Source organism: Balaenoptera borealis (genome assembly GCF_965194805.1).
Source record: "Balaenoptera borealis genome assembly, chromosome: 4".
NCBI lineage: Eukaryota > Metazoa > Chordata > Mammalia > Artiodactyla > Balaenopteridae > Balaenoptera > Balaenoptera borealis.
In genome coordinates this window covers 65,998,733-66,070,821 of record NC_138861.1, presented here as the reverse complement: position 1 = coordinate 66,070,821, position 72,089 = coordinate 65,998,733, and the positions used below count along the sequence as shown (strand labels likewise).

The window sequence follows — 72,089 nt, the reverse complement described above, 5'->3', positions numbered from 1 at the left end:
TAATCTTCACCACAGGTCAAACAATAAGGAGAAATACTTAAAAAGGAATACCTCTGGATTAGAGAGTGTATGGGTTGGTGGTAGCAGAAAACATTTACTTTTAATTACCACTCATAGAAAATACTATAAGGAAACATTCAATAGCTATTAAACTATGTAGAATAAGGATATATAATAACATAGAACAGCATCGAAAATACATATATTTGTAGAATACGTGTAACAAAATAATCAGCATGACACATATTTAAATTACATATATGTACACATATATGCATACATACAAATGAATAAGCATACACATAAGATTTCCAGAAGGAAATATATCAAATATCTCCTTAATTTAGTTTTTTTACCCATTTATCCTAAAATAGTGCACTATTTGCATATGAATTAAAAATTGTGTGTGTGCATATATATAATACAGAAGTTTATATAACCTTAGCCAATCATTTGAAAATAAAATGTTAATCTGTATGGTTAAAATTCAGATTAAAGGATTCTAGGCTACTGTCATTAAAGGAATCCTCCTCTTTTCTGTTTAAAAGAATATTACATATTATATTTCATGCAGAATGTTACATTTCTGCATAAAAGGGATATTACAACTTCATGAAATATTTTTGAAGCAACAATGGTAGTGAGGGGCTTCCCTGGTGATGCAGTGGTTGGGAATGTGCCTGCTAATGCAGGGGACACGGGTTCGAGCCCTGGTCTGGGAAGATCCCACATGCCGCGGAGCAACTCGGCCCGTGAGCCACAACTACTGAGCCTGCGCGTCTGGAGCCTGTGCTCCGCAACAAGAGAGGCCCGTGCACGGCGATGAAGAGTGGCCCCCACTTGCCGCAACTGGAGAAAGCCCTCGCACAGAAACGAAGACCCAACACAGCCATAAATAAATAAATAAAAATTAATTAATTAATTAATTAAAAAAAAAGAAGCTTTAAAAAAAATGGTAGAGTGACTAAATTTATTGTTCAAAAAATCTTATAAATTGAAATGATTTTAGTCTCTTTTTGTTATTGCATCATTAACTCCACCATATCCAAATGGTAATAAATTCAAATATAAGAAAATGATTAATTACCTGTGTAAGCTCTATATGAAATAATGATTGAACTAGATAGACTAGTGAGGAATACAAAATGACCTAGTGAGAAGCCATCTGTATTTCTGTCCAACTTTTTAAAAGCATTTCTCCTGCTGTCATCATCACAGTGCTTAATAACAATGTAACAGAAGCTTTATCACCAGGAAATCATGGATGTATTTAATGCCCTCTTGATATGCTTCTATTACCTCTTGAAACATTTCAGGGATAATTGTCTTTATTAGGTGTATTTCCATATCTTCTTGGAATCCCACAACATAGGTTTTTACAAATCTCTGAAAAGACATAAGTATATCAGTCTAAAACCAAGTCATATATGCCAAAAAGTGAGAAATGGAAAATCCTGAAATGAATGTTGCTCTCAGTATCAAACCAATGATTCATCTGATTGTGTTTATGTAGTTTATTACTTGACTGATAGATGCTTTATATATAAATTGATGAACCACTTTGCTATGTATGGTCAATCCCTATTTCAAAAGATTATTCGTATATTAAAAGTTTAGTATAATGAACCCTATCAGGTAGCTATCTCTAGCTTTAATAATAATTAATGTTTTGCCAATTTGTCTCCCTTACCTAATTAATTGTGGGGTTTACATAATTACATAGTCATTTTTTTGGTGCTATCCATTACTACAAAATGTGTGTTAAAATATCCCATGAAACTGTAGAGATCTAATTCTGCCAAGTTTAGCTTTACATATTGTGGGCTACTTTATGAACAGCAGACAAGTGTAGAATTGCTCAAACTCCCTGGTGAAATTTTTTTCTGTTATTGTGTAAAGATAATTTTTTTAAAAATCTCAAATAATGAAAATACATTATAAATAGATAAGGAAACAGATAATACTAATATTTTGCTATTCATCAGCAGTCCAGCATCCTCCTGAGAGACTTTTATTTTATTTTATTTTAAATTTATTTATTTATTTATTTTTGGCCATGTTGGGTCTTCTTTGCTGCATGCAGGCTTTCTCTAGTTGTGGCGAGTGGGGGCTACTCTTCGTTGTGGTACATGGGCCTCTCATTGTGGTGGCTTCTTTTGTTGTGGAGCACGGGCTCTAGGTGTGCGGGCTTCAGTAGTTCCTGCACGCAGGCTCAATAGTTGTGGCTCGCAGGCTCTAGAGCACAGGCTCAGTAGTTGTGGTGCACGGGCTTAGTTGCTCCATGGTATGTGGGATCTTCTCGGACCAGGGCTCGAAACCGTGTCCCCTGCATTGACAGGCAGACTCTTAACAACTGCGCCACCAGGGAAGTACCTGTTATTTTAATTGAGTAACTTTTCCCATCTTTTACTTTAAAAGTTTCTGAGAACTTATATTTTATTTGTGTCATTGTAAACAGTTTGTATTTATTAATTCTAATTTATCTTGTCTGCAGATCTATGTCTTTAAATTAGTAAGATTAGTTCAAATTGCTATTTTGCAGCCAAATGCTCACCCTCTGATTTACATTGTTATTATGATTGCCAGTGTATTAAAATTTAATACAATTTTGTACTTTCCCTTTATTCAGTTCAATCTCTTTTTTCAATTTTCCTTTCTTTTCTTTCCTACCATTTTTGGGGGAGGTGGTGGGGAGGCAGGAGTAATCAAAGGTTTTAATTTTTATTCTTTCCTATCTACTGGTTATATATTTTATTTATATAAAAATAAAAATTTATATAAAATTTTATTTATATTTTTAATTATATGCATATTTAACAAATTTTTAAGATAAAACTTAAATATCCAAACACTTTAATATTAAAAATTAAAGAAATAAATGAATTAACAAGTGGGTGAAATAATGGATGTGGGACAGAATCAGCAAATGGGTGCTCAGTTTAGAAATGTTGTTTTTTGGGAAAACATGTGTATTCAGTCTTGTGTTCTCTTTAATCGGTGTAATATTTGAAATGTTTTGTCTTTCATCTCTTTGGTGATGATTTCCTCAGGAAAACGGAAGAACAAGAAACAAAACTTGTATTAGCTTCATTAGTAAACATGCCATTTAATTACCATTTGGGATAAAAATAAGTTTTTGGTTTTTTTTTTAATGTACCGTTGCCAAGTCAGATCTTCTCCTGTGTGATGAGAATAATAGGTGGTTATGTTAAAAAGTAAGAGGACCCCACATAAACCTAAGTTATGGCTCACTTTCAAATTTTGGAACATAATATCAAGCTATTTTAAGTATATATGTGTAAACACTGGAGCTCTTTACCTATTTATAATTTGGTTTTCAATAGTATATTTGGATTATATTATAAAGCTTAAAAGAAAAAGATGCTATTTATGAAAAAAGTTCCTTTATGAATGCGGTGGTTTTGAGTTAAACTATGAAGAGCTGACAGCTTCCATGGTCTTATATATGGCAGTCACAATAGCTGGATTTCTTAAGGTCCAAGAGGAAAGCATTATACGATTTTGTCATGTAACCAGTTGACATAAATGTACAGGCATTAAGGGATCCATCATTTTAGGTACACAGCAGAATGAGGGAACACATCTTCCATAATATAACACGTTTTCCTGATTAGCTGAAGGATGACCTTATTACATCATTATTTACCCCGTATAGGAACAATATTGCAGATTACTTTCAGGCAATTAGTTTTAATGTTTTTGACACATAAAGAGTTTTATGACTACTTCTGTGTGGCAAAAGTGATGTCACAGAAGGCAAAAGTGTATCTAAATATTGAAAGTCTTCCCATTAAGACATGTAGGGGGAAATAATATTTACAACCCCTATTTATTAATGATTTGTGTCCAGTACTAGCATTTTACATGCAGAACATAAAGCTGGTGTAAATAGGAGATAGAAGAAATTGGATTCTAAACCAAATTTCTCTTGATGTCAAAGGCAGTGCCTGCCACAGTGTAAAAGCAGTAGTGTGGGCAACTTTAGATTACATTTTACATTTTAAATACTGTTTTTCTGACCATTTGTAAGTTCATGTCATTGTTTTTATTTGCCTTTCCATTTTTTTTTAAGACTCATTGATTACCTGGTCCTAATTCTCAGACAGACTCTCATGTCTATGTTCATCCATACCAACTTAACTCACTCCTCCTGCTCTGTTACTCTTAAACCTACCCTGGTCATGTTCTTATTCCATGATACCTTTACTTCTCTTTGGCTACTTGACTAAAACTTTAGATCATTTTGCACGTGTGTTGCTCAATCCTAATCTACCACAACTGGAATTTCTAGCTATTATTCAAGATCATTATGCTTTCAAGGCTGATTTTCTCTTTCTCTACTTTCAAGGTTCAGATTCATGGCTTGAAATATAATATAAATGAATCTTGTGCTTACATTCAATACCCTATGTAAATCATGCCTAATTTACACTTTCATATGTATCATCTAGCTTTCCATATGATCACTTTGATCCATGGTTAATACAACATCTAGGTATTTGCTCTTTTTTGTTTAAGCTTTTTATTTTATCAAGTTGGGATTAAAGGATTCATACTGAGGGATGGTTGTGACATTTGCAAAGGATTTGAAGGTTTCCTATAAGCAAGAGTAGAATTTCAAGCATGCAAAAGACAAAGTTTACTCCTAAGGTATTAGAACCACTACTGAGGTTTTTTAATTAAGGAAAGTAATACACAATTATTTTGTGAAAAACTATCCTAAAAAAAATGTATTCACAATGGGTTGACCAAGAAGAAAGAACAGGCCAGGGGCATAAAGTTGGGATCTACTTCAATAAACTGAATGTGTAAAGTGGGAGTCCTGAGCTAAATTTGTAGCACTGGGAATTAGAAAGCAGAAATCATTGGGGGTGGTAATAAAAAGAGAATACTTTGGTTTATAATGTCTTATTTGCTATGGGAGTTGAAGAAGAGGTAATGATTAAGGAATAAAGTTTTCTGGTGACTGATTAAAATGTGTTTAATTTGGAATATTAGAAGGATAGGCATGAGTTGGGGAGTGGATGATGAGTTCCAGTTTAGATATGTTGTAATTGAAGGTACTAAAAAATGTTCATATGGAAATATGCCTTGAAGCCAGTTGAAAATGAAGTGAAAGTTTAGGTGAGACGTCAAGTTTAAAGATAGTAGTTTTGAAGCTCATCCTCCTGATTGTAATAGTAAATATTTTAAGATTGGTTGGATCTCTTAGGGAGAAAAATGTTTATCAGAAACAGAAACCTGGCAGATGCTCAAATCCAGAGAGCGGGAGGCAGGAAAGGACAGATGAAAGCAATGCCTACTACAAAGAGCTGCTCTGAGCTGTCTCTTACTTCCATATAGAGACTGTGGGCACATTAGTTAGAATCCTAAATAATATATACCCACATGGCTGGCACAGTATCCTAGGTGTTTAAGACATTTTAGCTGAAATAAAATGAAGTTGCCAATAGGGAGTTAGGAATAGAAAAAAGACAATGTGAATCTAGGGAAAGAGAATTTCCGAGTGGAAGCCTACGTGGCAAATTCTGGCAGGGAGGATTCTAAGAAAATTAACAGAGAAAATATTGAAAATGGCAATTAGACTATCATTAGTGACTTTTGAGACCAGAGGGTAAACATATTCAAATTTAGCAAAGTATTAAGAAAATAGTATTTCTAGAATTTACAGCCATAGCTCCAAAACGTTCTTTTCTCTTTCTATGGTCACTTTTAATATTTTGATATGACATATAAGTGCCATTGAACTTTTATCCTCATTTGAATAATAGAGAAACTGTGTCAGGGAATCAAGATACATATTTTACAAATGTTGGATTAAAGGCCAGAATTTTAAATTTGGCATACTGCTCTTTGGATATCAAACTAAATGTTCTTTAATTGCGGCCATGGCAAGTAGTTTTTCTTTATGATGTGATCAGCTCATGCATGTAGTTAAGTGGCATATAAACAACAATCAATTCAAATTAAATCATTCCATTTTTAGATGTAAAACCTACCAAGGCATTTCATATCACATAATTGTATCATTCACTGTAATTACATAATGCTCATATGGTGCTAAAAAATTGATAGGCTGACATTAAAGCAAAATGACTTAAACCTATCTTAATCTGAAATGCTATGATCACATTACTAATAATAAGATTAGTGTTACATTTTGGAATTGTATCCCCTAGGAAATTTATGAGTTTTCCCTTAAACAACTTTAACAACATTCAGAGGAAACCCCAGGAGAAAATGCATTAGCAAAATGTCTATTTATTTGTCACATGTTTTTAATATTTCCTGATTAAAATTTCTTTATTTCCAGTCTGTTAAGATTATAAATATATTTGGCCACAAATAATGGCAATGTTTTTTTATAATTAGCTTCATCTTTAGTGATTTATTTAGTAATCAAGTAAGCCAGATTCTGCAACTTTGATCACTTCTTAGGGAGTGAAATCCGGCATTACCAAAGGCTTGAAACTGACTGAAAAAAGACAAAATTCCTGCTATCCTGTTGCTGCATATATTACAGCTAAAGTCAGATGGGACTTCCTAATTTAGCTATAACCCGAAGATTTCAAGGCAACACTTAGGACAATTTTTGCTGGCCCGTGATATATTTAAAATGGGCTTTTAATGAAAATACCTCACTTTTCAATACTGAACATAATATATTTATTCAAATAAAAGTTGCCCACCAAGACACATGCCTGGAAACAAGGTGGCCAGCTTCTTTGAGAAAGTAAAAGCTATGCCAAGGCAGGTTTGTTCAGTGAGGAAAGTATGTGTGGGAGATTCCGCAGAGTGCAGTCCTCAGGCCCGTTGGGGAGCAATGTGTCAACTGGGAGTACACACAACAGAAAGGCAAGATTATCATCTAAGGAACATTCCAGACGCTTCCCACAACCCTTAACTGCTACTTCTACCAAAAGATTTTCATATGCTTTTGCCAGAGGAAACAAAAATGTATTTTATTTTAAGATTAAGTACATATTTTTAAAAAGTTAACTTACTTGATTTGATTTTCTTCAAAGTATGCCTCAAAACATTAATCGTATCTGGACTCGCTATATTTTTATCAGCAATAAATTTATCTGTGACCCTCAAGAATTTTCATTTTCTACAATTATCTGAGTTTAGTCGATGTCTCTAAATCTAACTTTAAAAATTTTCTTTCATTATGGAAAATTTCACACACATAAAAGTAGGAATACTAGTATAACGAATCCCGATGGATTCATTTTAATTTTGTATAGTCTAAAAACAAAGCCTCCTATATCTCCAACATCCCCCAATTTTTTTTAATGTAAATTTTAGATAGCACATTATTTCATCAACAAATGTTTAAGTATATATTGCTAAAATGACTATTTCCAAAACATAACCATAAGATTAATAACAATAATAAAATGCCCAGTTAGTTTTCATATTACCAAGATTGTCCTTTTTTTTTCTACCATTTATACAAATCGAGGACAAATTAAGGCCCATATGTTACAATTTATTTAAATTATTTAATTGTTTTCTAATCTGTAGCTTCTATTTCCATCTTCCCCCCTTGCCCCAGAAATAATTTTCCTCTAACTAACTGTCCTATGGGATTTCCTCAAACTCAGAGTTACTAATTTCATTGCATTGGCTTCATAATTTAACATCTTCCTTGGTTTTCTCTATTTTTCTATACATTTCTATACATTGGCAGTTAGAAACTCCATCAAATATGATTTTGTGGAAAGTTTATTTTGTAGGATTTATTGTGTATGTACATTACATCTAGTTTTTTGAGACTGCATTCTTTTATGTATTTGTGAGATGCATTTTAAAATATATGAACTAAAATCTTCACAATAAAGGTAAAATATGTACCATTAGCTCTCAAACAATTATATTTGGAAATATACTGACATTTTTGCCTTGTAATGCCCAAATTAAAAAAAAAATGATTCCCAAATACATGGGAAAAAAAGTAATTTCCACCTAGCTTCCCTCTAAGAACTGCTTTTATGGTTATTTCTCCTTTTCCACTCCTGAAATCCTTTTTGAAAACCTGCAAACCATATAAATCTAAGAGCTGTGGAAAGAAAGTAGAATGAGTTAAAAGCATGAGGAGGCATGGGTAATCTTATATTTTAACAATATAGCTAAATAAACTAAGCTAATAAATTATAAATTACAATGTAATTTATAAATAAAATATCTAAATAAAATATATATTTTTGTTCACAATATTTTATACAATTTCAAGAATCAAACAACACATAAAGCATGTGATTTTTTTTTTCTTATAAAAAGTCATGGTTCAAGAAATTTTGAGGAATATGACTTTATAACCTTTAGTTTGACTGAAATTTTGTACTGAATTGTACAACAAAATATTTCCTGTCTATTAAAACCTCCCTATGTATATCATAACAAATATATTACTAACTCACAACATAATTCATTCACTGATTAAGTGGAAGGTCAATCAGTCATTACATAGCTCTCATTGACTTACCAGCTATTCTGGAGTTATGTTTAGAACAATTTAGGACTCTGTTGGCACTCCTCCTAATATAGCTCAATAACTACACATACCAAAACAAATTTCTGTTTTCATTGCAATTATTGACCAAAACATATTTTTGGAAATTGTCACTCCATTTTGTAAGTGCATATTGTCCACTTACAAACCTTACACTAATGCCATTCATAATTGCTAAGATGTTTATAATTCTGAAATATTTGTTAATGTGTAGCAGTGACCACTCTGTAATGGGAAATCTTTGCACTTTACAAAAATAAAGTTCAATATAACCTCAGGTTGTGCTTCTTAAACTGGGGGATACAATGATTTTTCAAGAAGTGTCCAAAGCCAAAGGATAAAAATGATGCATCTCTCTGGAGTACTGATTTTACCCAGAGATTCAGTTAAAATATTTGAGCTTTTATCTTGTTAAAAATAATCACAAGAATGGGCAAGTGAAATAACATATAATATATCAGACAATCTTATGTTTTATGGGGGCGTAAAGTAATTTTTAAAAAATTTACAAGACTCAAGTGATTGAAAATTGTGTGTGTGTGTGGTGTTCTATTTGAAAATTCAAAATCTGATAATCTTAGTACAGAAATATATTTGAAGTGAGAGGAATAAACTGACAAATCTCAAGGAAAAGTTTTTCTGTTGTCACCAGTGTCCTTAACTGTTCATTCTTTGTCAAAACAATTATAGCATCAAACTATGCACGGTAATATGTTGAGTATCAGGTTTACACAACCCATTGAGTAAATATGTTTAAACTGTTTCTGAACCATATACTTAGATGAGTGTAAGTAACTCTTATTGGTCTCAGTTACTTTTAGAATAATAACGTCTCTGAAGACAAGTAAATATCACAATTTTTAATGTTAAATTAACTGATGAGGATACTTTCAACCAGGTGTTGCAATTTTATTTTTTTGAATGCAAGCTATTTTCTGGATAATATGTTTTCTATAACCAGATCACAAGAATAGCAGGAAGATTGTTAGTTTCTTTAAGATAAAAAATGATAAAATCTGTAGTTAAATTCATTCCATTAGCAGTTAAGTTTCTTCTTGGAAAATCGTTTTTTGGAACTATTTCCTTGAAAGACCAAACTGTGAATGAAGGCCCTTTGACCTCACCGCAAGAAGATACACTATTTGTGATTTCTATCAAAAGGAACATGAAAGTGTGCCCCATGCCAACACTTTGGCATCACTCTGTGCATCTCTTTGTAGAAATTCTTTTGCTATAGATCAAAAAGTAGTAAGAAAAATATTTGTCATTTGGTTACAATTACTTGCAGAGTCTGTAATATTTCTGAAATATTACAATACCAGTATTACGGGATTTCCCAATTATTGAACATGACAGACTATTCATCTTTTTAATTAAACCAAGCATCTAAAATTTGTAAACATGTCACAGTAGTATTACATCTAAACCTAAAACACATGAGAACGAGTAATTTGAAATCTGTTTGGTTATCTTATGTTATTTATGTTATATAATAGTATATATATTATATTATACTGTAGTATATATATTATATTATATTATATTATATTATATTATATTACCAGAGTTAATAGAATGAAAAATTTGCATTATTTTTAAGAGAAAAAGAAGAGCCCTTTCAGTATATTTCTTCAGAGTCCTAAAGGGTGTGGCTCCATCTCTTCTACCTTTAGTGGTCTCTCATGGAAATGTCTCTGAAACCATCTCTACCATGGTCCATATTTTTATCTAGGAAAAGTTTTTTTCTATAGGGAAAACACAGTTCTCTGACATTACATAAGTTTCTCTGAGATAATTAATTTTTGTTTCAAATTGTCTGAGCTAAGGGATGCCTAGATAGCCGGTAAAACATGATTTCTGGTGTGTTTGTGAGAGTGCTTCTGAAGGAGATTAGCTTTTGAAGTGATACACTGAGTAAAGAGATCCACCTTCACCAATGTGAACTGGTATCATCCAATCCCTTAAGAGTTTGAATGGAACAAAAAAGGGAAGGAGGGATGAATTATCTTTCTTTCTTCTCCAGCTGCAAAGTCCATCTTTTCCTGCCTTTGGACATTGGAGCTTCTGGTTCTCATTCCTTTGGACTTGGGCTGAATTAAACCACTGTTTTTTCTAGTTCTCCAGCTTGCGTGAACCAATTCCTATAACAAATTTTTATATTGGTTCTGTTTCTCTGGAAAACCCTGACTAATACAGTCTCCTTTCTCCAGAGTTTTCACCATTCATTAGGCTCTGGGAGGTTCATTCTTGGAAGTAAGGAATAGTAGGTAAATAGGAATAATATATAATTCTAGAGCTCATGCACTTTTTATTCTTTAGTAATGAAGAAAGTCAGGAATACTATTAGTTAGAGAGAATATTCATATTTTGGCTTGGAATAGTTTTTTTTCTCAAAACAATTGAATTATCTCTATGGTCACTTAAGGTATTAAACATAAATAGCCAATTATGTATTAATAGCAACTGTTAGGTTGGTAATCATTAAAAGAATTTCTGCAATTATAGGTAAACATGTTTGGAAATTAACAGAGACTTGATAGCATATTAGCTAAGCATAGGGGGTAAAAATACAACTAAGGGGTAACATTCATGCCACTAGCATATTTTAGGGTCCTCTCTCTCTCTCTCTTTCTTTCTCTCTCTCTCTCACTGTCTCTCTGTTTCTCTCGCTTTCTCAGCAGTAGCAGCCCAGGTTTAAGGATCTAAAACTATTTTATGATCTGGATGGTTTTGAGCTTTTGTCACAAGGATTTGATAGATATTACAGTAAATTTATTATGCTTTATTCTGTGGTAATGATAGTTTAGAATACAAATATTATCTCATTGTTTTTGCCATAGATTTCAAACCTATTTAATCAAATTATTTAATGTTACTGCTGAAAAATAATTTGAAACTTTATGTTTCTTACTTCTCTTAAACAGCACTTTGTGAAAAACTGCAAATATTGTTTAAAAGACTGACCACAGGATGCAAAATAAGATGAATTGGTTGTCAATAAAGTCATAGTTGAATCTAAATAACTAAAAGTTGGTTTAGTAGTCAACGATTTATTTTCTAGAGTAATAATAAAAAAGAAAAAAAAACAAAATAAAGCCTTGATTTTATTATACAGTTTTTAAAGTTTATAATTATAATAAGTTTAGAGGGGCATATTACTTTCACATTCAAAGACATTTAGCTAAACAAATATTGAAATTAAACTCTGAAAAATATGAATATAAAGAAAACTGCAGACATACAAGGATTTTGCATTTTGATTTTTCTTAGGTCCATTTTTGTTGAAAATATAACTGAACCTTGGTCTGAGAAGCAGGCAAAGAAGGAGTTACAAGAGGTATCAAAGGAAAATTACCCCACCTTCCAAATGTAGCTACTCACGAAGAAATACAGATAGCTTCTCTCCTTGTTTTATGTGGTGCCAGAACGTTGCAAAAAGTTCCCTTCTTAGATATAGCTTTTTCTAGTGAATTTCACAAGAAACTGCATTTTAGATAAATGGGTTTCCCACTGTTCTTCTGAAATTTGGAAGATCACAAAATAATGGTCACTTTTGGAAAAAAGTATTTTTATCTTGGTTTATAGACATTTCCTGATTGTTTCTGTTTTAAATCAGTGGAGCCCCACACATAAGATTTATAGGGTCTAAAGACAGTGGGTGCAGTGTCAAATTAATCTTTGTGATTTATTACAAATCCAAGAATGACCCCTGATCATGCAGGGTCTGAGAGCATGGCCATAATGGTTTATGTGCCACTACTTGATTCATTGACCTTTCACCCTTGGGGCTTTAAAGTCATTTTGTGGAAATCTTTGAGGACACCATTAACCCCAACAAACACTGCATTCCTTGCTTTTGGCTTTTATCTTAAGCTGCCCTTTTTCAAAATATCCACACAAATAATCATGTGTAATGAAAACAGCTGATTAATAAATAAGTTGTCTGGGCTTTAATCAAATAAAATATTTTATAAAGAATATATTAGATTTTAATTGTCCTTCAATGGATATAAAGTTATAATTATACAAGATGAGTAAGTTTCAGAGACCTACTGTACAACATAGTGCCTATAGTTAACAATATGGTATTGTGTACTTAAAAATTTGTCAAGAAGGCAAATTTCATATTGTGTTCTTGTGATGATGGTATCATGGGTGCATACTTATGTCCAAACTCACAAAAAATTGTATGCACTGACTATGTGCAGTATTTTTGTGTACCAATTATACCTCACTAAAGCTGGGGGGAGAAAAGAAACAATACTTACAGCTAACATGCAATCTTTATTACCTTTTCAGAAAAAAAAGTAGGAGGAGGAGGAAGAGAAGGAAAAGAAAAAGGAGGAGGAGGAGAAGAAAATATTTACCATTTAGAGTCAAAGAAACAACATTCATATGACCAAACAAATGACTGTAAGTCAATACCCAAACAACTGGAACTGTCAAACTAATTATTCAGTATCCGATGGTTCATAAAAATGTATTTTGTTTAATTTTTACATATGTCAACGGCCAAAGACCACCAAGAACATACCTATAGTTGAACAAGTTGGGTTTATTACTCATTGCAGTGGGAGAGAAGGCACATGGTGGGGAATTGTGAGGCATCTAAGTTAGAGGACATTCAAAATAACTTGTTATGGGATTTGGGGTTGTGTTACGAAGATTTGGGGGAGAATTTAAAGAACCAAGGCTTTGCTTTGTGTTGGATGTTGCCAGGAAGTGGAGCAAGTCTATTATTTGGCTCTCTTAATATATTATATCTAGAAGGAGGAAAAACTAAACCCAAGTTAAAATATTTGAGTGTTCAATGAGATAATGGATGCAAAAGGACTAGTATTTCTTGTCCAGTTTGCTTATAATAATGATTACTACAATTATTTTCTTCATTTATAATTCTTAGAATGTTAAAAAATACTTGGGCATTAAGTATGTCCAAAAGGATGGAGGATAAGTTTGTGTATTCTGTTTCTCTGTGTGTAGCGATGACTCTTTTGCATGCACAGTGACCCTGACTTTATTGAAAGGAGAAATATGTTCTCAGAGTTTCATTCAAAGCCACATTAAATAAATGATGGCCCAGCATTTTAGATTTATGTTGCTTCATGTTTCACCAGAACTAGAAATAGAATCACAGAAAGAGTAACTTAATAGATTTCATAGTGACTTTTAAGCTAAGTAAATCATATACATACAACAGCCTGGGAGAAGTAATTCAGTAACATAGCTTTAAGTGTATAATATTAATAACAAATTTTCCACTTGTAATAGTAGAGTAGGGGAAGAAAAAATAACAAACAAAATGATGAAATTATTTGTTTTTTGGCTTTAGATTAAAATCTGGGAAAAACAATTGGAAACAGACTTATAAACAAAGCAATTTTCCCTTCCTCTATTCTTTACTTTTAGTATTTATTAATCTATTCATGCATGCATTCTACAAATATATTTGAATACATATCATGCAAGAGGAACAAATCTAGGAGTCTTATTTGAACAAAACAGATGATATTTTCATGGAACTTACACTTAGTAGCCTCAAACCATTTTTGGCAACATTAATGAAACTGTTTTCACATACCTGGATGGGAGGGGAGTCTGTGGGAGAATGGATACATGTATATGTATGGCTGAGTCGCTTTGCTGTGCACCTGAAACTATCACAACATTGTTAATCGGCTATACTCTAATATAAAATAAAAAGTTAAAAAAAAAAAAAAAAAAGAAACGGTTTTATGCCATGGTGGCTGACCTAGTCACAAAGAAAAAAAGAATGGAATATAGAGAAAAAAATTGCAAATTTACAGTTTTTATTTTATTATGCTCTTTTTAAACTAAAAGTATTTTAAAATACTAAAGATATTTTAGAAATATTTTTATAAGTTACCAGCCTAATCTCTTTGGGCTTTCTCCTTCCTCTTGTCATGCGTATATATTGCACAGAGTTGTAGATATAAACCATCAACATCAGTTGCATCTATTTAAACTTACTATCAAAAGTTAAGATCATTTAAAACACTTACAAGGAGTACATAAATTTGAAAATTCTTTAAGGGAGGACAACTTCACGGACTACCATCTTAAATAAGGCCTTTATCTATATATTATTATTTTTATTACTACAACAATCTCCAACCAGGATCTCTGACACTTTCTGGGTTTATCCCCTTCCAATCAATTATTTAGTGCAAAAAAATCCAATAACGCTGAAGCAATTGTGTCACCTCTTGCATAAAATCCTACATGAGCTTTCTTGAATCTTCTGAGTAAATTATACATTCCTACTCTTTGCTTATGCCTTATCATTTTGCTCTCTCACTCCCTATGTTCCAACCTGACTGATCTACTTGGGAGTTGGATTATCCTTATCTGAGCCTCAACACCCAATATTTGGTCTTACTAAATCCAATTAGAACATCTGACCCAGTCTAGATTTCAGTTCTCCTGAGACATTTTCCCTACTTGAAAGGGACCTCCCCATCATCTGCTGTCCCACAGGCAATGTTAAGGGCTTCTTAACCCTTCTATTGTTTCCCTATCCTAGTACTTGCCATAGTTAAATGCATTTCTGTTTATATATCTATTTTCCTTTAGCCTGTAAGTTATTTGAGGTCTGTTTGTTTTTCCAGTGCCTAGATCATTTCTTGGGAGGCAGTAGGTGCAAAATATATATTTGTTGAATGAATACTGAATGAATTTTTTAAAATACCGTTGTACAATGCCACTAACACTCCACAGGTCCACAATCCTTTATATGAAACTCATAGAACCGGAAGTGTTTCAGAATTCAGAACTGTTTAGACAGATAATCTGTTCAGAAAGGTAATATGGTGCAAATACTACAGATTATGTAACAACCCAGTGGATTCAAGGACAGCAGTAAGTAATGCAATAGGTTAATATTTTTGAAGCAATACATGTGAATAGTCCTACTAAGTGGAGTAAATAAATACTAGTAAGTAACCTCACATCAAATTGGAATAAGTAAATACCAGTAACCAGATACATTCCACTGAAGTCAGATTTTACTCTCAAGAGTTTAGTCAATTTGGTTGTCAATGAGCTACCAAATAGATAGATAAATAGATATATAGATCAATCGATCTTTGGTTTCTAAGACTTTCTGGATTTCAGAATTACAGAAAAGAGATTGTTAGTGTATGAATTTTGCCGCAGCTTAGGAATTACTAGGTTTTATATGTTTGAAATGTGTTCACTTTCTAGGTATAAAAATGTATCTCAAAGAGTCAGTCTTTGTATATTTTGCTCACTAAGAGATACATTTTTCTTATGACTTACAAGGCCACCTGAATTAATTTTTCCCTAGTTATCTGATAGTAAATTTACATTTTCCTTCAAAATTAAAATGAGTTTTCTGTACGTGGTAGATGTGTTAACCATTTTGCATATTAGACAAAAATATTTTAGAATATGTTTTTCCTTTGTTTCTGTTAATTTATCACATAAACATTCGATAATTATTTTATTTCAAAAATGTCTTCCTTTTAAAGTTATGTGTCTGTGAGATACACACACACACACACACAAATAGATTATTTTCCTTTTATTCTGATGCCAATATTTCAAAACCCAGACTCTGAAATTTCTTTTGGAATGGATTCCAGTTTTCTCTGGAGCATGTTACTCATAATTTCTTCCTTTCATCCGTTTATTCACTCATTGTATGAAATGAAGGGTAATTTGTCAGACACACCAGTGCTCCTGACACATGCCACTCACTTGGAGCAGTCCCTGTCATGTGGTATATTCACAGTGCAACTGTTAACCAGTTTTCTCTATACTTATTAAACTTGAATTTGGTCACTAGAACCCTTGTAGTTAACTTATAGACAGGGATGATTTTTGCAACTTACTTCACTGCTACAGTGACATGGTCTTGAAAATATTTTACTACAGTTAAAGATATAAAAATTTTTATTAAAATCAAAGAGATTAAAGTCCACGTTAAACCCTTTCTACATGAGATTGAAGGAAAGGAATTAAGCTGATTCAGCTTGCCTCCAATAAGTGGTTGCAGACAACCAGACTAGTAGCTCAGGTTTGTACATGCTGCAATTTGATATAGTAGTTGAAAAGTGGCCAGCTAACAGGGAATTGCAGTAATCAAGTTGTTGGGGGAAAAAAATCAATGTACTGAACAGACTTTCAATCTTATTATTGTAAGACCAACCCAAATATAAATACAGGCAGTATGTGGATAGGAGGAGGGGGGAAAAAGGAAAATGACTTCATAGCTCTAAAGGAAAAAATATCATTCAAAAGGCCACTAAGTGTCTACATAAATCCTAAAATCATGAAATTGAAATTTGCCATTTCTGCCAAGATGTAAAATGAAATGACTTAATTATAAAAAGTCACTTAAATGAGTTAATAGAATTTTGTTCTTATTTGTATAAGTTGACTTATAAGAAATTTGGTTATGTGACAAAGTTACATAAAACCCAGGAAAAGTAGCAAGCCTACAAATGTTTAAATATAGGTAAATGCTAGTGAGTTACTGTACACAGGTCAGTTACATAAACCTTTTCAAATATGAGTATCCAGAATAGCTTGAATATTGGAAATTAAACCAAACCAGATTTGGGATCTTTCTTTGATTCACCAGCATACTTTGTTTCTAGGAGTAAAAAGGAGGAGGAATTAGGTGAGGGAGGATCAGAAGAGAGAGAAAAAGAAGAAAAAAGGACAGAAGAATTATACGCAAAATAGTGTTGACTACTCTCTTGAGGGCAGCTAAGGCCTAAATCAATCTGAGACTGCTCTTGAAATGTAGGCATACGTTTCCAAACATTATATTAAAATTTCATGATCAATAATGCTGAAAGCTGCAGAACATACAAGCAAAATAAATGCCGACAAATTCACCACATCTGAATTTAATAAAATGTCATCCTTCAGCCTCAGCAGTATTGTCAAGAGAAGATGGCCATCCTGATTAGAATCTGTCAAATGAATCTCCATTTGTCAGGTAATAATAAACTCAGGATAGTACCTTTTGTTCCAGGTTGTGTTTCTCTCCAAATTATAGCAGTCAATTCATATTCTAATATAATTCTACTGTTTTTAACACCAAGTCAACAAATCAAAGACCTCTTTTTTTTTCCCTGAGGGAAAAATCCAATATTATTTACATATTTTAATTCTGTACGTAGATAACATCCAGACTTGAGGATTATCCTCTCTCCATTAAACAGGTTTGGTTCCAGGGGCTCTGCTTATGTATTCACACACCACTCATCTAGTTTTTGTGTAGTTTCTTCATCTTTGGAGTCTTACTTGTTATTTGTTAAAGATATGGAAAATGTTACCTTTCATACTTACTGAAAAAGTCAATATCACTTAAAATTTAAGATATTCTGCATGGAACCAGACACTAAGAGGTAAATATTTAGAAAAATCATCAGTTTTGGCCTAAAGGAAACCTCCACTTATTTGAAGGATGACTCATAATGCCAGATTAAACCTGAGAAAAGCATTATGATCTAGAAGATATCACATATGAGTGATTAGCCAGAAATATGATTTCTGCTGTCCTTTTTGTTATTGAATAAATGGCTTGAGAAAGAATGAAAAAGAACTGGTGAGTTTTTTTTTTTTTAATATTTGCTTCACAAAAATGCTGTGTTGCTCTGTTTTTATACATTGTTAAATATTGCTATAATCTTGTAATTATTATTAACACAGGGTACCAGAATAGTCCTGAGAAGTATATTAAGTGCTTAGAATTGCCCTTAAGTTGGTATACCTGCCAATTCACCATCCTCTCCATGATTATCTTTCTATTCAGTTTATTCTCTTCTATTTAGCCAGGGATTGATTAAGTTTTGCATTTATTTATTTCATTAAATTAATCAATATTCATTGATAATCTATGTATCCAACTCTGTGCTCAGAACCTGAAATATCCTTGCATTGATTATTGCTGAAAGTTTTTGACATTTGCTGTATCATTTGACCTGTATTCTGAACCCACCCGTTGTCTTATCTGTTTCATTATGGTTAGAGCTTCATCTAGAAAATAAATTTCTGAATTTGTGAGGGTGTATAACTGAGATTATTTAGAACAGATTCAAACAGTTGATTTAAGTTTACAGAGAGAACTTTTAACTCTGAAATCTGTGATTTTATAAAAAGAGAGCTATAAGTAATAACATGATGGGTTTTTTTCTCAATTAACATATGGAATTCACTTAGTGTGATTTATTTTTAGCCAATAGTATACATGTTTTAACTGTTTGAGTCCACCTCCAGGATGAAAGTAAGTATTACAGTTTCTCAAAAACAGTTATGAAAAAGTGACACTCGAATGGGCTCTGGTTATGTGAAGCTTTGGAATGTGTTGCATGGAAAATTTACCAAGAATAGCAAAGTGAGAGGAGATAGAAGTATGCCATAACTAATGAGGAGCATGAAAACAGAAAACTACAAGTCACTAAAAATAAACTCAAGTTGCAACCTTATTTCTTTCCTTTATCAAAATATGCTCTGTTACAGGGGTCCCTGCCCACCCTGGTCACAGACTGGTACCAGCCCATGGCCTGTTAGGAACCAGGCCACACAGCAGGAGGTGAGTGGCGGGTGAGCGAGCAAAGCTTCATCTGCCGCTCCCCTTGCCACTCCCCATCACTCCCCATCACTCACATTACCACCTGAACCATCGTCGCCCCTCCCCAGTCCACAGAAAAATTGTCTTTCATGAAACCAGTCCCTGGTGCCAAAAACAGTGGGGACCACTGCTCTATTCTATCTGAGAGGGTTTTGGATATGGCGTTTTGACTTTTCTCCTCTGGAGTATAACCAAGTCATAATTAATCAAGCGTAACATATTAGAAAATGAATACTTTTTAATCAAAGAGATGTTTGTGAGGTGGATGGACCTAGAGTCTGTCATACAGAGTGAAGTAAGTCAGAAAGAGAAAAACAAATACCGTATGCTAACACATATATATGGAATCTAAAAAAAAAAAAAAAAATGGTCTTGAAGAACCTAGGGGCAAGACGAGAATAAAGACGCAGACCTACTAGAGAATGGACTTGAGGATACGGGGAGGGGGAAGGGTAAGCTGGGACAAAGTAAGAGAGTGGTATGGACGTATATACACTACCAAACGTAAAATAGTTAGTGGGAAGCAACAGCATAGCACAGGGAGATCAGCTCGGTGCTTTGTGACCACCTAGAGGGGTGGGGTAGGGAGGGTGGGAGGGAGGGAGACGCAAGAGGGAAGAGATATGGGTACATATGTATACGTATAACTGATTCACTTTGTTATAAAGCAGAAACTAACACACCATTTTAAAGCAATTATACTCCAATAAAGATGTTAAAAAAAAAAAGACATGTTTGACATTATTCTGATTTAAGAAAGTCTTAATATAGATGTGACTCGACTTATTCATATTTTGCTAGGTCAATCAACAGGTTGAAATACTTTGGTTGTCATTTGTTTTTGCAACATATGGGATATGTAGTAAACCTGTTATCCAAGTTTTCCTCCATTTTTGCTTGTACTACAAATAGTAAGCAGCAGGGTATAAGACTGAAACACTAACTCTAAAAATGGTTCTTGCTGTCTATTACTATTCCTATTACTTACTTCAGGTGAAATGAAAACCAAGTCGGTAACTGTAAATTGATCATTTATCAACCCCTCCTTTTCACAAATGCTTTTATTTACTGCCTCTTTCAGCAGAGGTGGCTGCCATTAATGACTAACAGGACAGAACAATAATAAAAATTCTTCACCAGTACCTATTATAGATGACTCTGTGACAGTTTGTGGGTCACAAATGGAAGGCTTGCTCCTTGAATGGAAGTTTTACCATTTTGTTATTTTAAAGAATATACCAGGAATTTGAGTATTAAGTTAGGAAGAGTAGTTTAAAACTCTGAAATTTATAAACATTAAGATTTTGGCAACATAGCTTATTTAGGTAAAGACAAGTTTGCATATATACTTAAATTATAATTGTACATTTTAAATAGATAATAAAGTATATTTAAATTGGACTTCATTTTCAGGGTTGGACAATGGAGAAAAAAACACAGCATGGACTAGTCACTTTTGTTCCTAAACATTTCTTGTTTTTTTTCTCTTTCTCCTTCTTCTCTTTCCAAATATTGTAAATTTGTGTGAATATAGTTATTACACATATTCCCTTTGTACTTCTATCCATAGCAATATTTATACATTCCCCAGCCATTTCTAACTTTCATACTGAGAGCAGCAGAGTTATAATAATAGTGGATCTGCAAACAGGTCACAAAGTTCACACAGCTTTGTTGAATCCAAAGTAATTTTTCAGTTATAACGACTGTCTGCCTAGATCCATGTAACTTACTCTTCCGGGTTTATATGAAAATATACTTTCCTAATTGTCATGGATACCATTTAATTAATAACCCTACCACATCATATGAATTAATCTGTGAGAAATCTATCCCTTGCTACACAGAAGGCTAAATTTTAAAGTTAAATTTTTAGTATACTCTCTATCAATAACATACAAGTTAGGTTAAGCAGAAGTGTGCAACGTTAGAGAAATGTTTGAGAAGACCAACAATTTGGAACATATTTAGATTTTATAACAACAGTCTCCAACCTTTCTTGGCACAAGGGACCGGCTTCGCAGAAGACAATTTTCCATGGACCGGGGGTGGAGGGGATGGTTTCAGGATGACTCAAGTGCATTACATTTACTGTGCACTTTATTTCTATTATAATTACATTGTAATATATAGTGAAATAATTATACAACTCACCATAATGCAGAATCAGTGGGACCCCTGAGCTTGTTTTCACTTGCTGCTCACTGATAGGGTTTTGATATGAGTCTGCAAGCAATTGATTTATTATAGTCTCTGTGCAGTCAAACCTCTCTGCTAATGATAATCTGTATTTGCAGCCGCTCCCCAGTGCTAGCATCACTGCCTCAGCTCCATCTCAGATCATCAGGCATTAGATTCTCATAAGAAGCGCGCAACCTAGATCCCTCACATGCGTAGTTCACAGTAGGGCTCGAGCTCCTATGAGAACCTAATGCTGCTGCTGATCTGACAAGAAGCGGAGCTCAGGCAGTAATGCGAGCGATGGGGAGAGGCTGTAAATACAGATGAAGCTTCGTCAGCTCGCCTGCTGCTCACCTCCTGCTGCACAGCCCAGTTCCTAACATGCTACAGACTGGTAGCAGTCCATGGCCTGGGAGTTGGGAACCCCTGCTTTATAGTACAAACTATCCATACGTTTATTCTTTACTCTTTCTTCTATGAAGCTAAAAGACTGTTAACTTCAGTGAGTAGAAGAGCTGTATTCAGACATTTGATTTCCACTCCATCTTCTAAAGCCCAAACGAAGTTGAGGTAAAAACTAATTTGAAAAGTTGGAAATATGCATACAAGAATATATTAAAACTATAGAAAACTTGATTTTAATTTTTTCTTCTGCCTGCATTATTTCAGATTATGTTTACATAGACTGGGTTTCAAGTAAAAGAAAAGCAATTCAATATATTTGTGAAAACAAAAGAGATTCACATGAAGCAAAAACTTGGCACTTAAACAAGGAAGTAACCATTTTTAGTAAAAACATAGGCAACAAATATTGCAGATCAGTCTTGTTTTATAAATAGAATGTCAAATATACCAAAATTGAGTGCCAGAGAATAAACATTAATATTTGGATGATTAAAAATAAGAAAATAATGCTCATTGAGCAAAATAAATGAGGAAGTATGCCCCAAAATAACTGTGTGTTATCTGGAAAAGTAGAACAGAGATCTAAGAAAAGAGAGGAAACCCAGGACTAACAGAATGGATGGCATTATCTAGATATCTTCCCCAAAGATCCTTCTGAAGATTGTATTGAAACAGGATAAGTATACACATCCAGTAGTTATGTTTATTTCAAACAGACATTGAGATAAATGAACATGGAGTTACCACTTCTTGGCTGCTCAATGGAACCAAACAGTATGATGTGCCAACACAAATGACAGGAATGAGTTATAACTAATTAACATGTAATAATATATTAATATGGTTCAAAGTTGATTTCATTAAAATATAAAAGAGGTAATATATAAATAATTTCTTCATATCAGACAAAAGAAATCACATTATTTACCCAATCACTAATAGTGTACTAGAAAAAATTATAAAATGTTTGAAAGAAAATATTGTAGGGATAAGTCTTTTTGAATTTATTTGAGGGAAAAGCAATATGAACATGTCAAATAATACTGAGGCTGAATAAATATCAATAGTGTATAAATTAAGTGGAGGTAAATTGATCTTTCCAGAGTAATAGCTTGACATAAATCTGACTGAAAAATAAATAAATCTTATAACCGTGTCATAGTGGTGTACTATAGAACATTTAAAACTACTCCTAATATGGCTAACAACTTCACACTATAGTTAGGTTGCAGTGGGTCCTGGAATGTTTTACTTTCAAGCTGTCTAAGAGATTTCAAAGGGTTGACTACAAAATGTGTTTATTGAGGCCCCCCCTTGTCTTCTGATGTGGTGTCTTCTAAGGAGAGTATTTCTCTGGCGCTCTTGGTGAGCTCAGCAACCACTCTCTGCTATATTTACTCAGGCCTAATGTCTTTCTCTCTAGTAGCTATGGTAGTAGTCAGTACTGTAGCTCTTGGACTGTTTTTGCTCTCTCTCATAATTAAAGGCTCAGTAAGAATTCAAGGAAATATCATAGTCTTTAGTGGTCAGGAGGAGTTGTATTTCTCATTCTGAGGCTTTAGCTGGATTAAAAGCAATAAAAGTAGCATGAAACCAATTATTCTGTTTTTAAGTTGTAATTTATAAAGGCTGTAATGGTAATTTAAATGCATTGTTATTTTAATTTTAGTGATTTATTTTCACAGTTAAACCATAAGAAGATAAACCTTAATTGTATATAATTTTACATTGTTATTACTATTATTGTTATCATTAAATATCATTTATCTGTGTCTCTATTTTGTTCCTGACAATATGCAATATGACTTACCTGAAAAGCTTATTTAATCCCTCTGAATTCTATGAGGTAAACAATATTACCATTACCATTTGGAATTACCAGCTTATTAGCAAGAGAAAAAAGAAGGCAAGAGTTTTTATATCATGCTATGTGTCAAAAGTATTAAGTGACAGAGCAAGAAATGAACGTGTCTGACTGATGTGTCAAAAACAAACAAACAAACAACAAACAAACAAAAAATTGTACTCTTAAAAAAGAAGTAAAGAGTAGGAAAATGAGGGGATAAAATCAGGACCAAGACTGCTTTTATATTGATTTGTGAAAATAGTCTAGTCAATTTTTTAAAACAAATATCGTAGAACTCTCATGGCTTCCATTATTTGTACTTGATTTTGAGCAGAAGTTTGAGATGAACAAACAATATTCTTAAGCCTCTTCAGATGAAATTAACCATCTGTAATCTCCTCTATACATTTTCTAGTAAAATATTTGTGCAGTGAAATAAAGCTGGCTTAATATTTTACTTTGACCCTTTTATAATATTGAATACATTTGGGGGGAAAAAAACTGAAATATATCTCAAAGTTTACCTAGATGTTTACTAATAGAAATATGGGCAAGATGCACACTGGATTCTAGAGTCAGCACAACTGACTTCAAATCACAATGGTCACTTCTAGCTGTGTGACCTTAAGCAAGATATTTCACCTCTCTAAAAGCCCATTTCCTCATTTTCAAAATGGGTAGACTCATAGAGTCAGAGGGTATAATATAAGTTAGCACATGTATTGCACATACAACAGCGCATGGCATGTAGTAAGCCCTTGAGTGAGCATTAACTGTTATTATTATCATATATGCAATAGAAAGCAAGACACAAACTAGATATTTAACACAAAAATGCACTGAAACAGTTTATCCAATCCAAAAATTAATATTTTATCTTTGATTGCAATGTAAAATTTTTCTGGGGGGAAAAATGTTCTACAGAATTGATCAATGAAATGTTTAAAGCAACTTGGAAACCTAATGGTAACATTTAGCAGTTTTATGTGTAATATAAAGGCACTGATTTAATCTAAAACTTGTATATCTTTCACTGACACACACACATACATGTACATTTATGACAGGATCAAAACAAAGCTTCAAGAAACAGATGTCCATCACTCAGCTCTCAATGTCATAGACTAACAAAAGAATCTATTGGCCCTTTCAGAAATATATCTGTATCCAGCATCACTCAACAGGTATATGATTCCAATTTACTTACTTTCTATGAATGGTTCATGAAAAAGAGTCTTTTACGATATGTTATTCCCTCTACATTAATGATTTGATAAATGAAGATTGAATACTAATAATAAATTATTAACTTCTGGATGACAAAGTATTTCAAATGCTGTTGAATACTTACAAGCAGTGCTAAGGTCTATATGATTACTTAATCAGATCTCAGGGGATTATTGAGAAATCCAATGAAATGAAAATTAGCTATGTTTTTTATCTTAATATACAGTGGGTTCTCCTTATTGTTACCATTTCAAGCAGGGGTGATTTGCAACCATTAATTAGATAATTGAATACAAATTAGGCTCTTTTTCCCCAAAGGAAAAGGCTTAATTTTCAGATATTCAAAAGCTGTTGTCCATTTGTTGTATTTGTGGTTTGAGTTGAACTTCCCACCAATTAGTGTGTTATTCTGTGGTAAAACAATCATTCAGACAGGAGAAAGAAATCAACTAATCACTGTTCCTCACAAAATCACAAAACCTTGAAGACTGAAGAGGTAAAGAATATAAAATCCTTAAGCAGACACAATTTATAAACCATCAGTTTTCCAAGAATCTCACAGATACTGCATTAGCTGTTTAGTCAAGGCTGTGGTAATGAGTAGAGACTAAAATTTCAGTGGCTTATAATAGAACATCTGTGCAGGTATGCAGGTCACGGTGGGCTGTTCTCCAGACAAAATCTTTCAGTCACTCAGTTTGCTAGACATTTTGCTATCTTCAGCATTGGTTTCCAATGTCAGCCTGTTCTTATTAGCATAATCAAGCCTAAGTTGCCAAGTCAGTTTCTAGCTGCAGGAAGAGGGAAGAGAAAGAATGAAAGTTCATGGGAGATTTTTGTGTTCCACTGTGGAAATAGCACTTATCATTTCTTCTCAAATGCACTGGCCTGGATTCAATCACAAGGCCACACCTGAAATGCAACCAGAACAAATATAGTATGGCTATGCACCCTAAAATAAAAGGACATGGCTTTTGATGAAGTACTAGAAATCAGTGGTGGAGAATGTGTTTATCTGAATATGCCCATTAAAGGAAGGGAATTAAATAGCCTACTGATGAAAAGGATAAAATAAGTTCAAGTAAAAGACTGAACAGAACTAAACATAATTAGGAGAAGACTGAATCAGAAAGCTCTCATCGGACACTGAATCTGCTGGCACATTGTATTTGTACTTCCAAGCCTCCAGAACTGATCCATTCCAGGATCATGCATTGCATTAAATGATAACAATGTACAGCTGTCAGTGGATGACTGAGGTGGAAAGGTGGTGAAATCACATTAGAGAAGATTACAGAAATTCAGAATACCATTCATTTATTCATTCTTTCATTTATTCATTCTTTAATGCAGGAGGAGACAAGATGGAGGAGTAGAAAGAAGTGGGCTCACCCCTTCTTATGGAAACACAAAATCACAACTAACTGCTGAACAACCACAGACAAAAAAATGCTGACACCTACTAAAAAAGATACCCTGCATCCAAAGACAAAGAAGAAACCAAAATGAGATGGTAAGAGGGTGCAATCTTGATAAAATCCTACCCATGCATGCTGGGTGGGCAACCCATAAACTGGAAAACAATTAGATCACAGAAGATCTCCCACAAGAGTGAAAGTTCTGACCCCCACAGGAGGCTCCCCAGCCTGAGGGTCTGGCATTGGTAGGAGGAGCCCCCAGAGAATCTGGCTGGGAAGGCCAGTGGGATTTGATCTCAGGAATTCCAAAGGACTGGGGGAAACAGAAATTCCACTCTTGGAAGGTGCACACAGGGTCTTGTGCACACCAGGACCAGGGGGAAAAAAACAGTGACCTCATAAGAGACTGAGCCAGACTTACCTGCTAGTATTGGACGGTCTCCTTTGAAGGCGGGAGGTTGGGGGATGGCTTTCGCTCCCTGCAGGGACAAGGACACTTGTTACAGCTGTTCTGGTGAGTACTCATTGGCATGAGACCTCTTGGAGGCAGCCATTTTCTCACCAAGACCTGGCCCCACCCAACAGCCTGTAGGCTCCAGTGCAGGGATACCTTAGGGCAAACAACCAAGAGGGCAGGAACACAGCCTCACCCATCAGCAGACAGGCTGCTTAAAGTCTTCCTGAATAAACAGCTGCCTGATAAACACACTCCCTGCAACAACCCTGCCCACCAGAAAGACAAGACCCAGCTCCACTCACCAGTGGGCAGGTACTACTCCCTCCCAGCAGGAAGCCTGCACAAGCCTCTTAGAAAGCCTCATCCACCAGGGGGCAGATAGTAGAAGCAGGAAGAACTAAAACACTGAAGTCTGAGGAATGAAAACTGCAATTAGAGAAAGTTAGACAAAATGAGATGGCAGAAGAATATGTCCCAGATGAAGGATCAAGTTAAACCCCAGAAGAACAACTAAGTAAAGTGGAGACAGGCAACCTGCTGGAAAAATAATTCAGAATAATGATAGTGAAGATGAAAGATGAAACAGGATCTCGGAAAAAGAATGGAGGCAAAGATCGAGAAGATGCAAGAAATGTTTAACAAAGACCTAGAAGAAGTAAAGAACAAACAAACAGAGATGAATGATAAAAGAACTGAGATGAAAAATACACTAGAAGGAATCAACAGCAGAATAACCGAGGCAGAAGAACGGATAAGTGACCTGGAAGACAGAATGATGGAAATCACTGCCACGGAACAGAATAAAGAAAAAAGAATGAAAAGAAATGAGAAAAATCTGAGACCTCTGGGACAACATAAAGTGCACCAGTCCCAGAAGGAGAAGAGAAAGAGAAAGAACCTGAGAAAAGATTTGAAGAGATATTAGCTGAAAACTTCCCTAAACTGGGAATGGAAACAGTCACCAAAGTCCAGGAAGTGCAGAGAGTCCCATACAGGATAAACCCAAGAAGGAACACATTGAGGCACATAGTAATGACATTGAGAAAATATTAAAGAAAAATATTAAAAGCAACAAGGGAAAAGCAACAAATAACAAACAAGGTAACTCCCATAAGGTTATCAGCTGATTTCTCAGCAGAAACTCTGCAGGCCAGAGGGAATGGCACAAAATATTTAAAGTGATAAAGGGGAAGTACCTAAAAGCAAGAATACTCTACCCAGCAAGGCTCTTGTTCAGATTCAATGGAGAAATCAAAAGCTTTACAGACAAGCAAAAGACAAGAGAATTCAGCACCACCAGACCAGTTTTCAATAAATGCTAAAGGAACTTCTCTAGGCGGAGAAGAAAAGGCCACAACTAGAAACAAGAAAATTACAAATGAAAAAGCTCACCATTGAAGGCAAACATACAGTAAAGATAGGAAATCACCTGCACACAAATACGATATCAAAACCAGCAAGTGTGAGAAGAGGAGAGCACAAATGCAGGATACTGGAAATGCATTTGAAATTAAAAGCCCAGCAACTAAAACATCCTTGTTTATATGTAGACTGCTATGTTAAAACCTCATGGTAACCACAAACTGAAAGTCTACAATAGATACACACACACACACAAAAAGGAATGCAAACACAAAACTAAAGTTTGTCATCAAATCACAAGAGAAGAGAACAAAAGAGGAAGGGAAGAAAAAGGACCTACAAAAACAAATCCAAAACAAGTAACAAAATCCAATAAGAACATACATAATAATCATCTTACATGTAAATAGTTTAAGTGCTCCAACCAAAAGACATAGACAGGCTGAATGGATACAAAAACAAGACCCATATATATCCTGTCTACAAGAAACTCACTTCAGATCTAGGGACACATACAGACTGAAAGTGAGGGGATGAAAAAATATATTCCATGCTAACGGAAATCAAAAGAAAGCTGGAGTTGCAATGTTCCTATAAGAAAAAATAGACATTAAAATAAAGACTGCTACAAGAGACAAAGAAGGACACTACATAATGATCAAGGCATCAATCCAAGAAGAAGATATAACAGTTGTAAATACATATGCACCCAACATAGGAGCACCTCATTATATAAGGCAAATGCTAACAACCATAAGAGGAGAAATCGACAGTAACACAATTTAGTGGAGGACTTTAACACCCACTTTCATTAATGGAAAGATCATCCAGACAGAAAATTAACAAGGAAACATAGACCTTAAATGACACATTAGATCAGATGGGCTTTGTTGATATTTATAGAGCATTCCATTCAAAAGCAACAGAATACACATTCTTCTGAAGTGCACATGAAATATACTCCAGGATTTATCACATGCTGGGAGACAAACTGAGCCTCAGTAAATTTAAGAAAGTTGAAATCATATCAAGCATATTTTCTGACCAAAACACTATGAGATTAGAAATCAACTACAAGAAAAAAACTGTAAAAAACACAAACACATGGAGGTTAAACAGTATGCTACTAAACAACAAATGGATCACTGAAAAATCAAAGAGGAAATCAAAAAAATATCTAGAGACAAATGAAAATGAAAACATGATGATCCAAAACCTATAGGATGCAGCAAAACAGCTCTAAAAGGGAAGTTTAAAGCAATACAATCTTACCTCAGAAAACAAGAAGGATCACAAATAAAATAAACAACCTAACCTTACACCTAAAGCAACTAGAGAAAGAAGAACAAACAAAACTCAAAGTTAGTAGAAGAAAAGAAATCTTAAAGATCAGAGCAGAAATAAATGGAATGGAGACAAAGAAAATAATAGAAAAGATCAATGAAATTAACAGCTGATTCTTTGAAAAGGTAAACAAAATTAATAAACTTTTAGCCAGACTCATCAAGAAAAAGAGGGAGAGTGCTCAAAGCAATAAAATTAGAAATGAAGAAGGAGAAGTTCAATGGACACCACAGAAATATAAAGGATCATAAGAGACTACTACAGGCAACTATATGCAGTAAAATGGACAACCTAGAAGAAATGAACAAATTGTTAGAAAGGTACAATCTCCTAAGACTGAACCAAGAAGAAATAGAAAATATGAACAGACCAATCACAAGTACTGAAATTGAAAGTGTGGTTATAAAATTCCCAAAAAACAAAAGCCCAGGAACAGATGGCTTCACAGGCGAATTCTATTGATATCAAACCTTTAGAGAAGAGTTAACACCTATCCTTCTGAAACTATTCCAAAAAATCTCAGAGGAAGGAATACTCCCAAACTCATTCCATGAGGCCACTGTCACCCTGATACCAAAACAAGACAAAGATACCACAAAAAAAAAGAATATTCCAGGCAAATATCACTGATGAACATAGACGCAAAAATCCTCCACAAAATACTAGCAAACTGAATCCAACAATACATTAAAAGGATTATACACCATGATCAAGTGGGATTTATCCCAGGGATGCAAGGATTTTTCAATATGCAAATCAGTGTGTTACACCATATTAACAAATTGAATAAAAAACATATGATCATCTCAATAGATGTAGAAAAAGCTTTTGACAAAATTCAATGCCCATTTATGATAAAAACTCTTCAGAAAGTGGGCATAGAGGGAACATACCTCAACATAATAAAGGCCATTTATGACAAAATTATAGCTAACATCATAGTTATTGATGAAAAGCTGAAAGCATTTCCTCTAAGATCAGGAACAAGACAAGGATGTCCACTCTTGACTCTTCTATTCAACATAGCTTTGGAAATTTTAGCCACAGCAGTCAGAGAAGAAAAAGAAATGTAAGGAATCCAAATTGGAAAAGAAGAAGTAAAACTGTCACTGTTGGCAGATGACATGATACTATACATAGAAAATCCTAAAAATGCTAGCAGAAAACTACTTGAGCTTACCAATGAGTTTTGTAAAGTTGCAGGATACAAATTAAATACACCGTAATCTTTTGCATTTCTATATACTAACAACTAAAGATCAGAAAGATAAATTAAAGAGACAATCCCACTTACCATCACATCAAAAAGAATAAAATACTTAGGAATAAACCTACCTAAGGAGATAAAAACCTGTACTCCAAAAAGGATAAGATGCTGATGAAAGAAATCAAAGATGACATAAACTGATGGAAAGATATACCATGTTCTTGGATTGGAAGAACAATATTGCCAAAATGACTATACTACCCAAGGCAATCTACAGATTCAATGCAATCTCTATCAAATTACCAATGGCATTTTTCACAGAACTAGGACAAATTTTAAAATTTATGTGGATACACGAAAGACCCTGAATAGCTAAAGTAATCTTCAGAAAGAAGGGCAGAGCTAGAGGAATTAGGATCCCTGACTTCAGACTATACTACAAAGTTACAATCATCAAAACAGTATGGTACTGGCACAAAAACAGACATATAGATCAATGGAACAGGATAGAAATCCCAGAAATTTCATGCACCTATGCATGAAAGCATAGGTGCATGCACCTATGGTCAATTAATGCACCTATGGTCAATTAATCTACACCAAAGGAGGCAAGATTATACAATGGAGGAAATACAGTCTCTTCAATAAATGATGCGGAGAAAACTGGACAGCTACATGTAAAAATATGAAATGAGAACAGTCTTTAACACCATACACAAAAGTAAACTCAAAATCGATTAAATCCTAATGTAACATTGGATACTATAGAGCTCTTAGAGGAAAATATAGGCAGAACACTCTTTGACATAAATCTCAACAATATATTTTTCAATCCATCTCCGAGAGTAATGGAAATAAAAACAAAAATAAACAAATGGGACCTAATTAAACTCAAAAGCTTTTGCACAGCAAAGGAAACCATAAACAAAATGACGACCCACAGAAACCAAAAGACAACCCACAGAATGGGAGAAAATATTTGCAAACAATACGATTGACAAGGGATTAATCTCCAAAATTTACAAACAGCTCATGTGTCTTAATATCAAAAAAACAAACAATTCAATCAAAAAATGGACAGAAGACCTAAATAGACATTTCTCCAAAGAAGACGTACAGATGGCCAAGAAGCACATGAAAAGGTGCTCAACATAGCTAATTATTAGAGAAATGTAAATCAAAACTACAATGAGATATCACCTCACACCAGTCAGAATGGCCATCCCAAAAAGTCTACAGACAATAAATGCTGGAGAGGATGTGGAGAAAAGGGAACCCTCCTACACTGTTGGTGGGAATGTAAATTGGGACAGCCACTATGGAGAACAGTATTCAGGATCCTTAAGAAACTGAAAACAGAACCACCATATGATCCAGCAATCCCACTTCTGGACATATATCTGGAGAAAATTCTAATTCAAAAAGATAAATGCACTCCAATGTACATAGCAACACTATTTACAATAGCCAAGACATTGAAGCAACATAAATGTCCATGGACAGATGAGTGGATAAAGATGTGGTACTTATATACAATGGAATATTAGCCATAAAAAAGAATGAAATAATGCCATTTGCCACAACATGGATGGGCCTAGAGATTATCATACTAACTGAATTAAGTCAGAGAAAGACAAATATCATATGATATTATTTATAATGTGTAATCTGAAAAACGGCTACAAATGAACCTATTTACAAAACAGAAATAGAGTCACAGATGTAGAAAACAAACTTATGGTTACCAGGGGAAACAACGGGGGAGGGATAAATTGGGAGATTGGTATTGACATATACATACTACTATATATAAAATAGGTAACTAATAAGGTGCTACTGTATAGCACAGGGAACTCTACTCAATACTCTGTAATGACCTATACGGGGAAAGAATCTAAAAAAGAGTGGATATATGTATATGTATAACTGATTTACTTTGCTGTACATCAGAAACTAACACAACATTGTAAATCAACTATACTCCAATAAAAATTTTAAGAAAAGAAAGGATACATGCACCTCAATATTCATTGCAGTGCTGTTTACAATAGCCAAGACATGGAAGCAACCTAAATGTCCATCGACACATGAATGGATAAAGAAGATATGGTGCATATATACATTGGAATATTACTCAGGCATTAAAATGAATGAAATTATGCCATTTGCAGCAACATGGATGGACATGGAGATTATCATACTAAGTAAAGTAAGTCATACAAAGACAAATAACATATGATATCTCTCACATGTGGAATTTTTAAAAAATGATACAAATGAAATTATTTACAAAACAGAAACAGACTCACAGACTTAGAAAATGAACTTATGGTTACCGGGAGGAAGGGTGGGAGGGAGGGATAGATTGGGACCTTGGGATTGATATGTACACACTTCTGTATTGAAAATAGATAACCAACAAGGACATACTGTACAGCACAGGGAACTCTGCTCAGTACTCTGTAATAACCTAAATGGGAAAAGAATTTGAAAAAGAATAGACACATGTATATGTATAACTGAATCACTGTGCTGTACACCTAAAACTAACACAACATTGTTAACCAACTATACTCCAATATAAAATAAAAAAGTTTTAAAAAGAACTAAACATTATTAAAGGAGTATGTACTCACTGTCATCAGCTGGATACACTTCAGCCTGGCAGGGTAGCTTTTTATAAGTGTTTCCATATGTCTTAACTTCTACTGCTTTTCTTCTATTACCAAGCTTTATTAAAGTGTGAAAACCAGTAAAGGAAGAATAGGTGCTGGACTTTCCATAGATGCAACCGCCTTCCTTTTTTTTTTTTTAACATCTTTATTGGAGTATAATTGCTTTACAATGGTGTGTTAGTTTCTGCTTTATAACAAAGTGAATCAGCTATACATATACGTATATCCACATACCTCCTCCCTCTTGCGTCTCCCTCCCACCCTCCTTATCCCACCCCTCTAAGTGGTCACAAAGCACCAAGCTGATCTCCCTGTGCTATGTAGCGGCTTCCCACTAGCTGTCTATTTTACATTTGGTAGTATATATAAGTCCATGTCACTCTCTCACTTCATCCCAGCTTACCCTTCTCCCTCCCCATGTCCTCAAGTCCATTCTCTACATCTGCATCTTTATTCCTGTCCTGCCCCTAGGTTCTTCAGAACCTTTTTTTTTTTTTTTTTTAGATTCCATATATATGTGTTAGCATACAGTATTTCTTTTTCGCTTTCTGACTTACTTCACTCTGTATGATAGACTCTAGAACTAGAACAAAAAAATTCACAATTTGTATGGAAACACAAAAGACCCCAAATAGCCAAAGCAATCTTGAGAAAGAAAATCGGAGCTGGAGGAATTGCACCTTCCCTTTGAAATTTTCCATATGCCAGATATAAATTCAGCTTAGAACCTCACCTTTCTTCTCTGGTTAGTAGTCTCTAGATTATCAAATAATAAATATTTAATAAACATACCATGGGTATGACTGAATAATGCAGGTTTTGTGGAAATGCACTGAAACTGAACTCTCACGTGAAATTCAAACTAGAGGGCATATCTATGGAAGGGGGTCAAGAGATCCCTGAGTAGAAAAAACTTTTGTTATTAGTTATCTTGGGAAGACTTTGATTTAGTACTGGGTGGTGAAACTTGGATGGTTTCCTTAGACAATATGAGGTTAATAACTATTGCTTCTACAACATTTAATCAGCCTATAAGCTATGTCATTTCTGCCTCTGTAATGAGCTAAAACAATGAGAAGAGTGAGGAAGTGATGGAGCATATAGTTACCCTCACCCTCTGCATCTCTGCAGTAGGCAAACTAAAACAGAAAAAAGAAAGACAACAGGAAAATGCTCAAAATGCCAAAAAAATGTAATGCCAGAAATAATTAGTAGTTACCTGAACTAAGCTTGTGTATAAAATTAAGTACACGGGTACTGGGTCCTTTACCTGCAAAAAGAGGCTACCACTGACCTATACCTGGGGCTATTGAAGGTAAAACTTACAGGCAGAACTTGAGCTAAGCTGTCTCATGATAAGGTGATTGGATCTGTAATGTTCATGTGTTCAATATCGCTAGGGGCGAGGAGTAACAAGCCTTTGTTTAAAAAAATGAAAAAAATCTGCACAATCACAATGTGGTAATAGATAAAAATGAGCAGCAAAGAAAAGTTAAAAAGTGCATTAAATGAGCCTGTAAACTAAAATTCTAATACATGTAAGGAAAGATAGTAAACAAAATCAATAAGCATTCTTAGACAAAATGAAAATAACGGAACAATCTGAAAAATGAATAACTCAGAATCAATATACAATTAGTTTCTAGTCACCATAGCTATTTTTATTCCTGTATTCTATAATACACTTTTGTGTACTAGATGAGTTTTGAAAACTCTTTGGGGCTTGGTATATGTTCATATGGGGGTATTATTTGTTTTTGTCACGTTGTGTATTCTTTTCATTATACTGTGGAATAAGACTTACTCTTCTTTTTTCTCATTTAAAACTGGTAACTTTCCATGATATCAACTAAAGGACTAACTATCATATACAATGTTAGAAAATGTATTACTACATATGCAATTCATCTTATTTGGATAGATTATCATAGTTGCTGCTGAATTTACTCAAGGAAAATTACTTTTTAGCCATATTACATGAAAATTGAAATCAGAGGAACAAACATGTTGAATGCCAATTGCAGCTTGGATTTACTGTGTTAATCTACATGTTGTTTACATAACTAAAGGGATATTGAATAGAGAAAAAAACATGTGTTTTGGCATTCAGTAAACCTGATGTCAAATATTAGTTCTTTAACTTAATCATGTGACTTTGAATAAGTTGTTAAAGCTTCCTGCATGTCACTTGGAAACGAATTTCCTCATGTCTAAAGTAGTTGTGATATTGCATGAGATAATAGATGTAAGGTAGTTTTTACATTGCCTGACACTTCCTGGCTGCTTGATAAATCATAGTACTTATTGTGGATATTTTTATTGTATTTGTGATTATTACCTTATCTTACCACCTCTTGAAATATGCATATAATTTCATTTTTGGTTTGTTTTCAATATTAAATAAAATATTTACCTTTAAAAAATACATTTAGTAACCTATATTCTTCTGAGCATTGACACAGCATTAAGAGGTACTGGAGTAAAGAGACTGACTTCCCTGCATTTCAGTCCAGCACTATTGTTTGAGAAAAAAAGTGTATGTGTTGGTTTTCTACATGGTATCAGGCATTGGCCTTAAAACACAGTGCTTTGTCCACATGGTAGTTTTGTTAAGTGCCAGATTTCACAATAATGAACCAGTCTGATCTAACGTATATGCTTTAGATCCATCTAAAGAGGATATAAATCCATATCACATTCAATAATGGTAGGTAATAAGAAATTGATTCATTATTAAGAAACTTGTATAATTTGCAACCACTTCTAAAAATTGGTTACTTATTACTTATTCTGCAATTTTTTGTTTTAAAATAGTACTGTTATTTTCATATTGTATTATTCTTCCATTGATATTACATTTCAAATTTTCCTTTATTATGGTAGCAGATGAGAAAAAAAATTTTGCCCTAGAGGTTACTACTAGTGAAAATTATTGAATACGTTTAGGATACATTAATGGATAACACACCATCAGTTGGTTTGTACAATTTGTTTGGTGCATATCCCTTACCGTTTCAGGCTGGCATAATTGGGCTAATAGGCACGCCTCTGACAAAAATCTGTATATGGTAATTTCACAGACAAATTTGTAACTTGCATGAACATGATGTCTCAACTTAAACAGCTTTACTTATGTTCTTGATGATGTCATGACTTTCTTTTCCACATTAGAATACCGAAAAACAGATCTTTATTTATTTACTTATTTATTTATTTTTTTATCTATCTATTTATTTATTTATTTATTTTGGAGGAGGAGCCAATGTAATGGCTAGTCTTTATTGGAAAGAAGAAACTGTACCCCACATTTTGAGTGAGTTAGTGCAGGGGGTCAGCGGGCGAGCTGGTGGGGCACCAGCTTGTAATGGGTTTCACAGCTAGGGCATTGCTGGGCCTGGCCTTTGTGCGGTCAGAACCAGATAACAACACAGTTGTCCTCTTCAAGGATGTAGCCCACTATCCGCTTGTTGGTGATGGAGGGGACTAAATTAGGATCTTCCTTGGTACCTGAGGCTTCCTTTGGGGCAAACATTTTTATGGGTCCCGTCTCTTGCATGCGGCCAGCATGACCTCTCTCTCCAGCCCAGTCGCCTGCTCATCACCAGTAGGAACACCACCTCCAGATGCCATAGACCGCACTGTGGCGACTCCATTGGGAACGCAGGCCCCTAGGGCCTGCGCGCCCAGCGCTCCAACTCCGCGGAATAACCTTGAAGCCATCGTGCCTAAAACAGATCTTGAATTGTCTGAAATCACAGAAGAAGGGTAGTTGATTCTATGTCATTGAGGCTAGGTCATTCAGCTCATCTGGAAATTCTAAAAAGCTTTCTTAGGTTAGTATGAAGTTCGGAAAACCTAGTGAGAATATATAATAGTTCTAGGAAATGAGAATAGAAAACTTTTAAAAGATTATTCTAGGACTGCTCCTACAGCACAGTTTTCCTTGAATGGATCTTATGAGCTATCCAGGTAAATCAAGCCAAAGCTTTGGGTAATTGCTAGCATATCTGAAATGCTGCTTTCATTTGGTACTCAAGTGGCAACTTTTTTTATAGTTTATAACCTGTTTTCTATTTATCCCTATTAAAAAACAAACAAAACAGGAACTATTTCCTTAGTAGCTTTTATGTCTTTGTTCTGTTAAATTTGCCTCTTATAATCTGCTGAAAGCTAGCACTTAAAACAGCGTTCATGGTTTGTGTGTAAAATTGATTGTTTTAAATTACATTTGACCTGAATTGGAGAGTTTGAAAGGTGGCACTCGGAAATGTGAGTCTAAAGTTATTGTGTCCACATTAGTTTGGACTTTAAATCTTAACTGTTCCTATGTTCTGTGTAAAAGCCAGCAATAACAAAAAACAAAAACAAAAAAAAACAAAAAAAGAAAAGTATCTTATATATGGTTGGAGGTGTGCAGCAGGTAGTACTCTCCAGAACAACATAACATAGAACATTGCCCAAAATTCTCTTCATTTAATGTATATGCCTTTATCCCATATCTATTTATTTATATGAAACAGAATAAAATTCATATTAAATGGCTCAACCTTTCTGATATTTCTGTTATAAATGTAGAAAAAACATATGAAAATATATTTTAATAGGGACGAAACAAAGCTTAATTTTTTCCCCTGCCAGTTCTAAGGGGGAAAAAAAAACAAAGGCAAAATCTTAATTACCACCTATATAGATTTCCTAAACTGTATTGCGATTCTTAACATATTCCATTTCTATCACAATAAATCCATACTTGGTTAACTCCTCATTCTTTTAGCAATTAACACAATTTATCGGGTCATGAATATGCAACAAAAATAATCTTTGACAGATTTTTTTCCATCCTGGTTATGAAACCAGGTTTTATTTTTCCATATGGCATTCCAACTGCTGGCACAATTGTTTTATTTCACTTGGCATTGACTGCCCGATTACTGTCTTCCATTGCCTTTTCTTATCAGTGTGTGTCCAAATTAACCATTTTTGCCACTTAAAGCAGAATTATTCAATCATTACATTTTTAAAATAGCAAGAACTTTTGAACAATCGAGTGAGTTTTAAGCAAAGAACTGAAATTAGATGTAGGCTGCATGACAATCTGATTACATAAACGCAGTATGGAAGTACCATTCTACATTTAATGCCTAAAATGTATAAACCTTTTCTTATTGCTACAGCCTCTACCTTGCATTGTTAACATGGATAATAAAGTTGAATGTAAAGAACAGGAGAATTGCAAAAAGAGGTGTGAATTTGTTCCAGTACTGTTGAAAGCCAGCTCTGTAACCACTGGTAAGCCACACAGCCCTTCTGTGTCTCAGAGTACTTAGTGCGTGTGTGTGATACCTGCTCTGTGTACTTACAACAGAGTGATGTGAAGGAACTGAGGCAAACAGATGAAATGTTTCTGACTTCTCTGACATTTGGAACAGCAAAAACCAGAGATGCTGTAATGATTAGTCTGACATTTTTTGAGTAATAACAGACCTCCATGGTGCTATTTCTTTACATTTAGTTTACAATTTGAATGAAAAAAAATAGTACAACTTTAGGAAAAATATAACTTTTAGTCAAATTTGAATGTATTTAGAAGTTCAACTGTTCTAATTCCTTATTCAAGTGTATTAAAGTCAGTGAGTTTGGGGAGAACTTTTGGTGTCCTGGGGTGGCCAGACTTTTAAAAGTTCCATCTTAAGCTTTTAAGATTATTTAATAGTCTTGGTAACAAGTGGCAAAATAATATGATATGAACAATATTTTGTAAAAATTTAACCAAAAATTAATGGCTGTCTAAAAGCTCCATATCAATGACAAAATATTGCCACAAAAGAAAAACGAGATAGATTTAAGAGAGAATATTATAAAGAAGACTATATAAACTGGAACATCCCTAGTAAAATAATTGTCTTTTGTAATGCCTCCTTGAAATGACTGGTGAAGGTACCCACACTCGTGCATAAAGAGCTTGGTACATGGAGGTGGAATCTGCTCACTGAACCTTGTAGCCAGTGAAGAAGTGCAAAGATTATGAAGAAGCTATGCACATCAACAACACAACTAATTCTTTTAAATATTTATTTTAAATTGGAGCATACTTGATTAAACATGTTGTGTTAGTTTCAGGTGTACCGCAATGTGATTCACTTATATATATACATGTATCTATTATTTCTCAAATTCTTTTCCCATTTAGGTTATTACAGAATATAAAGCAGGGTTCCCTGTGCTATACAGTAGGTTCTTTTTGGTTAACTAATATTAAATCCTAATGATAAACTACCCCTACGAGTCACTATCCCTCTGCAGCGTTGTAATATTCTACAGTTACTTCATATCTGACTTGCAAGCAGCTAAGCATCCATGCTGTCACAGCATGCTACGAAACATGTGGTATTCAACACGGCATCTGACGGTTTCAGGGAATGTACAGTCTTCCTAAGTGCTTTCAAATGTCAGATTTTGTTTAGACTTAATATGAGTTTTTAGTTGATTCTTGAAGCCACACCAATGTGTGCCCTCCTGAGTAAAGACTAAATTTCAAAGGGAGAAGGATAGAAAGGTTTATCCTTGAAATGAACAATTTGACAACTTTATCTCCTAAGAAAATGTGGCCATCATGAGTGGTCTCTTTTCCCCTTGTTATTGTCTTCTGCCCTGCTTGGATAACAAGTGCCTAGGAAGCAGTTAAGACCAAGAGAGTGACTGCTTATTCTCTGGTTAAACTCGCTGATGGGCTCTGGTTTCTAGAAACCAAACTGGAAGCAGTGTATTCTCATCTAATTTAAATATTTCCTTCATTCTCAAATGTACAGTTTCCACTAGCTGAGTCCTAAATTGTATTATTTCCTACCATGGCTTAGACTGTTAATAATAATATAAAAAAATGAGAAAAAGGGGAAATAAGAGGAATATGTTAACTAGCTAATCAATTGATTCAAGATACAGTGCTTGAGCAAATTGACAAGGCCATTGTTTCCTGACATTTTGAATGTCTCTACCAAGTTTAAGAATTAGAGTCTTTTATTTATTTTTAAAAAGTAATCTATCTTGTTAGGACTTATCAGCTATCAAATATCCAAATAAAATTCAGTAAAGCAAATAAACCAACAAACTGTGCAACGAGGTAATAATTCTTAAACACACAAACCCAATGTTATAATCTAGAGCAGTGCAATCTTAGAACAATGTTAGAGCAACCATGTGTCTAGTTGAAGACTGTGAGAATGAAGTCTCCGGATGCATTTATGAGAGATGGTGAGGTGAGAGTTAATTGGAGCAAACTACAAGCGTGCCCATGTTTCATCTTAATTCATGAAACTAATTTGAAACTTCAGCATAGTTCCAATTAAGGGAGAAAAGACCCTATTATCCCTTGAAAACATGGATTACATTACAACACATTTCCTATCAAAGGGGAAATTTTTTCATTACTTAACACTAAAGTGCTGAAACCATTAGTATACCCTTTTAGACTTAAAGTAAACATGTGTATTATGAGCATGTATCTCCCAGTGGAAATCACAAGTGGTGTCACATTGCACTGTGGATCCATTAGTAACATAATGGCATCCAACCACAGGTCTTGCTAATGGTTTAAATTGGAAATCAGGTTCTTTTTTTTTTAAAAATTCAAAGTAGGAAGAAAGAAAGAAAGGAAGAAAGAAAGGAAGAAAGGAAGAAAGAAAGAAAGAAAGAAAGAAAGAAAGAAAGAAAGAAAGAAAGAAAGAAAGAAAGAAAAAGAAAGAGGGAAGGGAGGGTGGAGGGAGTAGGAAAGAAAATGTCTCTTGCTATTTTTAAGTACACAGCTTAAAAATGTGTTTCTGCTGAATATTTCAGATGTGACACTTCAAGAAAAAAAAAGAATGAAACAGAAGATCCAGTACTTTTGAAAAATTATGCAAGAATTAATAAAGGGCATGGCCCATGTAAACTCATTGAACAAGATGTTTTTCTCATGAGACGAAGGAGAACTGTAACATTTTAAAATTGGGAGATGTGACCTAATTTGGGATAAATATCTCAGGACATACTAAAGCTTGTTTGCATAAATCATGTACAAAAAAAAGCTAATTGGTTCCTCAGTGTGACTTACAATATCATTCTTCTGGCAATATTGCTTTAATTACTAGAAAGAAAAGGGGAGTAGAAAATTTATAGTCATGAAAGAGATGAACAATTCCATTACTGGAAAAATAGAAAAAAATTCTACAGTCAGGTTTCAAGTATTGAAATAACTTGTATTATGAATTCTCTCTGTTTTTTCTTACTATGTTTTGGGAAGACATGAAAAATAAGTAAGAGGACAATTGATTAAAATGTATCTCACTATAAGTAAGGCACTGATCTCTCTGACTGCTAATATGGCAGTCAGGATACTTAAAAGGGAATTTGTTGGGGAGTTATCTGGCTTACAGATGTTTTTTAATGTAGAAGCCAGAGTTTTTCCAAGAAACTTAGCTGCATTCTTCGTTACTGATAGTGTCCTGAGGCCACCAGGCTCCAGTAAATCTCTCTTTATTTTTTTTATAGAGCCTTGCTGAGAATAGTAATTCTGATCATTATTTTTTTAGGAAAATACAGGCATATGTTCACTCATTCTGCCATGTTGCACTTAAGTGATTAAAAATTCATGTTCCAAGTAAGAAGCTGTTAAGGAGCTAATTATTTATTCTGTTTACAAGATATGCCCCAACTGGTTAGGGAAAATGGATGCTGGAGGCTGAAGAAAGCATTAAATATATTTAGGGTGAGAAGGCCAACCTGTCTCCTGGTGGGTATATTACCAAGTGGTACAAATTGAAAGAGTGCCTTAAGCAAACAAACCACTCATTAAATAAATGGAGTATTCATTTTAGGAAGATCTGGAATATCTTTTACCTCTTAATAATTCCACACACAGAATCTATTAGAAATTCATTGTCAGAGAAATTCAATTCATTATATACCCCAAACTAGCTTGTTGGATGGAACATTTTACAATTGAATACATATCATAGAAATGAGTTTTTCAAAAAAGAAGAATCAGGAAGAAAAAAGAAGTGGACTTAAGATGGGATAAATATTATATTTAAAAGATTATAGACGAAAAATCTGCACACTAAACTGTTAAAGAATATATTTAGAATAAAATTGCAAATGGTCACTAAAAACTACTAATGAAAGCCATTTTTATAAATCCCTCAAAATTAGTAATATGGTTACTTGATGAAAGCCTTATGAAGGAATAAATTTATATTCTGTAAGATTAATTCAGTAACACTGTCAATTGTCATATTATTCTTATGATTTGCATACAGGATATACAAGCTGTGGAAATAATGGTAATAAAATGTGCTGTGGAGTACACATTAAGATGTTGTGGAAAGTCTGTCACTGGTCCTTACAGAAAGCCTGCTCTGAAGAGAGAAGTGCATGAATGAAAATATGAACTTGAAAAGGTGACTGCAAAATCTGGAAACACCTAAATGATCATTTTATGAGCTTTCAATCTTTCTTGAAGCTTCAGTTAGAATGTTGTATGTCACAGGACTAAGATTTGTGCACCAATAGTGTTAGATATTTCTAAATAAATATATGATTAAATGTTTAATGGGAATATTTAAGGAATAGGTCATTCTCATTAATTAAATAAACCTAGCTAATAAACCACACATAATTAACAATTTTTATAGAGTTTCATGTAATAAAATATACTTACATAATGATAATATCTAATCTTTATTATATTCTTGATAATTCAAGACGTTGTTTCAGATCATAATTATGGGGATTTAATAGCATTACAACTACATTATTTTTTCCAGTCAACGGAATAATACAGAATAGACTTTCATCACACTTGGTTTTCTTTTGGATCCTACAGTTTAAGCCTGCCACTTTTTGTTATTTCTGATAATATAACAAATGACATAATAAACCATAGATAAAGTTATGGCTTAAAAAAGTTGATCCAGGTTTTGTTACAAGTATCTCAGTATTCTAGTCATTGTGCAATTTATAGGTTTGTTATGATTTTTATTTCCCCAAAATGACCAGGTTAATACAACATAATATGCAAATGTATTAGTTAAAATTATAATTACTACTAATGTTCTGGGTATAATTTTTTTTTTTGCATCTTGTTTAACATTACTCCATTTAGTTATTAGCTTTTCAGCACCGTGCAAACAACCATTTTATCCTTTGTCCTTACATGTTTAGAACTTGTGAAGCATTTTTTATAACACTGATTGAATGGTTATCTCCCATTAATGTACATTTTATTCTGCCATTTTTCAGTCCAGCCTGCCTGTAAAACTAATGCCATTGCTGAAGTAATTAGATGAGATGTGGCTGTGTAACAAATAAAAATATCAAAATAATATTTCCATTTTTATAAAGCTTCATGCTATACTGATTTCACCTGTAATCATCTGGAACAGCAGTTTGACCTCAAGGTAAAATTCATGCCACCATCTGTTTTTGTAAGTAAAGTTTTATTGGAACATTGTTATAAAAAGGCCTCAAGCAACACTTAATGTGAAAGAACCTACAGGCAAAAAGCCTGGGAATATATAGCCATCTATTCAGGGGGATTTCATACATGCCAGATCTGGCAATCCCTGATGTAACTTGATCTTTCAACTATATTTTTTGAATCTTTCTCAGTGGTTGCTGTAGGGATTAGAACATACATTTTAACATCATATTCTACATCAGATTTATCCTAATTTGATTCCAGTGAGGAATAGAAAATCCCCACTTTGTACTATTATTCATTTATATGTAAATATATTTGCATATACATATGCACACACACATATTCATGTTTATACACATATATCATATGCATGTGTATATACTTTCTATACTTGCTTTGGGACATACTCATATAGAAATTATCTACATATACACACATATACATACATAATTATGTAAATATATATACATACATAGTTTCTATATGAATATCCACTCATATCAACATACTTCCAGTGCCATATACTTTGGGACATAGTTATATAGAAGGTATATATTTATATACATATGTATATATATATACATATATGTATATACATGAGCATTTCCCAAAGCACCTTGCACTGGAAGTGTGTGGATAGTGGAGGAGAAATAAGATTTAAAATTTACAGAACCTGAAGCTAGTCTATGGAAACTTCTCCAATATTTAGATAAAGTTATAAGTGACAATTTTTGGTTCTCACAATAGTCTAGTCAAAATGGAAGCTCTTTCTGGTTAGAAATATACCTGTTTATGCAGCATGTATAATTATAAATGCTTGATACATCATTTTATCAGTAGCAAATCATGCATTTTATTAATAGTGAATAATAATGCCACAGGAAAGATTGATTTATCTTTTCCTTTTCACTTTACAAAATTTTCAATTTAAACTTTAAATTATACTTTGTACAATTACAATTTATAATTACAAAGTTATTGTCAAATAAAGAAGCAATCAAAGAACACAAATTCAAAGTATAGGGGGCACTGACACTTAGAGAACGAACTAATGGTTACCAGGGGAGAAGGGTGGCAGGGAGAGATAGATCGGAAGTTTGGGACTGACATGTACACACTGCTGTATTTAAAATGGATAACCAACAAGGACGTGCTGTATAGCACAGGGAACTCTGCTCAATACTTTGTAATAACTTAACTAGGAAAAGAATTTGAAAAAGAATGGAAACATATATATGTATAACTGAATCACATTGCTGTACACCTGAAAATAACCCAACATTGTTAATCAGGTATACTCCAATATAAAATAAAAATTAAAAAAATAAAATAAAATAAACAGAGTTTGGAAACCACTGCCCTAAAAAAAATGTGTAAGGGGAAAGTGTTATAAAATATGCCAGGAATTTAAGTATTATTATCATTTTTCTGGATTTTGAGCTGTTGGTTGCATTTTCAGATTATTGGTAAAAAGGAAAGATGCCACCTTTATAAGGCTGACAGAGTAGACAAATACCTGCATGGAGAGAATAGTTATTAATCCATACATCATGTAAAATAGTATTTCTCTTACTTGGGTACTCCAGTTACCAAAATTGAACAATTTTACATTCACTCTTTTGGGTGAACCCTTTTCCTGTAGTTTTCTTTAAATAGCAAATTTGATATCATATGATATTGCTTATATGTGGAATCTTAAAAAAAAAAAAAGGGTACAGATGAACTTATTTACAAAACAGAATTAGAGTCATGGATGTAGAAAACAAATTTAGGGTTACCAGGGATGGGGGTGGGGAGGGATAAATTGGGAGATTGGGACTGACATATACACAGTATATATAAAATAGAAAACTAATAAGAACCTGCTGTATAGCCCAGGGAACTCTACTCAGTACTCTGTAACAGCCTATATGGGAAAAGAATCTAAAAAAAAAAAAAGAATAGATATATGCATATGTATAACTGATTCACTTTGCTGTACTTCTGAAACTAACACAACATTGTAAATCAACTATACTCCAATACAAATTTAAAAAAAAATAAATGAATGAATAAATAAATAGCAAATTTGCCTGGAATAAATGAAAAAGTATCATTTATAACTAGGTGTGAATTATCAGAGCATTTGTTTTATTTATTAATTTTTAAAAATTTGTTCCTTATGGCAGATAAAAGAATAGGGCAACTTGTGATCAGTAAGGGAGAAAGGAATTGTTAGGAAATTGCAAAGAAAGAAAGAAAAGGTTAAGAGGAAGTATTGACAAAGACAAATTTACCAGCAATAATTGTGCCTAACTTCATCCTTCAGCTTTCGAATACTGAGAGCTGTCCACAATATTTAAGTTTGTTGCCTGGTGAATGGAAAAGATTTACTTGTTCTATGCAAAATAATAATATACCTTGTATATTCTTAGAGTCATTTCTCGGGAAGTCAAACACATGGGCATTAGTAAAAAGTATACAAGTTTAATCAATTATCACTTTTACAAATGAAGAATCTGAGGCAAATTAAATATTTTACTCAGGTTCTCATAGCAAGCTGGGGCATAACAAGGATGAGCTGAAATCTTTCAGTTCTGGTGCTTGAGCTGCAACTGTTGGGCCTGGGCAGGGGTCCTCCACTAGTACATTTCCCTGAGGCTTAACCTCAATTACATCATCCTTTCCCATTTTTATTCGTTTTACTAAACTGACACAAATCTTCATCTAAAAATTCCTTACACCAATTATTCCTTAGTTGATAATAGTACCAAAAGTCTTAGGTTATTTGCTTTAGACTTATTTTTAACTTTACAAATGTAGAAACAGGAGTGCAGATGAAAAGTTGATGAGGATTATTACTATGGACATGGACTTTTTAGGGTGAAAACTGCAGAGTATCTAAGCTCTCTGGAGACATAATAAAAATAGACTAAATTACACTTTAGTATTTTTCCAGACCCTCCAAGTCTCCTTGGGCGAACATTTTATCTTTTTTAAAAACTCCTATTTTTACTTCACATCCTCAATTATTAAAGGAAAAATTTTGCTTATTAAGTGAAACAAGAACATAAAAAATATTAAAGTGAAACTTGCAATTTTGGGTTAAGAATAACTGAATACATGCATTTATATTTCTCTATAGCATATTATCAGGATGTCATACATCAATGTGGTGTAAAAACAGAATACTAATCAAGTTATTTTAAGAAGTTGAATCAGAGTATAAGGTGGAAAAAGATAACCCATGAAACTAATTATTTGGCATACATTCCAAAGTAAAACTATGTAAAATATTCTTATTTTTCAAAATATTGGAAACAAATTATCCAAAACAATCGTGTCCCTCTCAAATATGTTTCTAAAGTCCCCATGATACATTTTTTTTCTGTTTCAGAAATCATGACACATTCTTTCGGTTATCCTTTGTGATAAAAACTCTGCATTCATTGGTAATGAATTAGTTTTGGAAGTCATTAAAAGTTTAGAGTCAAGCCCCATGACTATATGCTTGTTAAACAGCCTAGTATCATTTAGTTCTGAAACACAGTATATTTATTTACAGGATTCTGAAAGTAATTTATTAAAGAACCCACTCCCCATACCTAACTACAGTACATTAAGTGAAAACATTATTATTAAATGGGGCCGTAGCTTTGAAAAGTTGCTACCTTAAAGCAAGATTCTAATGTCAGTTTTGCTGAGAAACAGAACAAACAAAAACTGATTTCATTACAGGCAAATTTATATAATAATGTACATGACTATCATGGGTCTTATTGTGCCCATGACAGATTTTGTTCATACTGTTCACCCTATGTGTTTTGTGTTCATGCTATATTTCTTCCTGAAAGGAGAAACATATTTACTTTTCATTTCAGTATTTATTAGTGTAAAATAGAAACAAAAATTTCCATATATCCTCTACACCTTTATAGTGTACCCACTAAATTTTAGGTGCCTCAAAATAGAGGAAAAATCTAAACAAGACCAAAAAGAAATGAACTAATAAAAAATTCTACAAGTACTATTTTTCAAATAGCCTTTAGCCTATGTTACTATAAACCAGTAAAAATTATATATATAAATTCTATGTACATCTATATGAAAATTATATATATATGCATATATATACTAGAGTTTTTATATGCAAATTCCTTTAATGAGGAAAATTAACTAAAAGACTATTAATAGCTGTAAGTCAGTGATATATACCAAGAATTTGGGTGATTTTACTCTAAAGGATCAAATGACTTATTTCAGTCTCTTCTATTGTTTCTTCACACATTAATACATTTGCAGGCCTCTCAGAGTGTCTGCAGTTACTTCTGGCTACAGATGTCTGCCATTTCTGATATATTGTGATTTCTCTCCAACTGGAGGATTTTCTTCATTGCAGTGATCAGTTAAACGTTTTAAACAAAGAGAAATAATTTCCAAATTAAAGAGATAATGTGAAAAGGAACCAAAAAAATGGCAAGTTATGTGTATTTCAAATAATTGTGAAAATTCCAAGAAACAAATAATTGGGCTGAGATTTCTCAATTTTCTCTCCTCTAGGAAGACTCTCTGGTACCCTGCTGTGGGAATCTGTGTGCATGTATGCATATGTGTTTGTATATATATGCGTGTATGCATTTTAGTTCCTCTTATAAAATAAGCATAACTTAGGCACTAGTTATTTGGCCTTGACACTCATGATTCATAAATGTCATTGTAAATGAGAGGTGCATGACTTTAATATTTCAGCTAAATCTCATAGGTCATGATATAGCCAAGAAATTTTGCAGTTAAAAGTAGATACTCCCCTAGCATGAATGCAAAAAGGAACTCTATGCTTTAATGCAAGTGGAGGACTGGGAGGTGGAATAATGAATCCTTTTCAGAAAAATGTGTTATGTAAATGTCTTTCCCGCAGCTTAGAACCTTATTCATGCACTAGACACATAATGATGATTATTCAATATGACTAGATTTAAACATGCAAAAAACCTACTTAGATGTCTCATAATTCTCCATAAGCCACATGGCTAAACAGCATTTAAAGAGTGAGAAAACAATACTTCAGTCTTGTGAGCCTCACTAAAGGAATGAATAATAAATTTCAGAGAGATATTCTTGGGTTGCTAATGCATACTCGTTTCATTAATTTACCAACGGACTTTGCTTTGTTAGTTGTTCTTACCTTAAAGAGATTATAACAGTAGAAACAGAATGAGGGCAGGAAGAATCAGGAAACAGAAGTGCCAGGTACGTGTGCTTTTTGGTTTTGTTTGTTTTTTAACATAGCCAACAATTTCAGGATCTCAACCACACATTGAGAGATGTTACAGGTTCTCTGTTCTTGAGAAATATCACCTTAATAAACAATCCAATTACACTTAGCATTTTCTCCTCTCTTTCTTTGTTTTAAGTTGTTGCTTTAAATATTGCTGAGTGTGTGTGTGTGAGAGAGAGAGAGAGAAAGAGAGAGAGAAAATGTTGTACTTTACCTTTTTTTCCTTAATTAAGCATCCATCCTAATTATGTGACTTCAGGATGATATATAGCATTTTCTCTCTAGCAACCTACTTACTACTTCTAGTCTTCCATCATTTTCTTCAGCAGCCCTAACACTCTCACAGGTAAACTCATAGGGAGAGGCCATCTCTAGATGAATCATTATTTTTTAAATTTAAATGATAAATTGAACTCTTTAAACACAGCTTGATCGCCAGTAAGGGTGAGTCAAATTTCAGCTGAATAAATTAACTAATGCATTTTAGAATAGAAAGGCAGTGATAATCTATCCACTTTCCTTTAATTCCTGGTTATATCCACCTGTTGTTATATATGGGAAAGTAGAAAGAAGAGAGGAGTAAACAAACAAAACCTTTAAAGCAAAATTATAATCTTGAATTGCTACTAGGAAAATAATATTACATATGTTTCATGTTACAAAATTAGAATTCAAGTGTATGTCATTGAGCATTCTGAACTAGCATACTACTTAGTTAAATTTGGTGAAAATATTTATTCCATCTCAAATAATGTTTTGTATGACTTTTGTGAGCAACACACTGCCATTATTGTTAATGTGTTACATGAATAGAAATAATTCAGTACATAATTTCTACTTTCAAGGGTGTTACAATTTAACTAAAAAACATTTCCAGCCAAAAACTGGTTGAATAAAAGTGTTTATAAGTACTTAATAACATATGGCAAATATATTAACATATGGCAAATTACATTATTTAGAATGAGGGACAACATGTAGGAGGAGAACAAGATGATCGCAGAGGACATGCAATTCACTGAATGATGAATAATCTCTATGAGACCACCAACTATGTCTATCTCATTCTCTATGGCATTTTCCCAGTGCTTTTCCTATCACAGAAGATAAATAATTGTGAAAAAACTTAATTAATTTCTTAAGATAAATCTGACGATCAGAAGCTAAATTGTGTATTATTTAAATGATTACAGAGTTAAATTTGGACACATTTTCTGTTTCAGCTGAGGCATGGAGATCATCAGTATCAAATGATACAATTAGTTGTTCTCAGATCACTTTGGAGGGCCTGCAAATAGTATTTATCCAAACATTGTATATACAATTCTTGAAATTTATCACCCAAATTGTGATTATAAAAGACTAGCGATAGTTTATGTGTCATCTTGACTGGAACAAGGGATGTCCAGATATGTAGTTAAACATTATTTTGGGGCATGTCTGTGAAGGTGTTTCTGGAAGAGATCATCATTTATGTTGGTGCACTGAGTAAGCAGATAGCCCTCCCCAATGTGGATGGTCATAATCCAATCTCTTTAGGGCCTGGATAGAACAAAAAGGCAAGGAAAGTTGACTCACTCTGTGGCTGTCTTATTGAGCTAGAAGATGGATCTTCTCCTGTCCTCAGGTCCTGGTTCTCAGGCCTTTATTTTATTTTAGTTTTTAGTTATTTTTTTAAAATGTATATGTAACGTTTTTATTTTTTGTACAAAAATGTTCATAGAAGATTTATTTTATTTTTTAAAACATCTTTTTTTTTAATTTAACTTAAAACAATTTTTTAAACAGCAGCTTCTTATTAGTCATCCATTCTACACACATCAGTGTATACATGTCAATCCCAATCGCCCAATTCATCACACCACCACCACCACCTGCTGCTGCTTTCCCCCCTCGGTGTCCACACATTTGTTCTCTACGTCTGTGTCTCAATTTCTGCCCTGCAAACCGGTTCATCTGTATCATTTTTCTAGGTTCCACATATATGCATTAATATGCGATATTTGTTTTTCTCTTTCTGACTTACTTCACACTGTATGACAATCTCTAGATTCATCCACGTCTCTACAAATGACCCAAGTTAATTCCTTTTTATGGCTGAGTAATATTCCATTGTATATGTGTACCACATCTTCTTTATCCATTGGTCTGTTGATGGGTATTTAGGTTGCTTCCATGACCTGGTTATTGTAAATAGTGCTGCAATGAACATTGGGGTGCATGTGTTTTTTGATTTAGGTTTTTCTCTGGGCATATGCCCAATAGTGGGATTGCTGGGTCATATGATGATTCTATTTTTAGTTTTTTAAGGAACCTCCATACTGTTCTCCATAATGGCTGTACCAATTTACATTCCCACCAACAGTGCAAGAGGGTTCCCTTTTCCCCACACCCTCTCCAGCATTTGTTGTTTGTAGATTTTCTGATGATGCCCATTCTAACTGGTGTGAGGTGATACCTCACTGTAGTTTTGATTTGCATTTCTCTAATAATTAGTGATGTTGAGGAGCTTTTCATGTGCCTCTTGGCCATCGGTATGTCCTCTTTGGAGAAATGTCTATTTAGGTCTTCTGCCCATTTTTGGATTGGGTTGTTTGTTCTTTTAATATTGAGCTGCATGAGCTGTTTATATATTTTGGAGATTAATCCTTTGTCCGTTGATTTGTTTGCAAATATTTTTTCCTATTCTGAGGGTTGTCATTTCGTCTTGTTTGTAGTTTCCTTGGCTGTGCAAAAGCTTTTAAGTTGCATTAGACCTCATTTGTTTATTTTCGTTTTTATTACCATTACTCTAGGAGGTGGATCAAAAAAGATCTTGCTGTGATTTATATCAAAGAGTGTTCTTCATGTGTTTTCCTCTAAGAGTTTTATGGTGTCTGGTCTTACCTTTAGGTCTCTAGTCCATTTTGAGTTTATTTTTGTGTATGGTGTTAGGGAGTGTTCTAATTTCATTATTTTACATGTAGCTGTCCAGTTTTCCCAGCACCACTTATTGAAAATGCTGTCTTTTCTCCACTGTATATTCTTGCCTCCTTTATCAAAGATAAGGTGACCATATGTGCATGGGTTTATCTCTGGGCTTTCTATCCTGTTCCATTGATCTATATTTCTGTTTTTGTGCCAGTACCATATTGTCTTGATTAGTGTAGCTTTGTGGTATAGTCTGAAGTCAGGGAATCTGATTCCTCCAGCTCTGTTTTTCTCCCTCAAGACTGCTTTGGCTATTCGGGGTCTTTTGTGTCTCCATACAAATTTTAAGATTTTTTGTTCTAGTTCTATAAAAAATGCCATTGGTAATTTGATAGGGATTGCATTGAATCTGTAGATTGCTTTGGGTAGTATAGTCATTTTCACAATATTGATTCTTCCAATCCAAGAACATGGTATATCTCTCCATCTGTTGGTATCATCTTTAATTTCTTTCAACAGTGGCTTATAGTAATCTGCATGCAGGTCTTTTGTCTCCCTAGGTAGGTTTATTCCTAGGTATTTTATTCCTTTTTTTGCAATGGTAAATGGGAGTGATTCCTTAATTTCTCTTTCAGATTTTTCATCATTAGTGTATAGGAATGCAAGAGATTTCTGTGCATTAATTTTGTATCCTGCAACTTTACCAAATTCATTGATTAGCTCTAGTACTTTTCTGGTGGCATCTTTAGGATTCCCTATGTATAGTATCGTGTCATCTGCAAACAGTGACAGTTTTACTTCTTCTTTTCCAATCTGTATTCCTTTTATTTCTTTTTCTTCTCTGATGGTCATGGCTAGGACTTCCAAAATTATGTTGAATAATAGTGAGAGTGGACATCCTTGTCTTGTTCCTGATCTTAGAGGAAATGCTTGCAGTTTTTCAACATTGAGAATGATGTTTGCTGTGGGTTTACTGTGTAGGGCCTTTCTTAAGTTGAGGTAGGTTCCCTCTATGCCCACTATCTGGAGAGTTTTTATCATAAACGGGTGTTGAATTTTGTCAAAAGTTTTGTCTGCATCTATTGAGATGATCATATTGTTTTTCTTCTTCAATTTGTTAATATGGTGTATCAAACTGATTGATTTACGTATATTGAAGAATCCTTGCATCCCTGGGATAAATCCCACTGGATCATGGTGTATGATCCTTTTAATGTGTTGTTGGATTCTGTTTGCTAGTATTTTGTTGAGGATTTTTGCATCTATATTCATCAGTGATATTGGTCTGTAATTTTCTCTTTCTGTGCTATCTATGTCTGGTTTTGGTATCAGGGTGATGGTGGCCTCATAGAATGAGTTTGGGAGTGTTCCTTCCTCTGCAATTGTTTAGAAGAGTTTGAGAAGGATGGGTGTTAGCTCTTCTCTAAATGTTTCATAGAATTCACCTGTGAAGCCATCTGGTCCTGGAGTTTTGTTTGTTGGAAGATTTTTAATCACAGTTTCAATTTTTTACTTGTGATTTCTCTGTTCATATTTTCTATTTCTTCCTGGTTCAGTCTTGGAAGGTTTTACCTTTGTAGGAATTTATCCATTTCTTCCAGGTTGTCCACGTTATTGGCACACAGTTGCTTGTAGTAGTCTCTTAGGATGCTTTGTATTTCTGCGGTGTCTTTTGTAACTTCTCCTTTTCCATTTCTAATTTTATTGATTTGAGTCCTCTCCCTCTTTTTCTTGATGAGTCTGACTAATGGTTTATCAATTTTGTTTATCTTCTCAAAGAACCAACTTTTAGTTTTATTGATCTTTGCAATTGTTTTCTTTGTTTGTATTTCATTTATTTCTGCTCTGATTTTATGAATTCTTTCCTTCTGCTAACGTTGTGTTTTGTTTGTTCTTCTTTCTCTAGTTCCTTTAGGTGTAAGGTTAGATTGTTTATTTGAGATTTTTCTTATTTCTTGAGGTAGGCTTGTATAGCTATAAACTTCCCTCTTAGAACTGCTTTTGCTGCATCCCATAGGTTTTGGATTGTCGTGTGTTCTTTGTCATTTGTCTCTAGGTATTTTTTGATTTTCTCTTTGATATCTTCTGTGATCTCTTGGTTATTTAGTAACGTGTTGTTTAGCCTCCATGTGTTTGTGTTTTCTACTTTTTTTCCCCCTGTAAATCATTTCTAATCTCATAACATTGTGGTCAGAAAAGATGCTTGATGTGATTTCAATTTTCTTAAATTTACTGAGGCTTGATTTGTGACCCAAGTTGTGATCTATCCTGGAGAACGTTCCGTGCACACTTGAGAAGAAAGTGTAATGTGCTCTTTTTGAATGGAATGCCCTATAAATATTAATTAAATCTATCTGTTCTATTGTGTCATTTAAAGCTCCTGTTTCCTTATTTATTTTCATTTTGGATGATCTGGCCATTGGTGTATGTGAGGTGTTAAAGTCCCCCACTATTATTGTGTTACTGTCTATTTCCTCTTTTGTAGCTGTTAGCAGTTGCCTTATGTATTGAGGTGCTCGCATGTTGGGTGCATATATATTTATGATTGTTATATCTTCTTCTTGCATTGATCCCTTGATCATTATGTAGTGTCCTTCCTTGTCTCTTGTAACATTCTTTATTTTAAAGTCTATTTTATCTGATATGAGTATTGCTACTCCAGCTTTCTTTTGATTTCCATTTGCATGGAATATCTTTTTCCATCCCCTCACTTTCATTCTGAATGTGTCCCTAGGTCTGAAGTGGGTCTCTTGTAGACAGCATATATATGGGTCTTGTTTTTGTATCCATTCAGCAAGCCTGTGCCTTTTGGTTGGAGCATTTAATCCATTCATATTTAAGGTAATTATCAATATGTATGTTCCTGTTACCATTTTCTTAAGAGTTTTGGGGTTGCTTTTGTAGGTCCTTTTCTTCTCTAGTGTTTCCCACTTAGAGAAGTTCCTTTAGCATTTGTTGTAGGGCTGGTTTGGTGGTGCTGAATTCTCTTAGCTTTTGCTTGTCTGTAAATCTTTTGATTTCTCCATCGAATCTGAATGAGATCCTTGCCGGGTAGAGTAATCTTGTTTGTAGGTTCCTCTCTTTCATCACTTTAAGTATATCATGCCACTCCCTTCTGGCTTGTAGAGTTTCTGCTGAGAAATCAGCTGTTAGTCTTATGGGGGTTCCCTTGTATGTTATTTGTCATTTTTCCCTTGCTGCTTTCAATAATTTTTCTTTGTCTTTAATTTTTGCCACTTTGATTACTATGTGTCTTGGCGTGTTTCTCCTTGAGTTTATCCTGTGTGGGACTCTCAGTGCTTCCTGGACTTGGGTGGCTATTTCCTTTCCCATGTTAGGGAAGTTTTCGACTATAATCTCTTCAAATATTTTCTCGGGTCCTTTCTCTCTCTCTTCTCCTTCTGGGACCCCTATAATGAGAATGTTGTTGCAGTTAATGTTGTCCCAGAGGTCTCTTAAGCTGTCTTCATTTTTTTTCATTCTTTTTTCTTTATTCTGTTCCACAGCAGTGAATTCCACCGTTCTGTCTTCCAGGTCACTTATCCGTTCTTCTGCCTCAGATTTTCTGCTATTGATTCCTTCTAGTGTTTTTTTCATTTCAGTTATTGTGTTGTTCATCTCTGTTTGTTTGTTCTTTAATTCTTCTACATTTTTGTTAAACATTTCTTGCATCTTCTCGATCTTTGCCTCTATTCTTTTTCTGAGGTCCTGGATCATCTTCACTAACATTATTCTGAATTCTTTTTCTTGATGGTTTCTTACCTCCACTTCATTTAGTTGTTTTTCTGGGTTTTTATCTTGTTCCCCCATCTGGTACATAGCCCTCTGCCTTTTCATCTTGTCTATCTTTCTGTGAATGTGGTTTTTGTTCCACAGGCTGCAGGATTGTAGTTCTTCTTGCTCCTGCTGTCTGCCCTCTGGTGGATGAGGCTCTCTAAGAAGCTTGTGCAAGTTTCTTAATGGGTGGGACTGGTGGTGGGTAAAGCTGGCTGTTGCTCTTGTGGGCTGGGCTCAGTATAACTTTAATCCACTTGTCTGCTGATGGGTGGGGCTGGGTTCCCTCCCTGTTATTATTTTGGCCTGAGGTGACCCAACACTGTAGCCTACCCCGGCTCTTTGGTGGGACTAATGGCGGACTCTGGGAGGGCTCACGCCAAGGAGTACTTCCCAGAACTTCTGCCAGTGTCCTTGTCCTCATGGTGAGACACAGCCACCCACCACCTCTGCAGGAGACTCTCCAACACTAGCAGGTAGGTCTGGTTCAGTCTCCTATGAGGTCACTGCTCCTTCCCCTGGGTCCTGATGTACACACCACTTTGTGTGTGCCCTCCAAGAGTGGAGTCTCTTTTTCCCCCAGTCCTGTCTAAGTCCTACAATCAAATCCCGCTAGCCTTCAATGTCTGATTCTCTAGGAATTCCTCCTCCCGTTTCCAGGCCCCCAGATTGGGAAGCCTGACGTGGGGCTCAGAATCTTCACTCCAGTGGGTTGACTTCTGTGGTACAAGTGTTCTCCAGTTTGTGAGTCACCCACCCAGCAGTTACGAGATTTGATTTTATTGTGATTGTGCCCCTCCTACTGTCTCATTGTGGCTTCTCCTGTGTCTTTGGATGTGGGGTATTTTTTTGGTGAGTTCCAGTGTCTTCCTGTTGATTACTGTTCTGCAGTTAGTTGTGATTCTGGTGTTCTTGCAAGAGGGAGTGAGAGCATGTCCTTCTACTCCACCTTGTTGAACCAATCTCTCAGGCCTTTAGATCCAGACTGAAATCTACACCATGAACTTTCTAGTTCTCAGGCCTTCAAATTTTACCACTGGTTTTCCTGGGTACCCAGCTTGGAGATGGCAGATGGTGGGACTTTTCAGTCTCCATAATAGGTGAGCCTATACCTTACAATAAATCTCTTCATATGTATATATCCTAATGCTTCTATTTCTCTGGAGAACCCTGAGTAATACACGACATAAAAACAAATGTTTTGGAGGGGATTTTATATTTTGATTTGGAGGGGATTTTATGTTTATTTTTGTTTTGTTTTGTTTAGGTAGAGCTCTATATTATTATCTGTTCAGGGTAGTTTCTATTGATGAATGTAATTATGGAGGAAAATGTTATTTGTTCCTCTTTCACTCCAAGCTGAAAATGTGGAGCTCAAAATTGGACTACTTGTAGAATGTAATATGAGTTCTTTGCAATTGGAGGGGAATGGGAAGGGAAATTTAATGAACTTGTGTTTGGAAAACCTACAGATTAAAAGAGATATGGTTTTACTGGGGAGCTGAAATTCCTCAAGTTTCTCAGGCCAAAATGATATGGGAAGTTTTTCTAAGATTCAAACATAAACTACAGGGGCTAGAGGGACAATAAAACTGCAAGAGACAGTTTATGCAGAAGGTACTACCTGAAAATCAGGTGCCAAGAAAGAAAGTAGAAGATAATAATTTTTTACTATCTAGTTGAGAGTGGAAATTTTTAGTCAAAGGAACAGCAGGTGAAAAAAATTCTAAAAATTAGAATGCTCTAGAAAAACATACATACAACAGCTCATGAGAGAAAGTCAGTTGTGAAAATATAAGTAAACAATAATGTGTAAGAACATTTCATGACAGTACCAGCAAGTTACACTTTTCCTGATTCTCTAAAGACAAGATAAGGGAGAAGTGGAGATTTAAGTCAACGAAAAATTTAGGAAGATAGTCACTTTAACCAGCTTTTACAGATTTCTTGTCTACTGTAAGGTCCAGATGGAGCAGGAGGGAGAAATACAAATAACAATGGAAACTTTGGTTGTATTGTAGAAGACTGGGTAATTAAAGTACAGTTTTGGGTCTTTTTTGTCTCTTTTTATATAAATTGATCATAGAAATTACACTGCATACAAATGTATATAATGCTGAACATAAAAATGTTCAATGTGAATACAATAATAAACAGTATCTCACTGAGTGTGATACACAGTTTATGTGTTACTCTGCTCCCCAAACCAAAAATTAAAAAAACTTTTTTTGATGGCATTTATCACCTTCAATTACATTAGTGCATGGCTGTATAATTGTAATAAATATATCAGAGAATGCATTCCATTGTTTGCTTTTCTGGTAGGTGCAAAGGTAACAATTGCTTTTTAAACCAAAAAGGGGGGTTGGTGGTTGGTTAGTAAAAAGAAGTTTTTGTTTTTAAGTATGTAATTGCTCCACAGATTTCTTTTACTTTTTAAAACTGATTTCTCATTTAAAAAAATACTCTACATTGTGAAGCAATTATACTTCAATAAAGATGTTTAAAAAAAATAAAAAAATAAAAATTAAAAAAAAATACTCTAGACAACCACATAACACAGAATATGTACATATATATCTAGGTACCCACAAACAGGTATGCACATATATATTTAGGTACACACAAACATTTTCAATGAGGTGTTCTGCATTGGGGTGAGAATGCACTGCTGTTTTGAATGTAAGAGTTAGTTTCCTTTAACTTAATATTAACACAGCTTTGCACTCTTAAAGTCTACTTTCTAGGTCTTTATAGTAATTAAATTATTAGATATCCTATTTTTAACTTATTCAGGTTTTTGTCATATTCTTTTAATCGCCAAATTCATGTCTCTGAAGTTCTCATCCATTGCTCTTCGCAGGCTACCAAAGCTGACAAGTTACTGATGAAGGTTTTCACAGCATACGAAATGCTGACTCTAAGACGCATGGCTTTTCCAATGAAAATAAAAATAAATATAAGGTAATAGAATTTTCATTGGGCATTTATAAAGAGCACAATTTCTTCTGGGAAAATATTTGGAATTCTCAGAAAGTAATCTAATAATTCAGTTTTAAATAATAACATGGAAAGTAATATTTTATTATCTTGTTTTAAATTATTCTAAGGATGGGCATGTGTTTACCTCCATTCAGAGAGACTAGGATACTGGCAATTACTGGTTTTCTTAGTTTTTCTTAAAAAATGTTTAACCATATGTATATAGATTTTTCTAAATGACCAGCTAATTTAATAGAACAAAATTATGACAGAATGGTATTTTATTTTAGGGCATATCACTCCAATGAAAATTTAGAAGTTTTCAGTTTACCATGACAATAAATAGCATTTTTCAAATATTTTCCAATAAATAAGATTGTCAAAATCTCATTAAGAACAATTGACAGTCAGCAATAAAATCAGTTTTTTTAATTTCTCTAAAATTATCTGGTTCTTTTATGACTTTCCAGGTGGTAGCAACTTATAAATTTCAATTAATTGTTGGGCTAGGAAGGATAATAAGCTTCCTTCAAACTCCCAAATTCCATTATTCCAGTTGATAGAAGCATATACTGGTTCCTACACAGTGACATTAATCACTGTTTCACTTTTTTGCTGACTTTCCTGCTGACCATGAGTGTCAGAGACCTACATATATCCACAACTGCAGGATATATCTTGTATTTCTACACACTTTGCAAGCAGAGGCACTTAATGGCTTTGTTCCAGACTATCTTTTCAAGGACATTTATATAGCAAACATCCTTGGAAGATTACAATAACATCTCCTTTCACTTCAAAGGACAAGTTTTCTTTAAGCTTAGTATAAGAAAGATAATGTCACCATTGGGACAAAGGTCAGGTAGGATTATTGAACGTTATACAAGATTTGGATTCCCTAAACTCAAGGTTTCTCTCCTGTTTATAACACACCGCTAGTGGGTCTTTTTCTTTAGAAAAATGAGGATGGTTCCTCTTACTTGCAACCAAAGTATTTCTGAATAGAACATCGGTTTATTTTCATAAGATCTATGAAATTATCAGCATTGTTTCATCTATTTCACTGCTATGGACAGAGACTCAGAAAGATTAAATGTTATTCTAATTATAAATAAATGATCTGGGTCTTAATCACAGATATTTTACCTTCCCAAAACTCAGTACTTAAAACAAATTTGGAATTTCATTGTAATAAGTAGCACATATATGAACTAGATAATCCAAAAAGTACAAAAATTAAAATCTTTTTCTTCCCTGTCAAACAGCCACTTAAATTTTAACCTCCAAGCCAAGATCTTTGCCTGTTCTTTTTTATTCAGGAGTTAATTTAGACTCATATAAGTATATACAATTTAAATTCTTTTATAATAATATTAGCATTTAATGTACTCAGTTATTCACCTACCTTCTTTTCACTTAATTATATATTGATATTTGAGAAAGGGTTCATTCAGGAAAGCACTCTGGGCATTTTGAACAAAAAAGCGTTCATTAAAGTGAAATTTTGTTTTTAAATGCATAATTTCTCTCCACCTTTTTTTTACCTTCTAAAGCTTGTCTCATAAAAATTAGGCTATAGACAACCAAATAACACATAATATATTCCTTACTTTTCTTATGGGTATGATCCAATTAATATGAACACTTACTAGAAAAAGAGAAAAATGCACATGGGTTTAATGAATACATGGCTCCCAACATTTCATTAGGAGTTGCAGGTAGTTTTTAACATCACTAGGGGATCACTTCCTTGAGAAGACTACATACAGATCTTGTGTTATTGCCCTGTTATAGGCATAGAATAATTCTTTATCTTAAAAAAAGGTATTTGTGCCCTAGAAACTTCATATGATTAGCACGAAGACATTATGATAAGTGACAACCACATTTTTAGGTCACTCAAACCATCTCTTTTTATCTATTCAGAACATGAAGTTTCCAATAGTTCAGAATTATAATACATTAGTTATGAAAACAAGCAATGATGATATGATACCTTTGGTTTATATCATGGCCAGGTTTCCACAAATAATCAATTGTATCCTTCTAATTGCCCACTCATATTTAAAGTTTTCCACATGATCAGTAAAAAGAAAAAGAGAGAATTGAATGAATAATTGTCAGATAAGTTACTTCTATCCCAGTCTTTCTAATAAAATCTGGGTTTCAGTCACAGGTCTTAGATTTAAACCTCCCTCCCTCCTGTGTGATTTGGTATTTTACCAACTTCTACCAAAAGCATAGAGAAAGTAAGAGAGAGTGGGAACTCTTGGACCTTAAGAGAAGTATTAACACCAATTACCCATGAATTATTGGAAGAGAATGAGAAGCGAACCAGAGAAATGATGTCAATTTGAGTGTTTGCCTTTTATGTCATGGTGATATGACCCCTAGTATCTCTGGACAATTCAACATCTAAGATTCTTAGAAAGTAGCTTAATATGTATGTAAGGAGAGGAAAAGCATAATTTTTCCTGCAATAGGCAAAAGGCAAATAAACACAGCTAATTTATCATTCATCCATGATACAAATTTACTGCTTTTTAACTCTGAAGAGTTGTATTTTTCCCCATTCTGTGGTAATGGTTAATTCCCCAACACTCTGTGACACTAATTTGTTATTCTTTGAGGAATGTAGTAAACTGTACCTTTCTTTGGGTCAATAGTCTTCAAAGAAAGTATACTTTATCTAGTAATACTGCTCCTTCTTGCCTGAACCTTGGCTTTGGAGCATCCAGATTTATGTAAAATCCTCATTTGTTGCCCTAACCCTTTTTAGTGCTCTAGCACAAAAAAAAGATTGTATTTTTTCTGCACCAAGATAAGAATGAGGTCTTTGCTAACTCGTCTTTGTAAGAAGAAAATCACCTTGTAATAGACACTGATCTTGAATACGACATGAATTTTTTCTTTCAATTATGGAGACAATGTTGTAAAATAAAAATATGAAATGCTCAGCCTAAAACCATACACTGAGACCAAAATAAACTTTATGACTCTCCAAATTTTTTTATCACTAAAAGTCTTTCACAATGCCTGTTGATACAAAGATGTTCATCTGAGCATTTTTTAGGTTAGCCATACAAAATATAAAAACAAAATGGAAACTCATGGAAATGCATGACAATAGAAAATTGGTTAAATAATGTAACATGAGGAATATCCATAAATAGAACCATAGAGACATTTAAAATGTGTACAAAAATATTACTAATGTTAGAAATGTCTACACTCTCAAGTAAAGAGAAAAGTTATAATATGAAATTATGTATGTGAAGCACTCTCAGTCATGTAAAATATTGTACAAAGAAAGAAAGAAATTTGCCAAAAGTCAGTTAACTGTGGTCACTGAGTGGTCACTGTGGTTCTTTGGATGGATTTAATTTCTTTTACACATTTTTCTGCATTTTATAATGTGCATATTTTACTCATATAATCAACTCTTACAAAACTGCTTATTTTAGGCATAGTTTTGAAAGCACTTTAGCTGTAGGTTTTCATAAAAATTTACAAGTTAAATGATTAAGCACTTATCATTTAAAGAGGTTGTACTGTGTAACATTCTGGTAATTTTATCAAATTAAACTCCCTATTAGCAGAAAAGGGTGAAAGTGCAAAAACTTTGAAAGGACAATTTAAATTTCTACAAAATTTTGTACTGTGTTCTGACATTTGTTCCAGCCTTCCATTCTAAGTACCCTGTTTTTCTCAGCTTTCCAGCTAATCTAACAAGAATTGATGAAAAGCAGTATAGCCTTTTGTTTAATCACACTTGATGTATAGATTTGTCAGGTGTAGAATTGTATGAGCTTTAACTCTCTCTTATTAACCATTCTGAAATCCACTGAGTCTAGGAATTAGGTTCAGTTAATAACCCACTGACATCTAAGGTAAAATTCACAGTCACTGTATATGCATGTCAAAATCTATTAAAACAAGTGAACAAAGGGTTTACTCTACAAAGCTTAATTTAACAAATAGATTTTCACCAAGCTTATTTCAGAGGAATGACTGTATGTAAATGGTGATAAAAGCATTTCCATTAAAAAACTGTCATTCAAGTTGTCCCCACTATATATTGTATTATCTCCTGTGGTCTGCAGCTATATCATCATGTTTATGTTTATGAAAGGATTACATATTTTTCTACTATATTCCACATATATTTGGGCCTAAATTCATGGTAAATGAAAACCCACAAATAGCTATAAAAGACTACCTTTCACCAGGTACTCAACAAAATGTAAATGAACACAGACTGGAGGTTTGACACTGATCACATTCAACTGGGAAACATAGTTAAGAATTTAATTCATTGGTGTCTCATGACAACTATTGGGAGTATTCTACATAATTAAGCTGTTGCTTAAAGTAACCATGGAACAGCCAACGGAAAATTGAGGTTAAAAAATCATTCTGCTAGCATTTACTTTCACGTGCTAATCTGTTATTCAAAAGTTATTGGGCTGGCCAAAAAGTTCGTTCGTGGTTTTCCGCAACAACTTACGGATGCCCAACCCAATATTTATTTAATATTAACTGTGTGCATACTGTTTACCATGCTGGAAGCTGGAGAAGCACACAGTCGCCCTGCCTTCCAAGTACTTATTATTGAAATATGTTGAGATAGAGATAAGTGTTTCATGAAGCCCGAAATAGATAGAAATGGCTAAAATATAGGATGAAAGGGAGACAGTAAGAATTGAATTTTTTAATATCTACTACATTGTATAAATTTAAAGTTGTGCTATGTTTGATAATTTAATATTTTAACATTTGCAAAGTTACTTCCCAAAATTCAGCATTTCTTTTTTTTATATATTAAATATTAGGCTGGATGCTGTATCACTTCATTTGCTTGTAAAGTAATTGAAGTGTAGGGAAGGTAATCTCACCCGATCCTCACCCCTTAACCCCATAGATAATTATACCTAGAAGGTATCAGAACCAGAATTTGAAACCAGATCATCTGACTAAACTTTGTATTGTTTCATTAAAATACCCTCTTCTGTCTCAAACGCAAAAGAAAATGAAACAAAAAATAAAGCACTCACGCACAGGTGTGTATGCTCACACACACACACACACACACACACACAACTATTCAAATTCATCCTGAACTTAAAACTCAATAGCTTTGCATTGAGTTTAAATTGCACATAATTGTAACACTAGAATGTACAGACTTGACTGCTTTCATTTTTATAACTGAACCCAACTTGACTGTTAAGTTTTCAATTCGTTATAGAGTCATAAAACTTATTCTTGCCAATTCAGTCTTCTTAGTCACTTCTAGTTTAAATTACAGTGTCCCTTGGTTAATATTGAAGTTCAAGGTTCACAAACTTATCTTATACCTTTCCTTCTTCCATGGTGGACACCAAAGCCCACAGAGAGCTTACTTATAAACCTGACATCTGGGGCAATGTTTCTAGAACATTTAGCACTGCATTGGCCTGCTGGCCTGCACTATGGAGTAGAACTCCTCCTATTTAGTGTTTGTCTGACTCTGACTCTGCTTGCATCCACAGTTGACAACCAAATTTCCACTATGTGGTACCCCTTATGAGGGCTAGAATTCTTCTTTTGTATGTTAAAAGATAAACTGAAGCATATTAAAACTTTTAAGAGTTTGAGTAAAAGTCATTTCCAGTGGGTCAGTGGCAAAACAGACGTGGTTAGGAGAACTCCTTGGACAGGAGCCAGGGGAAAGGTTTATATAGAGAAGGTGCAGATGCAAAGAAAAGAAATTATTTGATTGGATAAAGCTTAAAGCTGAACTGACTGTTTGTGATGGGTTGTCCTTAGGTTTCTATTACATAACCTTGAGACATTTACAGAATTAGGTTTTGGTTTGCTTACATAGGCCACCACAGCATTGGAGCCACTTTAGTCTAATGGCCTCCTTGTTTAATTAATTTAATAGGTATGTGACATCCCAGCTATTCTTCCTAAAAGTTTCAAAATTTCCTCCACATTTCTCAGATAGTGGGTAAAATTTCCCTCAATGGTATACATATAGTCATCTCACTTATCTTCTATCCCTGTGGTATCATAAAGGACATGAAACCCTGCTAAGTGATCTGCTGTTGCCCTCTTTTACAACCTTGGAAATTAATCAAATTTGCCATGTCCTTTGGGATGACCACAAATTGCCTGTGCCTTCTCTTGCTTCTGATTCACTTTGGGAATAAGACCTGAGATATAGGGACTTGAAGTCCCTATCAGTTAATAGATTTTCTTTCTTCCTCATCCTTTGTTTAAATTCTAACCCCAAATGCAGAAATGGTTCACATTTCCTCTCTGTGTGAAAGTTAAAAAAATAAGCTTTATGCAATCATGAACACATCTTCAATCTGTATGTTAACTGAGCTCTAAAATTCCTAGGGTATATGCTCTTGTTATTGCAAACCAAGATTTTTAGATTTGAAAACTCTATTTTCTCTTCTCAAGCACCTAACTCTTAATAGTAGAATGCTAACCTTTTAAGACTATGTCTCTGCAAGGCATTTAAAATAATCCATTTACATGTTCAAGTGACTTTGTTCTAAGTTACATCTGACAAGCTTCACAAAGCAACAGACGTCAATGAATTATTAAGTATAAAAGTGAAGGCAATAGAAAAAAACTTTAGAAATGAAAAAATATTGATTGCCAGCAGAAAAAAATTGTTTTTACATGCGTCATCAATATTGTTTAATATATTTGCAATGATTATATCATTATAGAATATATGAGCTAAATTGTAGCACTTTATGAAAGCTAAGTAATCAGTTAACTAATATAATGACTAATCAAGGACATTAGTTAAAATGTAAAGATACACATCCCTATATATATGTATATAAATAAGAGATTTTGTATAACAAATAGTAACATATAGTTAAAAAATACCCTGGCCTTTTCCATATACCAATTACTAATCTGATACATTATATTAGACAATGCATATTTTAAAAAAAATTTATATAACAATATAACTCAAATACATGAAGACAAAATTAGACCCATAAATGACTTAAAGAAAAATTGGTGCTAAATATGGATAGACAATTTAGGTTAAAGTGAGTACATAATGAAATCTAAATATGTTGTCAAAATGAACAAAGAAATTGTCTCTGGTTCATCTGCTGACAAATTAATTTCTTTAAAATTCTTTTTAAATCACTATATCAATTAAACACTGCTAGGAATTCTAGGAAGTGATGTGATAGTCAGCCAATAGGTTTTCATTTAAACATTCCTTAAGTAATTTAATCTAAAGAATAAATTAACTTAATTTAATAAGCCCACTTGTTCTTTGTTTTTAAAGTTTCAATATTGTAGGAACTAGTGTTGTATAAGGTTAGAGCTAACAGAAACTCAAGAGGTCTGAAGCAGACCTGGCATGGATTTAGTGGCCCACTGATGTCAGAGTCAGTATCTCTGCAATTCTCTGAGCCTGTTTTTCCAAACTGTAACCTCATGGTTACAGGATATTCACTATTGTTCTAGAATTCACATTTACAGTAAAGGCAGGATAAAGAAGAAAAATATTGTTTTCTATGTACAGCTCACCTATAATCAGCAGAGCAAAAGTTTTCAGAAGACCCTTCTTTCCACAGATTCCTGCTTAAGTCTAATAAAGTTTAGGTTAAAACTAGGTCACATAGCAACTTCTAGCTTCAAAAAATAGAAAATGGGAAAAATAGAAAAATGGTTGTCATGACTGACTAAATTCAGTTATAATCCACTATTTGGGGTAGAAACATTAATCAGGGTTCTCTTAAACCAAAGAATAAGGGAGAATGGATATCAAGGCGAAGACAAATTCTGCCACAAATTACCATCAGATTCTGACTGCAAACTGGGACAAAATTCCTCTCCTGATTATCTAAATTGATATGGTATATCCTATTTGATGAGTGAAGGATATGACCTAAGGTCACATAATTTCTTTGAAATATGAAATTCAAAGCCTTTGTGTCACTCACTCAATCCAAAGGGTCAGTCTTTGTTACTCTTCTATGAAAACTTGGAAACTTGGTGACCACATTTGCCACTAAAAGTTCCACTGGCATTGGCAAATGATATCATCTAAAACAGGCTTTCCAGTAATCTGAAGACAGTGTTATTGACCATAGGAAGCATCATGGTTACCAATGCCTTGTTTGTTACAGCAGTGAATTTTGCAGTAGTAACTGCAGTCTTCGTGTGTGTTGTGGTACAGGAATACAAGATAGTCTGTAAGTGTTATCATCAACCCCTGGCACACAAAAACAAAAACTACCTGAGTTCCCAAAGTTCTAGTCTTTAGCTTTTTTTAGTTCTTAAATATATATGCATTTTCTCAATGCCACCCAAGGGCCTAGAGTTGGGGACTTCCATGTACAGACTATGCTCAAAACAAATCCCTGCCAAAATTCTGGTACAAATTATCCATCCAAACTTCTTTATCTCTTTTGGTACATTTCTTCTCAGTGAAGTCCTCCATTTGATATTATTCAGGGCTACATCAGTTTATTAAACATAATTTCAAATCTCAAGAGTCAGGAGTTGGTGTCTTGATCATTTTCTTTTAAAGAGATATTTGTGTTCCTTATGCACTCACATTCTCCCTGAGACATCATCTATCTTTAATACAAATTGATGAGAGGTAATGGGTAGGTGGGAGTTAATTGACCCTTCATACCTACAGAACCAAGAGGTAGGCCAGAGTTCATATTCAGCCAGGAATGGCATATCCACACTGACTGGGAAAATATTTCTGCATTGCTCAGTGTCCTCACTATTGTACCCTTGATTTCCTAGACACCTTTGCACTTTGCCACTGTCAAGCACATATGTTGTCTCTTGAAACCACATAGGTTCCCCAGGACCTAGCTCCACTGCTATGGCTTTTACCAGCTCTGATTGGTCCTTGTTATTACATCTGTGGCTCCAAAATACTTTCAATATTACACCTGGGACTATCCCAAGCCCCAAACTGTGAAATTATGCCCTTATCCCAGAAACATGGGGATGAACTAGTCTTACATGTGTGTAACTGAAAGGTATATTTTATTTCCCACAGAAAAATGTCTATTTCCGATTTTAAGAATGCTGCCAGGAATTTTAGAGTAACTGCTACTACTCTCTAGACTCTCAAACTGGTACCATGTTAAGTATTTCATTGCTGAAATTATACCTGATTATTTCCCCAAATGCAACATTTACCTAATCCAGTGGCCACAGATGGCATAGTAATATGCTTTTAAATGGCATCTTCCTAATAGAAAATGTTTATGTATATAGAAATATGAAGTAAATGCAAACACCTCCCTTAAATATCAATAATATTTCAAAACTTAAAAAAAAAAGTCAACAATTATTTCCTTCATACAGGCTAACTGGATTATGAACCCTATGTTCTAATCTTATGAATTCTCTAAACAAAATCTTCAAGTCCACCTAGGATTTGTTGAATTTTCTCCTATTAACCAATTTAGTGTATTATTTTGCCTTCTGTATTAATCGCTGAGTACTAAACTTAAAGTACTTATTATTGCTTAAATTTTTCAAAGATATTTATAGATTAATTTTCAAGTTCTCCCATTCTTTCTTTCTTTCCTGGTGACCCTTAACCTGTTTTACTCCACTGGTGGAATTAAAATTATACTAGATGTCCTGTCTAAACCACTGAACACTATTTGGTCTCAGTCACTGTGATTCTCACCCAAACCCCAACCTACATTAAAAGGAAATCTTTCTAAGTAATAGACCTCTGTTTTGTTAATATTTATTAACTAGTTGTTAATGTTTATTCAGCAACTAGTTCAGTGGTTTGTGCTTAGTAGGGCTTTTTACAAAATGTTAATAAATCACACATTTTATTTTTACTCTTCACTTTATGTTTAACGAAATAATTAGAAAGTTTTATTTTAGTATAGTTACCATCGAATGTTGAAATTCTATGAAATGCCACTTAATAATTCATTATCTTGCAATAGGAGCCAGACTTTAAGAATTTATTTGAAGACTGTTATGTAACATTAGTGAGTATGTATAAATTTGGCATTGGCTCTTATTTCTGTCTTCATTGAAAGAAGTGTCAAATAAGTTGATTTAGAATTTTTTAAATTCACATATTAATTTTCCACACTGGAGCTGATATGAGATTCTCCCTTTCATGTTGAATTGAGCCTATTAAATGTGACAGATTTTATAATTAATATAAAACATTTAATTTATGGTTTCTCAAACGTCAAACAAAGAGGCAGATAGTGTAAACTGAATCTATTCTTTTTCCTTAAGGATGAAGAAGCATTGTAGGATGCAAGGCAAGGAATACCTATTAGGTTACGAGAAGACCAGGAAGCAAAATTTCTAAATTAAAATTGGGTAAATTATACCCAAGAAGAGAAAAATCAAAGAAAAAATTCTGTTGAAAAGGAATTTGTTACAGCAGTCCTAGGAAACTAATACATATTGTAATATGTGCTATTTTGTGGCCATTGGCTTTCAAGAGCAAGAGGAGAGCCTGCAGGTGATAACTGGTTAATGCCTAAATTAGGGACATCCCTGAAGGGTCCTTTGCCTAAGGCCCCTGTTGCAATTGCATCACAGTTCAACTTCCCCATCTTCCCAATCCTGCAACACTACTATCTTACTGGTGTTGTTCCTGAGAACACTACTAAATACACCTTAGTGCATCCAAATCTTAGAGTCTATTTCCTAGGGAACCCAGCCTTTGGTAGTTGGTAGAAGTCTTGTTTTTAAGAAGCAGAACCTAAAAAGAAATTTCAGAACTGGATTACCTACAGGCAAGCTAGAAATGAGGAGCCTAACACTGGAGGAAAGTAGCATATCATAGACGTTGACATGCTGTTGGACCACAATTGCTAAAATGTTCAACAGTGATAACCTTGAACAGAATTACTGTAAAAGACATTGCACAGGCTAGTATGTATTATCTCAGGCTTTGAGAGGCAGGAGATGTAATAATTATACGACTATTTTATGCAGAATAGTGAATGGTTTTGCTTATTGGTCAAGGCCTGGGAGAAGAAAGATGAAAAATTAGGGACATAGACAACTGGTAAAGAGACATACAGATGGAGTTATGGGAGAGGTATGACCTTTTATGGTGCTCTTTCCCCAATAAATAGAATTTGTATGCCTGAATCTAAGTGGTAGCCATATGAATTGTCCTTATTAGCCTCACTCCCAGTGACTCATCTAGATTATTTGTATTTCCTGACCCTGAAACTCTAATCTCTGCCATTCTAGATACCATGGTTAGAGGTTGAATGCTTATAGGAGTGTATTGCTGTCACCTGGTCACTTTGGGCTCTTTATGCCAAAAGCCCTGCAGTCAATGCTGACAAGGATAAGAATAATTGATCTTGACCATCAGATTAGACAGGATTGCCCTGATATAATGGGGACTGGGAAGATAGTGTTCGCACCATCTTAATCCCCTGTGACAACTATTTGACTTCCCCTGCCCAATTTTGATGGTTAGTGAGCAAACGTAACACCAATGATCTAATAAGGACATGAAGATCAAGGCTCAGGCCTCTCAGGTATGCAAATCTGGTTCTCCTCAATAGGTAGCCACCTAGACTAATGGAGATTTTAGTCAACAGTAAAGGAAATCTAAAACATATAGTAGAGGGAGCAAATAATGAATAAACAGTTGCCACCATGAGATTGGTTGTGATGGGGATATTTTTGTTTCATTAACATTTCTCTTATAAGTTGTCCAGAAAAGAAGCCAGCCAGAATCTTGGAAAACATATTCCCAGATCAGGTGAAGTTATTATACAAAGCAAATAGATTCTCACTAGTCAAGAAAGAGACTGTATTGAATTGTAGATTTGTCTCAGATCCACTTTCAAGTCCAAAGCACTCAGTACTCTATCTGCCAGGACAGATGGTTACAGGCAATCACAGATGAGACTCAAGGAATTTCCCATGGTCAAAGGTAACAGCTTCCTTACTGTTACAACCTCTCTCAGGGGTCCTTCACTTCCAAAAACTGGTCTGTGCAGAGGTACAAAGACCCAACTTTCTTGCCTCCATTTGGGATATCTCTGAAGTGCCATCAGCTAAGGCCTCTGTTGCAATTGCATTGCAGTTCAAATTCTCTCTCTGCCTAATCCAGCTTCCCTCACTCATAAATGGGATGGATGAATGACAGAATGGCAATTATGAAAGTGTACATTTTGATCACAGGATAGTCTTCACTGAGGATCTGCATATCCTTTAAAAGCTATCCTTTCCTAAATATTTCATAGAAAAATCTTCATATACTTCCAGGTGTACACATATTGAATTTGAAAAGGCTGATCTATTTCAGCCATTATTAAGTACACTTTACATTTGGAATCCTCATTATAAATCATTTTATGAAAAATAAATTAAAACATTAGATAGAATTAAGCCTGGAATACTTTGTTTACATTTCTTTTAAATGTTTTATCATATATGACAATTTATTTACTTGCCTGGTGTTCCATTAAGTGTCAGACATTTGCATTTTATTCAAAGTTTATATCAAACTACCACAACCTCTTCTAATAACTGGTCAATATCATTTTGAAATGAACATAGGAAGAATGTGTATATAAAAGATAATGCATTCTACTGAACTAGATGTCATTTGAAGTAAAATTATCAGTGAAAGAACATAAAGGTGGTATGATTCAAGCAACTTATTTTTATAAAGCAAATCCTTTGTTCTTGCCTTAGGGGAAAGACTAAGAGTGTTTCTGACTCAGGCAACAGGATGATATTAGGTATGATTGGAATCTCACTAGGCAGATGTGCAGTCACTGTAAATGCCGATAATGTTCTTGTTTAGTACAGAATGTTTATAATTTCTCATGTAATCAATGACAGCCTGTGACAGACTTCTCACAAATAAAGGTCAAATTTTGCACTAGCCTGTCATAATTGATCTTTGCACAAAAATAGAAACAGGAAAGTCACAAGAATTTCTGTAGCTATGTCTTTCAAGACTCCCTTTCTTCCCTTTAGAATGTTTTCTACATATAGGTTAAGAATGTAATATTTTTTTTATTCTTCCTACGTTATAACAACACATCTTCAAAACAAGTAATATGCATAAATAAATTTTGCAGGGATATGTTACAATACATATTATTTTAATAAAGATGTCTAATGTTTCTGGAGAATTAGCACACAATGAATGAAGCCACTCAGCCCTGAAAATAAAAGTCATAGTTATCCTCAGAATTGTAAAAAATAATTAAAGGTCATCTGGTATAATTATTCTCAACTGGGGCAATTCCTGGTAGAGGCCAGGGATCCTGCTAACATCATACAATGAATAGGAGAGATTCCCACAATGATTATCCAGCCCACGACATCAGTAGTATCCTGCCTGAGGAGACTTATCTAGTGTAAACTTTCTATTTTAGGTAACATTCAGATATGTTTTCA

General features: G+C 34.0%; 1 pseudogene across 1 annotated transcript; it reads right to left on the bottom strand.

The window, feature by feature from the left end:
- Nucleotides 1–36,616: 36,616 nt before the first annotated feature.
- LOC309628402 (cytochrome c oxidase subunit 5B, mitochondrial pseudogene) lies at nt 36,617–37,005 on the bottom strand (annotated as a pseudogene). The gene has a single exon. The product of its transcript is annotated as a cytochrome c oxidase subunit 5B, mitochondrial pseudogene (transcript).
- Nucleotides 37,006–72,089: the final 35,084 nt, after the last annotated feature.